General features: G+C 39.7%; 2 protein-coding genes across 4 annotated transcripts in view; both read left to right on the top strand.

The window, feature by feature from the left end:
- The window catches only part of Lypla1 (lysophospholipase 1), a 36,177-nt gene extending 13,541 nt beyond the window's left edge, over positions 1–22,636 (top strand). Inside the window, exons 3-9 of the mRNA XM_052176004.1 lie at positions 7,957–8,022; positions 9,284–9,331; positions 11,314–11,384; positions 14,128–14,201; positions 16,402–16,503; positions 17,598–17,774; positions 20,993–22,636. Of these exons, the coding sequence (XP_052031964.1) occupies positions 7,957–8,022; positions 9,284–9,331; positions 11,314–11,384; positions 14,128–14,201; positions 16,402–16,503; positions 17,598–17,774; positions 20,993–21,046 (592 nt within the window). The 3' untranslated portion in view covers positions 21,047–22,636. The remainder of the gene's footprint in view (positions 1–7,956; positions 8,023–9,283; positions 9,332–11,313; positions 11,385–14,127; positions 14,202–16,401; positions 16,504–17,597; positions 17,775–20,992) is intronic.
- Positions 22,637–33,546: 10,910 nt separating this feature from the next.
- Tcea1 (transcription elongation factor A1) lies at positions 33,547–71,697 on the top strand. Of its 3 annotated transcripts, XM_052176002.1 has the most exons (11): positions 33,554–33,965; positions 42,215–42,277; positions 48,355–48,460; positions 55,009–55,096; positions 59,067–59,212; positions 60,322–60,378; positions 61,313–61,467; positions 62,628–62,774; positions 69,442–69,513; positions 70,320–70,349; positions 70,961–71,697. In XM_052176002.1, the coding sequence occupies exons 1-10, from the start codon at positions 33,903–33,905 to the stop codon at positions 70,326–70,328; spliced, it is 906 nt and encodes a 301-aa protein (XP_052031962.1). In that variant the 5' UTR covers positions 33,554–33,902; the 3' UTR covers positions 70,329–70,349; positions 70,961–71,697. The 3 variants fall into 3 exon arrangements, with proteins under 3 accessions (XP_052031963.1, XP_052031962.1, XP_052031961.1); XM_052176003.1 differs by having other exon boundaries at positions 33,547–33,965; positions 59,070–59,212; positions 70,320–71,697; XM_052176001.1 differs by having other exon boundaries at positions 33,560–33,965; positions 70,320–71,697.
- Positions 71,698–72,089: the final 392 nt, after the last annotated feature.

Genomic DNA, 72,089 nt, shown 5'->3' with positions numbered 1-72,089 from the left:
TAGTCAGTGAGCCCCAGGATTCTGCCTTTCTTTACCTTGAGAATGTTGGCATACTCAGCTTTTTTTATTTTTAATGTGTATCCTGGGGATTTAACTCAGGTCCTTGTGCTTAGAAGGCAAGTATCTTACTACCAGAACTGTTTCCACACACCCAGGTTTGCATTCAGCAGTGAGATGGTTCTGATTTCTCTTCCTTCTCATTGATACTTGTTATTCTGTCCTCCCACTCTTCCCCCGTCTCCATCCCGCCTGGTTGTGTACTGTTGGGAGTTCACAAAGTGTCTTAGTCAGGGTTTCTATTCCTGCACAAACATCATGACCTAGAAGCAAGTTGGGGAGGAAAGGGTTTATTGAGCTTACACTTCCACCCTGCTGTTCATCACTAAAGGAAGTCTGGACTGGAACTCAAGCAGGTCAGGAAGCAGGAGCTGATGCAGAGGCCACAGAGGGATGTTTCTTACTGGCTTGCTTCCCCTGGCTTGCTCAGCTTGCTTTCTTATAGAACCCAGGAATACCAGCCCAGGGATGGCACCACCCACAAGGGGTCCCCCCTCCTTGATCACTAATTGAGAAAATGCCTCACAGCTGGATCTCATGGAGGCACTTCCCAACTGAAGCTCCTTTCTCTGTAATGACTCCAGCCTGTGTCAAGTTGACACACAAAACCAGCCAGTACAATTGACCCTTTTGTCAACTTGACACACAAACATATCGCTATCAACCCTTACTTTCTTATTCATCCCCAAGATCTAAACAACTTTAAAAGTCCCACAGTCTTTACATATTAAAAGTCCAATATCTTTAAAAGTTCAAAGTCTCTTAACTGTGGGTTCCACTAAAATCCTTTCTTCCTTCAAGAGGGAAAAATATCAGGGCACAGTCACAATCAAAAGCAAAACTCAAACTCCAATAGTTGAATGTCTGGGATCCAATTCACAATCTTCCAGGCTCCTCCAAGGACTTGGGTCGCTTCTCCATCTCTACCCTTTGTAGCACACAGCTTGTCTTCTAGGCTCCAGCTCCCTCTATTCCACTGCTGCTGCTGTTCTTGGTGGTCATCTCGTGGCACTGGCTGTATTCTGCTGTAACTAGGCTTCACCAATAGCCTCTCGTAGGCTCTTTTCATGATACCAAGCCTCAACTCCTATGCATGACCCCTTCAGTCCTGGGCCATCAATTGCAACTGAGGTTGTACTTTCACCAGTGGCCTTCCATGGCCTCTCACAGAACCAAGCCTCAACTACTCTTCATGACCCCTTCATGCCTTCAAAACCAGTATCACCTGGGTGACTCTTATAAACAGTACCAAGTCCAGCCACAGTACAAAATACAACTGTGGCTATATCTGGAACACAGCCTTTGTGCTCTCAGAAAACACTTCCCAGAAGATTTCACCTCAGTGATGCTAGTCTCTTCGTAATCAATGCTAATTTCTTAGCTCCAGCTAACCAGCATCAGTAGTCGCAGTAACACAAAGGTTTGCTTTAGTGGCTCTGGTATCTTGTTAATCACAGTTAATCTTTAGCCCCAGCTAACCAAAACCACAGAATCTTCACAATCAAAACATGGCCCTGATAAGAGTCTTTAATCTTTCCTCTGAAATGTCACAAGCCAGGCCTCCATCTTCTATACTGTTCTTAACATTATCTTCCAAGCTTCTACACAACATCCCACAGAGCTCTTAACACTGAATGGATCATCTAACTCAAAGTTCCAAAGCCCTTCCACAGCCCTCCCCAAAACATGTTCAGGTTTTCATGTGAATACCCCACTCCTGGTATCAACTTCTGTATTAGTCAGGGTTCTCTAGAGTCATAAAACGAATGGGTAGTGTCTATATAGTTATCGAATTTGTCGATGATTTACAATTTGTTGTCCAACACCCAACAATGGTCAGCAGCAGCTGTAGATGGAAGTCCAAGGATCTAGCAGTTGCTCAGTCCCACAAGGCAAGCAGGCAAGGAAGAGTGAGAGTGTGGAGCATGCCTGTAATCCCAGCACTTGGGAGTCAGAGGCAGGTGGATTTCTGAGTTCAAGGCCAGCCTGGTCTACAGAGTGAGTTCCAGGACAGCCAGGGCTACACAGAGAAACCCTGTCTCGAACCCCTCCCCCCCCCCCCCAAAAAAAGAGTGAGAGTACATCTTCCTTCTTCCAGTGTCCTTATATAGGTCTCTAGAGGCATGTGCTAACTCACCTTTAATCCCAGATGACCTTGAACTCAGAGATCTCCTTATCTTAATCTTCTGGAATTCATAGGCCCTATGCTTCAAGATCTCCATGACAAGATCGAGGGCAGAAACTTGTATCTCAGCCTCCAGGTTAGGATCATAGGTGAGCCTTCCAATTCTGGATTGTAGTTCATTCCAGATATAGTCAACAAACAGGAATAGCCACTACACAGGGTATCATGGAAGCTACAAAAGCACTCTGCTAATCATATTATATTCCTGGTCCCATGACTCCATTTTTTTTATTCATCATTGAATATAAATAAATGTACAGGCCACAGAAAGTCATAAGAAGTGTAAAAGCCTGCAGCATAGACCATTTGATATGAAAAAAAGATTTTGCATATTAAAAAGCATTGTAAAAATAATAAATTTTTGGTCTGAATTTTATTTTCCTAGTTGCCATACATTTAAGTCACTACTTCTCAATATGATGAGATTACAGGGAGGTGAGGCTGTCTAGCATTCTAGTTCGTCATATTAAATCAAGTTTTATTATATGTGGTGATTTTTTCCCCCTTATGAGACGGTCTGCTATCTCCTCCAATATGACTTTTAATTTGCTGTGTAGTTCATCTGACCTCAAGCTGAACCATCCTCTCACCCTAGCCGTCCAATTGCTGGGGCACATCAGTATGCCGGGCTTGCAGTAAGACATTGAGGAAGATAATTGAACCTGTGTGTTCCACTTGGACTCTTAATAATTGGTGAACAATTGTTTTATACATGTGTTTTTTGGTGACTGTCCGTTCCCAGAGCTCTAATTATCTGAAATCTTATCATGGTTTTAAGGCTTATTTAGTTATCCCTGAGGTCTTTAGCACAAATCCCAAAACAGAGACTATATTAATGAGTTGAAAAAGAAAATAGAAACAGCTCTGGCAGGGAACAAGAAATGAACCATTTCTAATGTGGCTGGACTGTTGCCTTTCACAGGGGTGTGTATGTGTGTGTGTGTTTTAAGTATTATGTATTAATTACATTGTTTGTTCTTTGGATTTTTGTTTTTGAAACAACCTGTAGCCCAGGTTGGCTGTAAACTCAGTAACCTCTGACTTAGCTGAGTACTTGAGAGTACCCAGAAGATTTTGTATTTTATTTTAAGATTTATTTTATGTGTATAAGTGTTTTATCAACATATATGTGCATGCCTGGGGCCTGTGGAGAACAGAAGAGGGTGTCCAATTCCTTGGAACTGAGGTTAAGGACAGTTTTGAGCCACCATGTCAGTGCTAGGAACAAAACCGAGACTTCTGTAAAAGCAAGCAAGTACTCTCTCCAGCCCTCCTTTATGTGTTTTAAATGATGCTTTGGTCACATGGCTTAAAAGGCCTCTCAGTGCAAAGCTCAGAGGCAAGGACTGCCTTGATTGCTTGATAATTTCTGGTTTGTTCTGGCGATCTAGAAGTGCAGGCATATATCAACACAGTAGAAAGTTTTACTGTGTACATTGTGACACATGTCTGTGTAAACCCAGTACTCAGAAAGCTGAGGAAGGAAGGGGCATGAGTTTGAGGCCAGCTTGAGCTACTTAGAGAATACCAAGCCATCCTGTTACACAGTGAGACCCTGTCTCAGCAAACAAATCGCAACCACAGTTTTATAGCCATCCCAGTGGATATAAAGTGGAATTTCACTATGTGTTTGTGTGTGGGGGGGTTTGTAGACGGGGTCTGACTGCAGCACAGGCTACCCTTGACCTCCATCTCCTCCTGCCCCAGTCTCCTGGAATGATAATCATGTGTACTCTTTCAGCCCTGAGGTTGATTTTGACTTGATGATGAGTGCCTGTTCTTATATTTAATGACAATTTGGATGTTTTTCTTTGTAGAATGTCCCTTGCCCATTTGTAAATTGGGTGGCCAATGTGTATGTTATGAATGGCTGCTGTCTTCTAAGGGTTTCATTGCTGTGAAGAAACACCAAGACCAAGGCAATTTTTAGAAAGGAAAACATTTAATTGGGGCCGGCTTACAGTTTCAGAAGTTTAGTCCATTATCATCATGGCTGGAAGCGGGGCAGTGTGCAGGCAGGCATGGCGCTAGAGAAGCTGGGCGTCTACATCTTGATCTAGAGGCAACGAGGAGGAAATTGGATTCCATGGTGGAAGCTTGTTTAGGCACAGACAATCTCACAGCCTGCCTACAGTGACACACTTCCTCCAAGACCACATCTACTCCAACAAGGCCATACCTCCTAATAGTGCTGTTTCCTATGGACCAACTGAATCTATGGGGGCCAAATGTATTCAAACCACCAAAAGTCCTATTAAATATATGATTTGCACATACTTTTTTCTTCTTTAGATTGTCTATGCTTTCTTCATAGTGTCCTTGAAGTACAAGTGCTTCACTTTGCACAATGTCAAGGTTGTGGCTATTTGTGTTCTTTTCTAGAGCAGAAAGGTTTTCTGGTGGTGACTGAATTAGGAGCCTAGCAGTGTGGAGATCTGAATGAGAATGCCACATATCACAGAGTCATATATTTGAATGTTTGTTCCATGGCGGAATGTTTAGGAAAGATTAGGAGGTTTTGACATTTCAAACACCCATGTTAGGTCCAGTCAGTCTGTCTGTCTCTCTGCGGCCCGTGTGTGTGTGTCTGTCTGTTTGTCTGCTGTGACTATGTGGATTAGATGTAAGTTCTCAGCTTCTGCCCTAGCGCCGTGCCTGCTGGCCTGCTGCCTGTTTCTCTGCCATAATGGTCATAGACTTTAATTCTCAGGAACCTTGAATCCCCAATTAAGAAGTATATAATTTGCTTTTTTATGTTAAAGGGTGTTGGAATCCTTGAGTTTCGAAAGGATTGGAATTGGGACTTTGGGTTTTTAAACACTGTAGAAACTAAAGGATTATGGAGATGTGCAGTTGGACTGAATGCATTTTGCATTATGATATGTTCTCAAGCCGACAGGGACCAGAGAGTAGAATGTGGTCATTAGTGCCACCCCTCCCCCATAGACTCATATATTAGAATGTTTGGGTTTCAACTGTTTAGGAAGGATTAGGAAGTATGTCACTTATGTCACTGAGTGTGTCAACTCTCAGTGCCATGCCTACTGAATGAAGCTTCCAACTGGGCACCAGCTCGATTTCTCCATGTTTGATGATATAAATATGCTGTGTCTTCAACAAGGTCTTACCAGGTTGTAGGGCTATCCAGTAGCATTGCCAGTGACCTTTAGTGTTTGGGCGGGAAGCCTATGGGATCCCTTTGGCCAACAACTCAAATCAAAAAGATGTGGCCCATTTCTGTTACTGGAGGTTTTCTTTGGTTTCCATATCATGACTCCTTTATATGGTGAATCGATTTAAATTCCTTTTATATATGTACTTGTGTTAGGAAGCATCCATAGCAGCCGGTCTTCATATTGCTTTCAAAAACTGTGTTAGTTGACCCTCTACATAGTCCCTCTGCCCTGCCTTACTATCACCGCCCCACGTAATCCTCCTGCTCTAATTTCCTCTTACTCCTTTATAACTCCTTTATAACTCTGTATTTTATATCCCTTTCCTTGGAAGACCCCCCACCTCTTGGTATTCTAAGTGAAGCATAAAAGCAAACATCCCCATTTAAAGAAAACAGGTGGCATTTGTCTTTCTGGGTCTCAGTCCCCTCCCCCCCCCCCCCCCCCCCCGCAGGTTGTTTCCAGCTCTGTCCATTTACCTGAAAACGCTATGATAACATGTTTTTTACCAGCTGACTTGTGTAATGTACCATTGTATAAATGTACCCCATTTCCTTTAAATTCATTTGTTGATGGCCATCCAGGCTGCTTCCCGTTCTGTCTGTCAGGAGTAGAGCCGCAGTGAATACGGATGAGCAAGTGTCTTAGGAGACGGATGTAGAGTCCTTTGGACACGTGCCCAAGAGTGGTCCAGCTGGATCTTGATGTGGATTCAGTTTCTTGTGGCACTCCCACTCACAGTACGCGTTCCCTTCCCCCGCATCCTCACCAGCGTGTTCGTCCTTTGCTTTTTGTATTAGTCTTGGACATTCTGAGATGGGCTAAGATGAAATCTAAAAATCTGTCTTTTCCTGAAGACTAAGAATGATTTCTTTAAATGATTCTCAATCATTAATATTTTATCTTTTGATATACAGTTTTATATCCTATTTTAAATGAGGTTATTACTTCCTTGATGTTCCAGTATTTGGAATTTTGATTTTACTTCTTTTATGTTCTAGTTACTACCCCTCTTTCAGATGTATGATTGATAGATTTTTTTCCTCTTCTGTTGGATATCTCTCTGCTTAATGATGGTGTCCTTGGTTGTACAGAGACTTTTATTCTCATGAGGTCTCATTTATTGTTAGTCTGGAAGTCCTTGCCTGTCCTAATGAGTTTCATACTTTCCTTTCATTAATTCAAGATAGGCTTGAGTTTCATTCTTCTGTCTGTAGCTATCCAGTGTGATCAGTACTATTTGTGGAGATGTGTATTGTTGGCTTGTCGAGAATCAGGTGGCTGAAGGAGTGCAAGCTTTTATCTGAGTCTTCCTTCTCTACTTATCAGTGTGTGTTTTTATGCCAATGCCAAGTGGTTATTGCTAAAGTTCTGTAGAAGTCAAGCAGCGTTTTTATTGCTCAGATTGTTTTAGCTATCACAGGTCATTTTTATTTCCATATGAGTTTTGAGATAATCATTTTCAACTTCTGTAAAGAATTGTGTTGGGATTTTGATGGGAATTGCATTTAATTTGGAGGTTGCTTTTGATAGGATGTCCATTTCATGGTATTAATCCTACTGACTCATGAGCTTGTGGGATTTATTCTAACTTCTAGTGTCTTTTATTTCTTTATTATCCTAAAGTTTTTATTATACAGATCTTTCATTTGTTTGGTTCTAAGACGTCTATATCTCTATGTCTTAAAATAACTATATTTTGAATATATACTTTTAAGAATATATATTTAGAGCTGGGCGGTGGTGGCACATGCCTTTAGTCCCAGCACTTGGGAGGCAGAGGCAGGTGGATTTCTGAGTTCGAGGCCAGCCTGATCTACAGAGTGGGTTCCAGGACAGCCAGGGCTTCACAGAGAAATCCTGTCTCTTAAAAACAACAACAACAGCAAAAGAATATATATTTAGAACATATATATGTGTGTGTGTGTGTGTGTGTGTGTGTGTGTGTGTGTGTGTGTATGTACTATGTACAGCCTGATCTACAGAGTGGGTTCCAGGACAGCCAAGGCTTCACAGAGAAACTCTGTCTCTTAAAAACAATAACAACAACAACAAAAGAATATATATTTAGAACATTTATATGTATATATATGTATGTGTGTATGTATGTACTATGTATGTCTGTCTATAATCTGAGGTTGTTGTGAAAGGTACTGTTTCTCTTGCTTTTTTTTCTCAGTATGTCACTTGTATATAGGCAGGCTGTTAATTTTGTTATTTTGTTACATTGCTAAAAGTTTACCATCTATAGAACTTTCCTGGTGTTTTTAAAGGTCTTTTATGTATCAAATCATATTATCTAACAGCAGTGTTTGTTGACAGAACTCAGGAGAGAGCACCTTCCTGTGTTTAAGCAAACACTGTAGAATAGCCCTCGCTTCCAGGTCTGCAGTGTCCTTCCTCAGTAGCACACTCTCCTTATGCTCAAGGTGCTAGATGGTGCTAACATCTGTTCTCAAAGAAGTTTTAAGTACTGTTCTATACCAGTTTACTACAATGTAAAACAGGAGTTAATAGCATGTTTTTCATAATTTTCACCAGGCACGGATGGGCAGAAGCCTTTGCAGGTATCAAAAGTTCCCACATCAAATACATCTGTCCACATGCGTGAGTATTTCTAATATTTAGGGTTTTTTTTTTCTTCAGAACCTATGACAAAATTGTGATAGCTTTGCTTTTACAGAAAAATATTTGAATATAATTGTTTCCCTTTTAAATAAAAGAAGACTAGTAGAATTCCTTAAAGCTAAAATATTCTCTTAGTTAAACTGTGGGGAGGGAGGGTTGCTTCTTTTGAAATTTAAGATATTCTTCTAGAGCTCAAGTGAACTTAAAGCCAGAGCAATTTTTTTAGATATATAAGTGCCTGTAAAGTTCTATCTTTGTTAAATTGAAGACATTTGGCTTTTATTAATTAGAGGCAGTGTGGTATGCTGTTGTAGGTAGGGTTTTAGTACCTGGTTCTGAAAATGTTTGCTGGCTCAGTAAGAAGCTAGCCAGTTTTGAGCAAACTCAGACAATGCAGCCATGAGGACACGAAGCGCTGGGGTAGTGCCAGTGGCTAGTGCTCACTCCTCAGAAATGACAGCAGGACAACTGAGAAAGTTATCAAAGACTGAAACCTGAGGGTCTCCTTCTCCTGCAGCATCTCCTGCAGTCTCCTGCAGCATGCAGCAGAGGGTCTGACTTACCTCTGTACACAGAGGCAGCTGAATGCTTTGGCTAGCATGCTAGCCCACACAAGAGGCAGAATTCTTGACTATTTGCCCCTAAGTTGAATTGCTCCAAGGCTGTTTCCTAATCTGGGGAAGTTTATATTTTCATAGAATGTTGAGTTGGTTTTGTCGTATGAATCAGGAGGACCGTGGCATTGGTAATTAAGAGTATATTCTCGTTCCTTTCCCCTTTCCCCTTTCCTCTTGTACCGGGCTTTTTTTGATTACTCAGCCTATTTTCATTCTAGACTAGAGTTGAACATAATGGACACTTGGGTAGAGCTTATATTAATGTATAGGTCTCTTAGTCAAGCAGGCATGTAACTAAGGAATAAGCAAAATGCAATCCAGGCATATGGGAATTAATGGTACAGTAGCAAGACAATAAAATGTTCTTACCAGAGTCTCAATTTTTGTATATTTCTAATTGTCTCAGTTCATAGAAACTACAGGTATAAAGTAAGGCCATTGAGACAAAAAGTACTTGTTATGAGACATTTTAGTCCTTGGCAACAGCTGCTCTGTTTTCAGAAAGCAGTTGCTGGACAAAGGGAGCAGAGCTGGGAAGGGGAAGTGTGAACTGCAATCCTGTGAAAGGCATAGTGTGAAACGAGGCTGTTAGCTGATGTGCTGTTGCTTTCTCTCCCACATAGGCCTATTATGCCAGTCACATTAAATATGAACATGGCTATGCCGTCTTGGTAAGTAAGAGTTTGCTTCCTCATTAGGGACCTTGTGGCTTTGCAGGAGGGCTCGCATGTGCATCCTTCTTTTCCTCCAGCAGTTGCAGCCCATGGTCTCGTGCTGCTCTCCAGGAGCTGCTGGAATCCCTTGAGGATGGACTAGGCACTTTGTGCCCTGCTCTGGGTAGCGTGGTGCCGTCCATGAGTTAGAACTGGGCACAGACTGGCCTCTTCCCTCACGGACTGCCATTCAGGGGCAGGACCACATAGAGGCAAAGAAGATCCGCACAGGCATAGCATGTAACAACTACAATGAAATCGCTGGGCCAAAGAAGACGCTTTTTTTTTTTTTTTTTAATTTTTCTGTGTACTATTTAGCCAGCAGTGCCTTCTTTTGTTTTTAAGATTTGTTTATTTACTTTGTGTATATGAATATACTGTAGCTGTCTTCAGATACTCCAGAAGAGGGGGTCCGATCTCATTACAGATGGTTGTGAGCCACCATGTGGTTGCTAGGACTTGAACTCAGGACCTCTGGAAGAGCAATCAGTGCTCTTAACCACTGAGCCATCTCTCCAGCCCCTGTGCGTCCATTTATTAGATATTTTTAAACTACAAGAGAACATTTAAGCTTAATCTTTATTCCAATATTCATACTTTATAATTGTGAGTTAAGAGAAAGGTAGAAAAGCCCCTTTCTGGGAGTAATGAGATATATCCTACTGGGAGTAATGAGATATATCCTACTCAAGAGTTCATTTATCAAACATTTGATTCATGAGTGACACATTGGTTACACCACAGCCTCCTCCTTCTGCCAACTCCTTATCTTCCTGGCTGGCTGGTTGGATATTAAGATCATTGCCCTTGTCGCTCTCCCAAGGTGCCTCTTATACCCTTCACAGCCAGAAAAGTAGAGTCAGTGAGGGTCCCTCTGCTACTTCTGGGTTTCACTCTACTGCTGAAACGATTTGTCAAACAGTAATGCTTTTATAGTTCCTACTGTTTTGTTCTTTGGGTACATTTACAACCTTGACTGGGTTGTTTTTCTTTTGCTTCTTCTGCAAGAATATGTTTCCTTCTCTCGGATTTAATTATGCAGTCATTTCTTTAGTGCTGTCAAGTGGAACTGTTCCAACTCTGATGTCATTTAATTCAGCCCAGACAAGTAAGCGTGGTAGTGGGGCTGGTTTTGCAGTGTGAGCTGTGAGACTCCACCAGGACCTGCAGCCCACGTCTTCTCTGCTCTGCTTTTCCTACTCACCCTACTCTTCTGCTTGGCTGCTTTGCTTCTTTAATTCCTTGACAGCCTTAGGAGTCCCTACGCCCCTTGACTCTGGGTTCTTTCAGCTACTCTATCTGGTAAGATTTCCATCTGTGAACTAAAAGTTGTGTTCACTGTTGCTGGAGGCCATCATGTCAGCAGAGAAGCACAAAGGGCCAAAGGATGGCTTCCCTGACTTCTGATCTGAGGTGGCGCTATAAAGAAAAGTTTTGGAGAATATGGGTTATCACAAGTAGCTGTCGATAGTACATGCAAGAATGATGTGATCCACACAAGAGTCCTGTTGCACTGACCTACAATAAGGAAATGGCTAAAGTTTACTACAGACTCGTTAGCCTTGTTAGCTGAAGTCCTTCCTTGAGTGTAAGATTGGATTAAGTACTTAATTAACTAAGATTGTTAAGATGTTGCAAGTGTGGGACACTGACTTTCTAACATTAGAGCCAGTGCCCACTTCGAGTAAAAGGGACATGTATGTTGCTTCACATGTTTCAGTTAACTGTAGCCAGTGCACTTTAAACTGAGCCTCATTTTTCCAGAGAGTTCTACTGTATGTAATTTCTCTGTAAACTACCTTGATATCAGTAAACATACGTGCCAGATTTGGGCTTTTAGAATCAAATAATTCCTTTTTCTTGGGCTTCTTTTTTTCTGTTTTCTAAAATAATATTTTTATTGATTATTTGGGAATTTCACACTTGTGCGTGTATTTTAGGTTTGATATCATTGGACTTTCACCAGATTCCCAGGAGGATGAATATGGAATTAAACAGGCAGCAGAAACTGGTGAGTAGCAAACGCATTTATAAAGGCAAAAATATTCATAAGTATCTTAGTAGGTTTGGTAATTAAGTTTTGATTAAATGCTTGATTAAATGTGACCTAGTTATGTGTCCAGAAGCTAGTCCCTCTGCCCTTTCCTTTCCTTCCTGCCTTTCCCTTCTTCCCTTTGCCATGCTGGGGACTAACCTAGGACCCCACAAATACTATACAAGCATTCTACCATCGCCCCCATAGCCATAGCCCCCAGCCCAGTCGCCCTCTCCCTCTCCCTCCCTATCTTCCTCCCTTTCCTTCTCCTCCCCTCCCTCTTCCCCCATCCCCCTCTCTCTGGTTTTTCTGTGTAGCCCTGGCTGTTATGAAATGTACTCTATAGACCAGGCTGCCCTTGGAACTAAGAAGTCCACCTGCCTCTGCCTGAGTGCTGGGATTAAAGGCATGGGCCACCATTACTGGGCTGCATATACTTTCGTTATGCACCGCCGCCATCACCAGGTCCAACCACACTTCCATTATCTGTAGTTTGTGGTAGTCATCAGACTTGAGCTCTGGTGTAGAGACTTTGTTTTGATTGACACAAGCAAAGCCAAGCATATTGGTGCCATCTATAATCCCAACTTGTGGGACACTGATGCAAGAGGATTGTAAGAGATAGCCGACTTAGACTGCACAGCAGACTGTCTCAGGATTGTGAGAGATAGCCAACCTAGACTGCACAGCAAACTGTCTCAAGCAAAACATAGGCGGCGGAGAAAATAGGACTGTATTTAATAGTTGTATGTAGTTATAAAGAGACTTGAAGTCATGATGACATGAGAATGTAATAATATAAAGATAACAGTAAAAGTGACATTAGTGTTAGTATTAGTGAAGTAGTGACAGCGCTGATCAGCGTCTCACCAGCTAGCCCGTTCCTATGACCTGGTTCATTCATTTCTAACTCCTGGGACGTTAGTCCTCCATTCTCCATTATAAGCATTGTGTTGTGGGTGAGAGATGTAGTTCTTAAGAACTGCACAGCAGCAGCCTTTTCCTTGATTTAGATGCATGTGGGAGTTAGAGCAGCCTTGGTTTTTCATACAGCGCAGTGACCTGAAATGACTTAGACTAGATGCTGACTTGTTTGTGGGCCACGTTAGAAACCATCCCAGCTGAGAATTGGCAAGCACAGAATCCTGGAGCTGTGTATATGAACTGTTCTTTCTACTTTTATATTTATTTGAAGTTTTCCAAAATAGAGTAAAAAAAACCAAAACCCAGAAAAGTCCTTTTATTCTTTTAAAAAATCTTTAAAATATGAACTAGAGAACATACATTCAGAACACATTAGTTCCTTGGGATGTGAAACCATGACCACTGAAGTTCTAGATAATCAGAGTGAATTAAAGCTAGAACCCCAGAGCTAAGGTTTTGTGTTAAAGTAAGTGTGCTGGAACCTGTGGAAAATGGAAGAACTGTCCTGGTTAGGTAAGCCCTGTGTAAGTGATTCTCTTGTAACAGCAGAGACGGTCCTGGTTAGGTGAGCCCTGCTAAACTGAGTCTCTTGTTAACAGTAGAGTTGGCTACCTTGGTACTTATTATGAAGACCAGACTGGCCTCAAGCTTATGGAGATCTGCCTGCCTCTGCCTCCCAAGTGCTAGGTTTTAAGGCATGACTCATTACATTAACCTAGAAATAACTTTAAATTTAGGGATAGCTATCTACAACTGTAGTTCTAAAAATTCTGACACCCTCTTCTGGACTCCATAAGCACCAGACACATACAGGGTATACAGAATTTCAAATATTCACTGAATATTTGAAATTCCTCCCCATCATTTATTATTTCTATTTAAACAAATTTCTAATAATTTGACTTACAGAAAAAAGTAATGTGGATTTTAGAAACATGACTAATGGTTTTAGACAGTATAAAGTCATAAATTACATAACCTTTATATGTATACTATTTTAAAATAACAAGTTTTACCTAATTTTCATTTAGTTTATTGAATAAAAAGTATAAATGTACATGAGAATCAACCATAAATAACAAAACATATATCTCTCTGTGACGAAAATGTATATAACAAGAAGTTATTGGGGGCTAGAGAGATGGCTCGACAGTTAAGAGCACTGGCTGCTCTTCCAGAGGTCCTGAGTTCAAATCTCAGCAACCACATGGTGGCTCACAACCATCTGTAATAGGATCTGACACCCTTTTCTGGTGTGTCTGAAGACAGCGCTACAGTGTACTTACATATAATAAATAAATCTTTAAAACCTGTTTAGCATGAAGCCTGTGAGCAAGGCAAACATATATATATACATATATATGTGTGTATGTATGTATATGTATATATGTATATAAAGTTATTAAAATGTTAAGCCATGCAGCTCCTGTAGAGTTTGAGGAGTCAAACCATGAAACTACATGCCACTTCGTAATTTTTTTATTTTATATATGTGAGTACACTGTCGCTGTTTCTGTCTTCAGACACACCAGAAGAAGGCATCAGATCCCATTACAGATGGTTGTGAACCATCGTGGTTGCTGGGATTTGGGATTCCAGGACCTCTGGAAGAACAGTCAGTGCTCTTAAACCCTGAGCCATCTCTCCAGCCTGCCACTTTGTGTTTTAAAATAAAAATGTCTCAAGGTTTTCATTTATTTCTGTCTTTAATATACTTTGCTTCTGTTATTTATTTCCAATGTATAGTTATCCCAGTGTACTGAGGAAGTATGTATGATACTTTTCTTGCTTTTAGTAAAAGCCTTGATAGATCAAGAAGTGAAGAACGGCATTCCTTCTAACAGAATTATTTTGGGAGGATTTTCTCAGGTAAGTCAGATCGGCATGTCCATCCCGTCGGCATGTTTATCAGAGGTTTGTAACCTCAGTTCTAGTTCTTTAAAAGAGTCCCTTTTTGGAACTGTTACAGAATCTCAGCTAACTGGAATTAAGCTCATTAAGTGAACTACGTTGGATTGGACTGGAAATAATTTCTGCCCCATATACTTTCATTTCTTCATTCATCTATTATTGCCTTTCCTAGTTTCTTATCACAGTTCCCTTTATCTTTTAGAGGGCCTTCCAAATTGATTCCTTAAGTAATTGATTGGAATCTAGAATGTACTTTGGGGTTTTTGTTGTTACTGTTGTTGTATTGTGTTGTTTTGTTTTGTATTTTTGGTGCAGAGTCTGGGTTTTACTGTGTAGCCCTGGCTATAATGTACTTTCTCAAAGTCACCCCAGTGCACTGCAGTTAGGCTTCTGTTAGTGCGGGACTGACTGGAAGAGGGCAAGTGGAAGTGCCTAGGCTTCTAAGGTAGAGCTGAGGTAGCAAGTCTGGTTTCTCCCTCCAGCTTGCTCTTTTCTCTATGCTGACCTTGTGTCCTGGTTTGTTTTGTGGGGCTAGAGCTTGCTCTAGGTGCTAGCCCAAGCTGAACAAGCTCGGTATCCACATCTTGAACTTAGTTTTCATGTAGCCTGCTCTCAGAATGCTCTGGTTTCTAATCTCCTTAGTGAATTGCTATGAGAAATGTCAAAAGTCTGGACTCAGCTGTGACAATAAAATTCAGTAGACTGTAATAATTATATGACAATAAAATTCAGAAGACTGTAATAATATATGGTAATATGGTTAATGTATTAAAAAGGTGTTATTGTTGGGGCTGAAGAGATTGCCAGCAGTTAAGAGCACTTGCTCTTCCGGGGAACCCAGGTTCAATTCCCAGCACCCACATGGCAGCTCACAGCTGTCTGTAACTCCAGCTCCAGGGGACCTCACCCTCTCACAGACATACACATAGGCAAAACACCAATGTATAAAATATGAAAATAAGTTGTTTTAAAAAATAATAAAAAGGTACTGTTGATATATTATGGTCTTTGTCGGGCTAATGCACAATATACTTTACCAACATGCATAAGGCCAAAAATTAATGCTTTATTTGAAGCATAATGTACACATAATTATATTATTTGATACTGATTACAGCCTACAGTAATTAATTCCTAGGGATGGGGAGATGGCTCAGGCAGTAAAGTGCTTTTCGTACAACTACAAGGTGCTAAGTTTGTATCCTCAGAACCTGTGTAAAAATCTGAGTGTGGTGGCAAACCTCTGTAGCCCTCCCTAGTGCTAGGGAAATGGTGACAGACAGCTCCCCTGAGCCGCCCGGCCCCCAAGCCTTGAGTAGTTCCAGGTCCAGCCAGAGATAAGAGACCAGGCCTCAAAAAGTAAGGTGGAAAACAACTGTGGAAGATACCTGGCTTTAACCTCTGACCTCCATACTAACACTCTATACACCTAAGGAAAGTAGTTCTGAAAACCTTTAGCAAGAAGTCAGTTGTAAGTCTATGGCATCATTATATCGAGGAAAGGGAAAATAAAACTACAAATCAGGAAATAGTTACTGTTTGGAAAGCAGTCAGGACTTCCCATCTTCATTTTTTTTCTCTGATTATCTGTTGATTTGCCTTTCTATCAACCATTGGCATATAAGCTTTTAGAGCTCTGAGTTTACATGTTGCATTTCCAGCCATATAGAAGTGGCCTAAAAGTAACTGAATCCTAGTTCCACAGTCCTGCGAGGAAGAACGTCACTGCTGAGATCTGAACGTTTCCCCATGTGTACAGCAGGTTGGGGGCCTGGGCAGGGTGATGGCATCTAGGTGGATGACAGGATTATAGTTCCCAACACAGCGTGGTACGAGTTGTGTGGGCAACCCTAAGGTGTCTGGTACACACCATCTGTATTGTCTTAAATTCCTAAAACCTAATTTAGAGTTTCTGCTTAAGACTTCATGAAGAGAGGAGAATGAAAACTGTAGATTCAGACTATTGTCCAGCCATTGTGTGCATGAGAAGCTGTGTTGGCATGTTTTCTTGGAGGCAGAGGTCCATACACTCTGAATACATGTATGCCCACTCTCCACCCAGTTTGATTTAACAGTGCTCATACAGTATCCTTTCTTAGGGCATTCTCTGACATGATCTTAGCAGAGCGGCTCTGTTAACTCACTGCTTCTGTTCCAGGGAGGCGCCTTGTCCTTATACACTGCTCTCACCACGCAGCAGAGACTGGCGGGGGTCACTGCACTCAGCTGCTGGCTTCCTCTTCGGGCTTCGTTCTCACAGGTAGCCTGCATGGTGGGCGTAAACCGGATCACAGAGCTGGGCCTTAGCAGATGCTTAGGAGCAAGTCGTCTTTCTTATTTTTATTAATGAGTTTTTTAGTTTTGTTTTTTCTTTTTTTTTAGAAATTTAACATTATAGAAAATTGAGTGAGCAATAGCGTTCTCATATTCCTTGTTTGCTGTCCACACACAGCCTCCCCTCGGGTAGACACCCCACAGACAGTGGGAACTTTGTTCAGTTGGTGAGCCTACCCAGAGTTCATGGCTCGCATCAGGCATCTTATTTTTAAGGCATTTCCTTAGACCCTGTGGTGGATTACTACATTTGTTCTGTATGTCCTCTCTGTGATTTATAGAGTACAGTGAGCTTATTATCCTGCCTTATATTTAATTATTTGATACATTCTAAGACACATATTCACATGCACACATTTTCACTTATATTTTAAATATTCAATACAGTCATTTGGCAGCAGAGTTTTCTTTGTCCCTGCTGGGCATTAACCCCAGAGCCTGGGACATTGTTAATCAGGCACGTCACTGCTGTGTTCAAGTTGCCAGTGTTGGCTCTCGAGACAGAGAATACACCAGGCTGACCTTAAATCTATGACCTCTATCCCTCCAAGTGCTGGGATTGCAGGTGTACTAGTAAGTGCCACACCCTACATTCATTTCTAACCTAGAGTTTAGTCTTTTTGCCATGTAGTAACTTTTCAGTGTGCTATACATGATAGATCGTTAACTCTCTTATTTAACTCAAATAAAGTCCAAGAGAGCCTTACCTGTGTGCTAATAGTTATTGATCACCACTCATGTTGAAATACTAAACATAAAAGAGGAATAAAAATGTAATTGGCTTAAAGAATCTGATTCATTGGAACATGTATTAAAATACATGCAGCATAATCATGTATGCCATAGAAGTTTAAAGTAAAGTTGTTGGAGGAACATAATGATCGAGGGGGGACTTTACTTGGCCAAAATATTTGACTGGATTATGAGTAAGAGCACATGCACACATATCTGTAGTTTATAAGTCTGGCCCAGTGCTTTATGTACTTGATACGTAATATTGCTTTTGTGTTTGTTTTGCAGGGGCCTATCAGTAGTGTTAATCGAGATATTTCTGTTCTCCAGTGCCATGGAGATTGTGATCCTCTAGTTCCCCTAATGTTTGGTTCTCTTACTGTTGAAAGACTAAAAGCATTGGTAAATCCAGCCAATGTAACCTTCAAAATCTATGAAGGCATGATGCACAACTCATGCCAGCAGGTAGGTTTCTCTGGAAGCAGTGAGGAGAGCCACTATTTTAATTTCTTCCATGTTATATTTCCAAGATAAATAGCACTTAGATATTGGTCATTTAAAGGAGCTAATGAATTCACAATTGAAAAAAATTAACAAAAATATTAGTATCTTATTCAATTAAATTTTAAAAATCTGATCACCTTTTACAAATGAGCATTGTACATAATCCAACGACTATTTATTTATTTATTTTAAATGTTTTGTTTTTTTGAGACAGGGTTTTTGAGACAAGTTTTTTGATGATAGCCTCAGCTGTCCTGGAATTCACTTTGTAGACAGCCTAGGTCCATCTGCCTCTAGTAGACTGCTGAAGTGCTGGGTTTAAAGGTGTGAGCCACCACACCTAGCCCTGCAAAAGACAGTTTATAAGTATACTTTCTTATTTAATAAAATTTAAATAATAATGATTAAAATTAAATAAAAGAAAATGTATATAACCAAATAACTATTGACAGAACAGATTGGGGTGTGTATTATTGTATTTGTAGGATTTTTTTGTAATATTTTTATTTTCTATATTCTTTGTTTACATTCCAAATTGTAGGATTTTTTTAAGACTGTCCTAAAAAAAATGAAAAGAATGTAATAAAATTTATCTTAGAAGGCACTGAGAGCATGACGTGACATAGCTAGAACATGTAGGCAGGTTGTAGATAACAAGTATGAAGGTAAAGGGCTGGTAGGAAAAGCAAAATGTCCAGTGTGGCTAGAGTCTTAGACAAACCTTTACATCAAGCTAGAGGTGTAGTTCATTTGGTAGAGTGGTTGCCTGATAGGGACAAAGGGCTCCATCCTTTGCACTTCCTATGATGTTGTCTTAGTTAGGGGTTTACTGCTGTGCACAGACACCATGACCAAGGCAACTCTTACAAGGACAATTTTTAATTGGGACTGGCTAACAGGTTCAGAGATTCAATTCACTATCTTCAAGGCAGGAACATGGCGGTGTCCAGGCAGGCATGGTGCAGGAGGAGCCGAGAGTTCTTCATCTTGCTCCAAAGACAAACAGAAGCCTAGCTTCCAAGCAGCTAGGATGAGAGCCTTCAAGCACACACCCACAAGGCTATACTTCCGCTACACAAGCCCACACCTACTCCAACAAGGCCTCCTGTGCAACTCCCTGGACCAAGCATATTCAAACTACCTCAGGTGTACTCACAACATGATGTCACAGCTGTAACAATACTGTCTCAATACTTGAAAAGTGAAAGCAGGTCACAAGTTCAAAATTATCCTGGCCAGCCTCAGGGGCAGGAATGGGAGAGAAAAAAGCAGAGGTTTCAGGGTAGATCATAAGGGAGTAAGGGCTCTCTTGTAGAAATGTGTGGTATACTGAGGAGGACGTGTTCTCCAGGCAGCAGGAAGCTATTCTTTATTGAAGTGAGATGTGGTCTAGATTATGAACCAGGTGAGGCAGAATCTAGTAGTATATGCAGGCGAGGCATCAAGGGGGCCAAGGAGTCAGAGCTCACATGACTAGCAAATATGCCCCCATTAAGTAGGTATAAGGCAGAGTTAGTTCACTGTAACAAGGAGGAGGTGAGGTGGAGTTAATGAAGGGAAATGAGGGCATAGACACAGTATTTACAGGCCTCGTTGTAAAGGTTTTGTTGAGGGGAAAGATTGTAGGTAGGAGTGACCAGGAAGGGAGCAGTGAGTAGGATGTAAAGTGAATAAGTAATAAGTAAAATAAAATTAAAAAAAAGAATTTCAAGGCATTTAACTTCAAAAGTTTTGTTGAGATAGGGTTACACACTGCTGCAATCCCAGCACTTAGGAGACTAGGGCAGAAAGACCTTGCTTTTAAGACCAGCTTGGACTGGTCTTAATTCTGGACCACTTTAGCAAAGACCCTGTCTCAGAAAAGATAACAAATTTTAAATAGGAAGAACAATTGGGAGTATTTTTTTTTCTTTTTAATGAAATGGGAAAAAGACATCTGTGAGTAGGAAGTGGTAAAGATATTTGATCAGGGGATATCTTAGATCATGTGTCATCTGGGACCATAGCTGGATTCTGCTACTTTACAAGTGGAGAACATTTTTGAGTAGAGATAGAAAAGGATTGGATAAGTATTATCAGATGTCAGGAAGGGGGAGCAGAGTTCTTGGGAGCTTACCTTATGCTTTTTTTGTCTTCATGATGAAGTAAAATATATAGTTTCTTAGATGAGAAAGACCTGGATGAATTTAGGGTACTTGTAATGGCCTAGAATAAAATTTGATTGATGGCTAATCTCTGGGGTATAGTCCACTGTTGTACAACCACTAAGTAAAGTTAAATCATTTGCTTTAGTTAGGCACAAAGGAAGTGTATAGTAATATGATGTGTGTGCCTTAGATCCTACAGAGCCCTCCATCCCACCCCCACCCCCACCGTGAAAGGAACTGTTGAGTACAGAAGAGTAGGGAGACTCAGGAATGCTTGAGGATCCAGAGCATCTGCGTACCATGCACGTAAATGAGTGCTTACTCCGGCCTGGGAGGACTTTGGCAGAAGGAACCAGAGTGGTAGGATGCGGTTGGAATATTACACGAAACTGTTAGGTAGAGCTCTGGAGTTGTGAAGTAGATCATGTTCATATGGTGGCTCTTCTCAGTGATGCAATACAAGGTTGGAAGTTCACTGCATGGCTAGCTTGTTGACCAGTGAAGGCCAGAGACTTAGGAAAGGAGGAAAATGGATTAGGACCTGGGAGACTTCCAGGAGAAAGCTACCTTCCTCTTCCCCAAGGTCTGCCTTACATTCTTTCAAATATGTAGCTGTATGCAATTCTTCATGAAAGTCATACATATAAAAAGATTAGCTATGTATCATTTCATTTTAATGAGGAAATGGGAAAGCAGAGCTTTTTCCCTGATGTTCAGTTGTCAGTAAGTAGACATTACTGAAAGTTCTCTGTATAGTAGCATCATTCTGAACTTCCTGACTCCCCAGTGTTTTCTTTACACATCAGAAAACACAGCGTTTGCATGGAACTCGATCATATGGGAGCTTTTGTTTTGGTGTACAATAATAATCCTAAGAAATGTTATGAAGTTTCTGTTGGTGCCGCATCCTTCTTACATTACCTTTTACTGTAGTCGTAAAACATCCGCACCTACATGGATTTTATTAGTGGCATTCCTGGAAATTAATTTCTGACTTCTGTAGCTGTTTCTTAAATCATTTTTTCCACACAGGAGATGATGGATGTCAAGCACTTCATTGACAAGCTCCTGCCTCCCATCGATTGACGTCACTAAGAGGCCTTGAGTCGGCTCACCAGCATCGCAGGAGGAGAGTGTGACCCTTTCCAGGACCGATCATAACACTTCTAATGTTTGCAGGGTTAAAATGTTTTGCAAATACATACCAATGATACAGACTAAACGATATCACCCTCACGGGAACTATATAATCCTTTTCAGTTTCTATGCATATATTTGTATTTTACAATTCAGAATATACTAGTATTATAGTAGGTAAATGAAGCACCTAGCTTCTTTGTCTCAAATTAATTCAGCAAAATAAGATAACACAAGCAGAGTTTTACCACATCATTTGAAACTCACTAGTGTGCTCTGAAAATGTGTTCAGGTCTAAACAAGCTGTTAAGATGAAAGTGACTTCTTAATTCTGTGAGTTAGACTGTAGTTTTACTCCACAATTGTTTAGTCACTATACAGTGTTTAGTCACTCTGTGTTTTTATGTTTGTATTCACATAGATGTGACTGTAATACCTAAGAATCAGATGGTATTACATTATCCCTAATAGTAGGGATAATGCTTTTAAGTGTCAAAAAATAATACTGCTTTTTTCATTTAATAGCCCTTCTATTGGAGGACCAGGCTTTTTCCCCCTTCTATGTAATTTTTCTCCTCTCAAGAAAAAAAAAGTTTTATTTTCCATAGAAAACTAATATTGCCTCTATGTCATTAAAAACCAAATCTTATCACTATATATTATTTTGACATTTTGAAACACAGACATACAGTATTTCTAATCTAGGTAATGTGAAAAGAAACCAAACATTATGTAAGCTTATATATTTCAAATAACTGTACCTTAGTCCAACTTTAGGCTGTAGAGTTATCAGAATCGCCAGTCCTGGTAATAATTCTGTGGTTTTATTTTTCTGTAAAAACTTAGAGGGTAAATAATATCTTGGCATATTTAGAAATACTTGTGATTATAGTTTTAAAATAATTTAAGCTTACATTTTCTGTACATGTTGTGCTTAAAACCAAATACTGTTCAAGATGAGCAATCAGACTTTTGTTTCATTTTTATCTGGGTAACATACTAATTTGAAATTCCATCTTCAGTAAAGGAGAGTTTGATAATCAGTCTGCTGTGCAAACATTAAAATAATAATCATTTGATTTTAAATCAGCAACATGTTCAAAATACTGGTGAAAATTATTTAATATATGGGTAATAAGGACTGGTTAGAACCCATATTTATACCTGTAACCACACCGTTGAATATTTTGCAAAAATTATGGTTATTTCTGAACGGTTGCTTTTTTGACTGTTTTCCAACCAACCAAGAAGAAGCATCTTTATACACAGGTGCTAACTGATATAAAGATCATTTTGGTGTGTCCTGGATAGAATGTTAACAATGAGGCTGAATGTTTATGTCTGGATTTAAAACAATTTCAAACAATCATTCACTATTTTGCTTTACTTTGAAGAACATAAATTTACTTTATTCTATCTGTAAAGATTTATTTGGGATAAGAAATATTCTGTTGAATTTGTGTGCTGTAATGTGGGAAAATGTCATGTTTTCCACAGTTTGTATCAATGTGAAATAAAATTTAATTTTGGTTTTATCAATTTATATAGTACTGTTTCTTTCTTTCTTTTTTTTTTTTTTTAAAGATAGGATCTTACTACATAGCCCTGCTGGCCTGGAACTTGCCTAAATTACCTCTTCTAAGTCGCTTTTGGTCATGGTGATGGTATCACAACAATAAAAAAGTAACTAATCGTGCTGGCCACAGCTTGCAGACCCACCTGCCCTTGCCTCCCACGCGCTGATACTGTAGATAGTTGTTTCCATGGCCTGATGGTTTTTCAAGATTTTTTTTTTTTTGAGGCAAAGTCTCCCTTATAGCCAGCCCAGCCTTGCCTTGAAAGTCTCAATCCTCCTGCCTCCGCCTCCCTAGTCCTGAAATAATTGGTGTATACCAACACAGCTGGTGTCAAGCATTTGGGCTTATTTTGGAATGATCTTCTATGTTTCAAGGAGGATATAAGGATACAATCATGAGAAAATGCATTGGAAGAGAAATTTTGATATGAAATGATTAGCTTGGAATGGCAAAAAAAAAGTATTTTACTTAATTTTAATCTGCTAAAAAATTCATAACCTATTTAAAAATTCTTAACCTAATTGAGATACTTTATTGGGTGTTTTCATCTTTTAATGTAGTTATCCACTAGGAATTTTAAATAACTACCATATGTCAGTTATCCAAATATTTTTTACTCTTATGTTTTTGTTTTTGGGGGTTTTGTTTGTTTGTTTGTTTTGAGTTCTAACTTTTACCAGTACAGGGGGCTAGTCTTTTGTGTTAAAAAGTGTTTCTACTTCTGGTTTTGAATACTTAAAGTTGGCAGCTTACCTTTTTGTGATTCTGCCTGATGATTTTGATATAATGCTAACGGTAGTAGGAGAGCTTGTGATGGGTTAAGAACGGTTCCATGGGCTCCATCCTAGTTGGTGGTGCTGCCTGAAGAGGCAGGCCAGTGGGAGGAAGCTCACCACTGTGGACTGCTGTGAGAGTCTAAGGCCTTGTCCCCTCCACTCACCACTGTGGACGGCCATGAGAGTCTAAGGCCTTGTCCCCTCCACTCACCACTGTGGATGGCCGTGAGAGTCTAAGGCCTTGTCCCCTCCACTCACCACTGTGGACGGCCGTGAGAGTCTAAGGCCTTGTCCCCTCCACTCACCACCGTGGACGGCCGTGAGCGTCTAAGGCCTTGTCCCCTCCACTCATCACCGTGGACGGCTGTGAGAATCTAAGGCCTTGTCCCCTCCACTCATCACCGTGGACGGCCGTGAGAGTCTAAGGCCTTGTTCCCTCCACTCATCACCGAGGACGGCACTGAGAGTCTAAGGCCTTGTCCCCTCCACTCACCACCGTGGACGGCCGTGAGAGTCTAAGGCCTTGTCCCCTCCACTCATCACCGTGGACGGCCGTGAGCGTCTAAGGCCTTGTCCCCTCCACTCACCACTGTGGACGGTCGTGAGAGTCTAAGGCCTTGTCCCCTCCACTCACCACCGTGGGCGGCCGTGAGAGTCTAAGGCCTTGTCCCCTCCACTCACCACCGTGGACGGCCGTGAGAGTCTAAGGCCTTGTCCCCTCCACTCACCACCGTGGACGGCCGTGAGAGTCTAAGGCCTTGTCCCCTCCACTCACCACTTTGGATGGTCGTGAGAGTCTAAGGCCTTGTCCCCTCCACTCACCACCGTGGACGGCCGTGAGAGTCTAAGGCCTTGTCCCCTCCACTCACCACCGTGGACGGCTGTGAGAGTCTAAGGCCTTGTCCCCTCCACTCACCACTGTGGACGGCTGTGAGAGTCTAAGGCCTTGTCCCCTCCACTCACCACTTTGGATGGTCGTGAGAGTCTAAGGCCTTGTCCCCTCCACTCATCACCGTGGACGGCCCTGAGAGTCTAAGGCCTTGTCCCCTCCACTCCAGGTTTGCTTCCTGGGCTTCAAGCTTGTGGCTGAGTTGTGATCTCTCCGCCTCTAGGTCCTGCCTCCAAGCCCAGGATTGCTGCAATGCCTTCTTGTTTGTTTCTGTTTGTTTGAGACAGGGTCTCTCTACGTAGCTTGCCTGTCCTCACAGAGATCAGCCTGCCTCTGCCTCCCAAGTGCTGGGATCACAGATGGATACCGCTGTGCTTCAGTCGTCTTAACTCTACAGAACAGTGACCCAAAAGCTCTTTTTTTTCTATAAATTGATTTTGGTTACTGTTGTATCACAACAACAACAGCAGCAGCAGCAACAACCAATGCAGAGATGTGTACCAAAAATACTGTAATTTCTAACATCCAGTCAGCAGATATACCCTGCAAAGCAGCACCACATTTCCTGTGGTTTTTATTTTTGAGTCAAGGTAGTTGTATATACTTCTAGCTGTCCTGGAACTCAAAGTAGTCCTCCTGCCTCAGCTTCCAAAGCACTTATAGATGTGGGCCACCATACCCAGCTTCTGTCGTATTTTTTTTAGTTATTTGCTTATGCAATGCTCAAGATCAAACCCAGATTCTTTTTTTTTTTTTTAAGATTTATTTATTGTTATATGTAAGTACACTGTAGCTGTCTTTAGACACACCAGAAGAGGGCATCGGATCCCGTTACAGATGGTTGTGAGCCACTATGTGGTTGCTGGGATTTGAACTCAAGACCTTCGGAAGAACAGTCAGTGCTCTTAACTGCTGAGCCATTTCTGCAGCCCCAAACCCAGATTCTTATGCATGCACTAAGCAAACAGTCCACTGAAAAATAACCCTAACTTCAGGTGTTGATATTTATTTCATCCACCTTATTTTGAAAAATATCCATCCCGTGCTTAATTAATTGTAGTCATGAAATAACAAGATTTTGCCAGCTTTTGCAGTAAGCCTTAAGTTTCTTCTTGGAAATAGATGTATGCAACCTTGCCACACTCCTAATAAAAACATTTCAGTTTTGTAGAAGTTCCTAAAAAGTGAACAAAGGACAGAGAATAGAGACAGGCTGTACCTGGGGCTCGAACTGTTAGCACTGAGACTTGCCTAACTCCATGGCCTTTGCCATCTTACTCTGTACCTCCATAGGATAATATGTTTTAAACAAAAGTATATTTCATATACTACAAAACACCTTTAAAATGCTGAGTCAGATTATGATGCAAATCATCGCACCATAACGAAATTGTAATCTCCAGAGCCTTAGAGAGTTAATGAAACGGCTCATGTGGCACATTTAACTTTGAGCTTAGGTGAGGAAAGACGTGGAAATATTTACCACTACAAAACCATGATCCTCTAGAGGCTCCACACTCAGTGAACTAGAAAAATGATCTCGCTTCCAACAAAAAAATAAAGGACACTTGTCTCTTTGGGCCTGTACACTGAATTATAAAAGGGGAGAAATTGTCCCTCTGAAATTCTCTAACCAGAAATGCATGTCGGTCTTAAATTTATAATATGTACTACAAATCTAATATAGTATGTACGTAATATATATATATGAATGAATTGGCAATGCATAAATTTATAACTTACAAAGACCCTCCCTGTGTCAGCCCTGCCACTTGGACATGTGGAAGAGGTAAACATTAAAATGCTTCATGGAGAGTTCCATTTAACACTATTAGAAGTGAGCGCCCTCAAGCTGTACAGAACCTGCCATCAAGGAGTGCCCATGAGGAAAGGAAATGATGATCAGATACCCAGGAACTGAAGAAATAGAGTCTGGGGCTAGAGTTTGAGAATATTAAAGACAGTGGGGAGAAACACATTAAAATGCAGACTTGGGGGCAGTGGGAGGTGGTGAAAATCAGCCACTCCAGCGAAAGATCTCAGTGTCACAAGTGGGCCAGAGAAACCGAATGCCATAGACTGAACTGAAGGACGAAAGTGATTTGCAGAAAAGAAGGAACAGGCATTGTCTAGTTTGGAACCAATTCAGGGCCTACTCAAACAGTGACTACTTAAAGTATGCACAATGTGTGCTACAGAGACAGCGCAGTTAAGAGCACTTGGTATTCCAGAAGACCCAAATTCAATTCCCAGGACCCCTTGTCTAACAGCTCACAGTTCCTTGTAACTCCAGCTTCTGGGGAGCCAACACCCTCTACTGGTTCACACACTTGCACAGTTTAATTCAGGCACACACACAAATATATCTGTGGAATATGTACAAAGAAATGAGAGTCAAAACCATGGGAATGGGGAAAAGGACATCTGCCCCTGGTATTCATTGATTATTAAACCAGATATTTTTATTAGGCTTATTACTTTAGAGATTGTATGCTAGCAATTAGTTTGTAGGAGTAAAAATTAAACCATCATTCAGAGTTGCTTACAAATTGATAATTATAAATCACAGGATTTGGAGGCCAAAAAATTCTACAAAGTAACAGCAGAAGATATGAACATCTACTATATGGTGTTTGTGGATTAGGCTATGGATGGGATGAGGTTCATCTATTAAAATTTAACTCATTTTGGTTTCCTGTTGCTATAATGGACTGCTTTGACTATTTCAGGTTACAGCTCTAAGTTGTAGCCCACTGTAGCGTGAAAGACACAACAGAAGTGTAAAGGGAGCTGGTCACATTGCATTCAGTGCTCAGTAGCTTATTCTACTTTATGTAGTTCAAAAATCCCTCTGCCTGGGGAGTAGTACTGGGGTTTTGCTCAGAGGCTAGTCTGGCTGGTTATTCTACTTTCTGTAAGGTTAATTATCACAAGAGCAGAAATAATGTCTGATTATTCTGAGGGATAACTCAGAATAAGTCCGGAGGGAGGACTTTGGTGGCATGCTCAGGATTAGCCATTAGGGTGAAAACCCTATGTTGCAATCACAGTGATTTTATAAGAGGTAGAAAATAGTCACATGTTCCCCTGCCTCTTGATATACAATGTCCTGCACCACCTTGGTAATCCCAGCCAAGGAAGGTGTCACCACATGGACCTCTGCCGTTTTAATGTTATCCTATATTTTATTGACAAAAAAAAATTGATTAGCAGAAATTGGAATATTTTGCACAGTAAATATCTTCATTCTCTCCACATTGCTGCACAAGTTAAATGCAATCCCTAAACATTCCCAATGAGTTGTTATACACAGGTATTTTGAAGTTTATGTGGAAAGACAAGAGAACTTAGACTGGCTGCAAAGATGCTATAAAAGTAAAGTGTGGAGTCTTACAGACTATTAAATAGGGGCTGGAGAGATGGCTCAGCAGCTAGGGGCACTGGCTGCTCTTCCAAAGGTCCTGAGTTCAATTCCCAACATCCACATGGTGGCTCACAACCATCTGTAATGGGATCTGATGCCCTCTTCTGGTGTGTCTGAAGACAGCTACAGTGTGCTCACATACATAAAATAAATGAATCTTTAAAAAAAAGTATTAAATAGTGCCAGACATTCATACTGACAGATAAGCATTCAGACGAACCAGACAAAACAAGCTGACAGTCTTACAAAGGCACACAGGGCTGAGCAAATGGATAAACATTGACAGCGTTTCTCTCTAGACCTTAACCTGGACAGAAGTTAAAAACCTGGCACTCTCAGCAAGCTTGTCCAGAGGAAAAACAAGCAAGAGTGGGTGTGGGGTACACATTTAACCTGGAGAGGTGGAGGGATTTCTGTGAGTTCAAGACCAGGCTAGACCTGCATCGTAAGATCCTGTGTGCAAAAACACAGAAATGTTTGCAGACTGTTGATAAATGGTTAAAAAAATGATTGCTAGCACAAACCATAAAGGAATTGTATGTTAGAACCACAGTAAGCCTGGCATCCCTATTAGATCATATAAAATAAAATGACAATGGTGCCAGTGGCATTGCTCAGTAAACGCATTTGCTGCAAGTCTGATGAGCTCAGTTCAATTCCTGGCACCACATGCAGGAAGGAAAGAACAAATGTAAAAAAAAGAAAAAAAAAAGTCTTGTGCATGTGCCGTGGCGTGTGAATATATGCACCTATACACAGAAATAAATGGAAATTTAAAATAATAATGCTAAGTATGATATATATGTAGAGAAAGTGGATGTCTAGTACAGTGCTAGTGAGAATGTAAAATGGCATAGTTGTTTCAGAAATCTTTGACTGTGTAGCAGTGCCAATTAATCTACTCAGCTGATCCAGGCGGGGATCCCTCAATACCTGCCCTCCTACCTGCCCCCCCTCCCGTGTCCTGGGTTCCCAGTTGAAAGACAATTCACCTCCCTCAGATATTTCCCAAGTCATTACTAAAACCTGTATTCCATCTTTGCTGCCCCAGACCCAGTCAGGCGGCTCTCTTGGGGCGCCTCAGGCTCCCACATGAGCTCTCTGAGCCGCACCTCCTCAGGCATGGTGTCTCCTCCTCTCCACCTTATCATAGCACAGTGGCTCTCCTTCCTCCTCCTTCCTGTCTGCCCCTAGCCTAAAGTTCCACCTCTGTCTGCCCTGCCCAGCCATTGGCTGTCTGCATCTTTATTTAACAGTTAGAACCAGCTTGGGGGCAGGGGTCTCAGCGTCTTACCTGGGGAAGCATAACTAGCAGCTACATTTAAGCTGTTAGAAGGAAATGTTAAAGATGAGACTGAAAAGAAGTAAAATTAGAGGAGCAACAAATTACTATTACTATTGCTGTGTTGAAACACCATGACAGGAAAGGTTTATTTCAGTTTCCAGCTTACACCACCAGATAACAGTCCATCACTGAGCAGATAGGGCAGGAATTCCGAGAGGGTAGAGACCTGATGCAGGAACTGATGCAGAGGCCACGGAGGAGCTCAGCTCCACAGGGGTTGCTCAGCCTGCCCTGTTTTTAGAACCCAGGCCCGCCTGCCCAGGATGGCACCACACACAATGAGAAAATGCCCGACAGGCTTTGCCTAAGGCCAATCATAGGGGCATTTCCTTCATTGAGCCTTACTCGTCTCAAATGATTTGTATCAATTGACAAAACTGCCTGGCATACTTTCCGAAATAATACTTAAAATACTATGAACAACTCTAGGTAAGAAAAGTGGGCGATGTATGAATATGTAGAATGCATGACGCCGTGGGTCCAGTCCACAGTGCCTCAAAAATACTAGATGACATAGAAATAAACGAAATGTCTAGAAAAATACAAGCTGCCCAGACTGGCTCCAAGAAGATAGAAAGAAATGAGCATGGATCCATTAAGAGAGAACGGAAAGAGGTAGGGGGAGGGGAAGAGGGAGAGGAGGAAGCAAAGGGAGAAAAAAAAAGGAGGGAGGAGAAAACAAAGCCCAAGCCCGGAAGGTTAACCCCCTGACCTGAGCCCCTGAGCATAGGTAACCCCGTGTCTGGTCTCCTGAGCTCAGTTCATTGCTTGCTTCATGGTCAATTTTCCCCCCAAATCACTTCAAAGTACAACCAAAGCAGGCATTTGCAATAGGCAGCCATTCACAATTAGCTCAGGGCTTAGCAGTGACTGGGTGTGATTTTAGCACTTGGTAAAGAAGTGTCGCTATTCCTATTCAGGCCACTCCGCATAACAGACATTTACATCCTTCCCACTGTAGCAGGAACTCAGTCTGGGATTAAAGAAGTGTTTGAATTCTATCAACTAAAGAGAAATCCTCAAGACACCATTGTTTTTGGCTAGTCTAAACTGCACTAGAGCCCAGAATAACACCAGAATGGAGCCACTTATCCCAAAGTTTTCAGCTATCAAACTGAATCAAATTTATCAAATAAGCCAGTTTCAGTTAAGCTAGTAAAATTCACGAGCCTCAGTCTTCACACAAAAGTAACATAATGCTGACTTCCTTTTAAAATTGTTCTCTCTGTCCTAGTTTACAAGGAAAGTAACCGACCAATCTGATTTTTAATTTTTTTTTAAATTTCTGCTTTCTTCAGAAATGTTTTTCCTGTCTATATAACGGCTCTTGTTCTTAGCCTATCTGAACATGTGTTTTTCCCTCAGGGGGATGGAGTTTTATTGACTCTAATAAGGTGCTGCAGACAACTGAGACTTTTCACATTGTAATTCTGACCTTCCTACAAGAATACTTTTCAACATATCAAACTGCATGAAAGAACACCTTTTGAAACAGTCTATGAAACCAGTATTACCAGCTACTGAGGCCAAACTATAAGAGCATGTTTAAAAGTCTAGGCTATCCAGAGTGGATACAAAACCAATCGTACATATGTAACATTAATAGTGTCACAGTCATTTATTTTTAAACAGCCATAGAGAAGGCAGGAAGAAGGGCTCAGTGAACTATATTCATGCCAAGGGGGCATCTTGACCTTGTCATCCATGTGTTCAGATGTCCAAATGGGTGAAATGACTTAGTCCATAAGGGAAGCTGGGAAATATATAGTTAGTCCTTCAGCAGGAAACAGGAAAAATAGTACCTAATCATCTCAACACGAAGTTATGATAGAAACAAAAGAGAAGACAATATTAAAATGGCATGGGTTACTCTGCATGACCTTGGTCTGGCCATTGCTTCTGAAATTTGTCTTTGTTATAATGTACCTGAAGAGAAAAACTCCCAAGAACTCTAAGTCATATGGAGTTTTTATCCACTGCCAGCGGGGCTGTCCCAGACACAATATTGAGAAGCAACCTCAACCTTAAGTGTGTCAAGCCCAGCCTCAGCTTGGAGAGGGGTTCTGGGGAAGGGGTGTCTGGGAGTGGTGCGACAAGACTCAAATCATGGGTCCAAGCTGGCTGCCTACGTTCTTGTGAAAGAGTTAACTCAGGAACTTTAAAAAGGTCAGAGGCTGGGTTGTATTCCTCAGACCACAAAGGGGAAGGGGAGACCGACCTAAGGGTGGGGACGCATTCCGAAGGACTGACCTTTGGCCACCTACCTTATCACCTAACAGCCAATTAGTTTGAATGAAACACTGTTCTGCCCATTGACTTAATGGCAGTGGCCCTGAGGAGGGCATAAATCCCGCGCAGCATGAGGGTCGAGGCTGTTCTCTCTTCACGTGCAGGATGACCCCAGCATGCTGGTTTTAATAAAAATTCCTCTTGCATTTTGCATGCATCGATTTCCATCTCCGCGTGGGTCCACTCAAGGGGGTCCGGTAAGTTAAGACTGGTCGAGTCTTACTCTTGCTGAGGACCCACATGGCGGCTTACAACTGTAACTCCAGTTCCCGGGCACCTGACACCCTCTACAGGCACCAGGCATTCACGCATAAAGTAAATCTTTAAAAAAAAAATCAGGCAAAATTGTGCATTATTTGAGATGGTAAATGTAAAGTAAGGGTATGAGCTCTTTATTGTATTGTATAGGGGAAGGTCTTTATCGTAGGGAGAATACAGCCAGAAGCATCATGAAGAGGCAAAAGAGCAGGGAGAGAAAGCAGTAGAGACTCCACTGCCAGCAGAACAGACTAGGCCATGAGAGGGGTGGGCAGGGCAAGAGAGGGCCAAGCGCCAAGGTGGTGCACGCGGTGGGGAAGGAAGCCCGGGAGCTGGAGAATTTGGGGGTAAGGGTTAGGATGCCAGATGTCCGACCTCTGTACCAGATACTTGTGATGCTGAGAAAGAGTGGAGGTATGCTAATAGGCACCGTAGTTACTCCTTGTCTCTGGTCCAAAGTGATGGGAAACTTGGAAACTGTCAGTGGTCCTAAAGTACTTGTGGTTCTGGGAACGCCTCATACTTGTACTTGAAATCAGTTAAACGGTACAGTGGTCCTCTTGCTTGAAATCCTAGTAGATCAGGGTTTTATGGGTAACCTGGGCTACACAGATAACTAAGGCCAGCTTAGGCTACAAAAGACTCTGTCTAAAAAAAGGTAAAATGGTAAACTTCATGTTTCTCTTACCACAGTTAAAAATTAGCTTGGGGCTAATTATCTGGGTAGATGGCTCAGTGGACGGGAGTACTTGTTTGCCAAGCAAGAGGACCTAGGGATCTGAGATGGAATTCCCAGTCCCTGCGCAAAAACGCTGGGAATAGACGTGCATTGCTGTAACTACAATGCCTGGGAGTCTGAGAGCCCCATCTGGAGAACTTGCAGGCCAGTCAGCCTAGCTGACAACCTCAAACTTCTAGTTCAGGGAGGGACCCTGTCTCAAGGCAGTAAAGTGCAGACCAGATATCTTGAACCATAAAAGCCTGTTATCTTAGTATAGAATCTTATTAAATGGTAAATTTTGCGGGCAGTGGTGGCGCCTGCCTTTAATTCCAGCACTTGGAAGGCTGAGGCAGGCAGATTTCTGAATTTGAGGCCAGCCTGATCTACAGAATGAGTTCCAGGACAGCCAGGGCTACACAGAGAAACCTTTTCTCGAACAAACAAAGCAAAACCCAAACAAAATAAATTTTGATTAATGGTAATTAACTTTGAAATGCTGTTATAATTGAGCATAGTATGAATAGGTAGTTAATGGTTTAATTGGGCACAGATTCTGGGCACATCTGCAAATGAGAAAATGATTGTCCCCTCTATTACTTCACAGGGAAATTGAGGGAAATGACAAAGACAACAATGGACAGCATGAGTTATGGGTGAAAAATGGTACTGAGCTGTTTACTTTCAATAGAAACTGATTGGTCAAAGTGGAATTTACCGTTACCCTGGGGAGCTGTACTTTATTTGCTTAATGAGTTTAAAGTGTGAAAATACACATTAGTTATACACCAGGGCCTTCTTTCATGCTTGGTGACACACGTTTAATTAGACACAAAATGTGTTTTAGTAAAATTTTTTCATTGAAAAGACATTTTGAGGCTTAAAGTCTGTACTGTTCATTGGCTCGGGAGTTATTAACTTCCACATAAAGAACAAGGTAAAAAACAATCCCAGACACTATATATGTCGCTTTTCTACCTCGGCTTTTTGTTAGACACAATTCTCAAGGCCGTCTTCCTTTAAGTCCGTTTTCATCAGCAGGCGAAATGGTTTGAATATCTGAAGCCGAAAGTGAGCCTCAATGCTCATGCGCATTAAGCCTTCGGCTACGCCTGGCCTGCGTCCCAAAGAGGGCGCTGGACCCGGGAGCAGAGTCCCGCCTGGCGGCTGCAGCCCTCGGGCGTCGGACGTGAAAACCGGGCTTGGTCCAATTCCAGCTCGCCAGCAGCGCGAGTCCCGATAGGGCCAGAAGTTCCAGACTGCTGGGGGCGGGAAAAGGTTTAGCGGACAGAGCGCGTCGGAGAGAGCGACTTCTACTTTCCAGTCTCCTGCGATCGATTGGTAGAGCCTGCGCGGCGCGCGCGGTACTCGACTGGCTCAGCCTAAGGGGCGGAGCTTTTACCTCTGCCTCCGCGGGCCGGGTCTGTGAGGAAGGCCTAGGCCGTCGGCTTCGCGGCTTGTCGAGCGTCTGCGCAGCTTCTCTCGCTTCCCGTCCTGTGCGGCCGGGCGAGAGGAGGCCTTTCGGAGCCATGGAGGACGAGGTGGTTCGCATTGCCAAGAAGATGGACAAAATGGTGCAGAAAAAGAATGCGGTGAGTGAGCGGGCGGGCGGGCGGGCCCCCCGGCAGGCCGCGGCCGAGACCGCGACACCGGCCCACGCGGAGTCAGTCAGGGCCGGGCCGGGCCGCGCGCCCTCCCGGCTTCTAGGTCCGAGCTGGCGACAGCCGCAGTGAGCCCAGGATTGAAGCCCTCAGCGGCTGAGAGAATGTACGGTGGCCGCCGGCGGCTCCCTCAGAACGGCGTCGCTGGGTGCCGCGGCCAGTTTGAGGCGGGCCGCGAAGTGTGTTTATCCCACGATTACAAACAGAAGACACGCCGTCCCTTACTTAGCAAGTAGGCCTGGGTGCGATGTGCTGGACGGACAGCCAGGGTTTGAAACCTCAGTCGCCAGCCGGCTGCTGGTAGGTGGGGACGGTGCGGTGGCGGGACGGGTGACATCCCCGGTCAGACATGATTGGTCTGTGTGTCTGATGAGTCCACCGGTGTGTGTGTGTGTACCACTTTCCATCCCTTCGCTTCACGCATGACCTCTCTTCAGCCACCTTCACCTCAGTCTGTTCTTCCGAACTCAGCAGCTTGATCGATTGATTTCGATTGCATGATCGAAATCCCAGCGATTGTTCCCATTTGTGAGCAGAAGCCGTGCAGAGGTGCTTACATCTGCGCGGTGCTTTAGAGTTAGTTACAAACCTCTGCAGAATTCTTTTGAAACTAGGGCACAGCTGTGAGCACATGATCTGTCTGTTTTAGGAGTCAAGAAACTGAGTCAAACATAAAGTACTTTCGCTTAAATACTCAGTAGTTTTGCTTGAGCCAGGAGCTCGCTGATTTGTTTTCTGCTCACTGTCAGCTTAGGAATTAGTGTTAATACCAAATAGTTTAAGACTTCAGACACCCCTGGTTCCTCTTTCTTCAACAGGTGCGTTGGCCAGCATTTAATTTCATGCCCCGTTAATTTCTACGTGCGATTTTGGTCCTTTCAAATCTTTCCTGTTTGTTTTCTGTTCTAGATAGTAGCCTGTGTTGTTTATCTTCCTTACTAATTGAGCCATTTCATTCCTTGATGCAGGTGATGAGTTCTGGTTATATGATAAGCTGAAGTTTTTATTATTATTATTATTATTATTATTATTATTAAATTGGGAAACTTCTTTTTCTACCTGGAGGTTCCCGGATTGCTACAGAGGAAGCTCTGGGGAGGGGTGGGGGTGGTGGGGGGAGTCATTAACTTGGTCACGTATTTTCCCAAATACATCAGGACAGGTTTTAAGTCATTCTCAGGTCTGTTTTCTGGTAGTGCAAAACCTTAACTAGTATGAAAATTTGCCTTGAAAAAGAAGACAAAGCTGTTTCTTTTAATTGCTTTTTCTTTCGTTTTCCTGTCCTAAAATTCAAACAGGCTGATGAAATGCAAAGAAAGATCAAAATGACACTATAAATTCTAAAATTTAAAAACTTGTGTGTGTGTACACAACTAGCTCAGAGGACAACTTGAGGATTTCTCTGTGTGGCCCTGATTGTCCTGGAACTTGCTCTGTAGATTAGGCTAGCCTCAAACTCAGATCCTTCTGCCTCTGCTTCCTGAGTGCTGCTTTAGAGGCGTTGGCCTAGCACTGAACTCACAGATTAAGCTGGAAATCAAGTGCCTTTACCTGTTGAGCCATTTCTTGAGCACCCCTCCTCCCCCCAAACACACACACACACACACACACACACACACACACACTTTGAGTTTGCATGCCATTTTGTCCTGCATAACTAAGACCTTACTCTGTCATAGACCAGGCTGGCCTTAAACTCCCAGAGATCTGCCTCCTGAGTGCTGAGATTAGTCTTGGGGCCACAGCCATGCCCACCCCCAGCCCCTATTTTTTGTTTGTTTGTTTGTTGTTTGGGCTTGTTTTAAATATGGCATCCGTCCTATGTAGCCAAAACTGACCAATACTTCTCCTGATATAAATATCTTTATAAATGGAATTATAGGCATGGACTGTGACAGGAGCTATTTTTAAGGTATTTCAGACCATAAGAATGAAAACTGCTTGAAGCATGATAGTTGTCACTATTTTTGATATAATTGCATTTTAATAAAATAGTAGAGTGGGTGTTAATTAAAACCAGTTACCAATTTTTGAACTAGTACTCCAAGTTCTGCTAACTCCAGTAGTTACCAGTCTTACCTCGTTTATTACTCAGATAATTTTGCTAAGTTAGTAGACCCATCCTGACTAGTTAAGAGCTCTTCAATCTTTTTTTAATATCTTACATGGGACTATAGGCACATGCCACCATGCTCAGCTTATATACTATAAGTGTTTTAAAATTCAATCTGTATTTTGTTAGAATTTCATTCTTTTCTATTGCAGAATAGTATTTGTACTGATGCATATATCACATTTTGTTTCATCATCATTTGGGGTACATTTGTGCTGCTCCCACTTTGGGCTATAAAACTGTTAATAATCTTATATCTGTGCTAACTTGTTTTTATTTCTGTTAGGTATATACCTAGGAGTAGAAGTACTGAGCCTTCTGTACTGTAGTGTCTATGTGTAACTTTTATTTTTAATCCTGGGGCTGGACTCTTAAGCAAACATTGTACCTACACCCTAAACTTATGTAACCATTTTGAGAAACTTCAAAAATAATGCAACTCTTTTTTTTCCCTTCCTACAAAATGGCTCATACCATTTTATATTAACATCAGGAGTGTTTGACTATTTCTATCTCACCATATTGTTTTAACATTTGTTGATATTCATCCTTTAAATTACAGGATGAATTGTTTTGGACATCTTTTTTGTATTTACTGGAAATGTGTGTCTGTTTTGGAGGAACGTCTTTGCAGTGCCTTTATCTCCCCCTCCCCCTCAGCTATCTCCTGTATCTAGTGTTTTCTGTGTTATAATGCTTCACTGTGTACCTGACCTTTTTATGTACTTACTAGCTATGTTACTCTCTTCATTATGTGAGAAGCCAGGAAAGAGCAGCTTTTTGTTTTGGTTTGGTTTGGTTTGGTTTGGTTTCCGAGACAGGTTTTCTCTGTATAGCCCTAGCTGTCCTAAAACCAGGCTGTCCTCGAACTCAGAAATCCGCCTGCCTCTGCCTCCCAAGTGCTGGGATTACAGGCATGCGCCACCACGCCCGGCTAAGGACAACTTTTTAAATTAGGAAACAAGAGTATGACTTTAAATATAGCACGTGTTTCTACCTGTAAGTCCCTGTATCTCTTTTCTTTTTGTATGTGGAGAAGGATGTTTGTAGCCTATAGTTTTATATAGATTAGTATAATTTTGAATACTTTTTTGTAAAAGCATTTCTGCTAACGCTCCTAAAAAATAAAATAAAATAGTGTGATAGTTGTAGTTTATTTTGTAGTCAGTACTTTGAACTGAAGGTGATTTTGAAAGTTATAGTTGTTTCTTTCTTTCTCTTGCATCATCTATAGAAGATGGTGCAATGGACTTGATGCTAGGAGGTAGATGAATGGGAAGGGATGAAATGCAGCTTCTTCTTTGATAGTGAGTTTAGAAAGCACAGCTGTCAGTGGTGGGCCAGAGGAATGGAAAACACAGTTGGGGTCACAAACAGAGGTTTTGTTTGTTATAATTCCTGAGGCAGGATATACAGCTTGGTAGTTGAGTACTAGGTTAGCATATGTGAGACTCTGGGTTCAATTTTCAACATCAAAATAAAATTCTCTGAGGTCTGAAGGGATTGCAGGTTTGTTTACTGCTATGTGCACACACAGAATGGTTCTGCTGCTCTTGCAGAGAACCTGCATTTGTTTTCCCAGTGCCCACATTGGGGGTTTATAGATAACCTGTAAATGGATCCTCCAGTTCCAGAGGATCAATGCTTTCTTCTGGTCTCTGCAGGCAAAACACCTCCCCCACACATAAATATGCAGAAACATGACTACACATAAAACATAAAATTTTGAAGTATAAATACTCGATTGACGCACAATACCTGGTACACAGTAGCTCTCAAAAGTAAGATGTCACTGAATTATATTCATATGGTTTTTGCTAGTTTCATTCAGTTCATCATAGTTTATTTTGTAAATAACCTTGAGTGAAATACTCAACTGTTTGGAAACACATTGTAGTTGTCAAGAACAGTCATAGTTGCTGCATCCCATCAGTTATGTAGTCTCTCACCAGAGATCTGAGTAGAAACAATGTCAAATTAAGGTAAATGTTTTTACCTCTACTTGGAAAATGACTTAAATAGTATATTGTATTACAATACACAATAGCCTGGCTGCCAAGCTGATTTTAAGAACTGTTTTAAAGTTTGATTTGAGCCAGGCAGTGGTAGCACACACCTTTAATCCCAGCACTTGGGAGGCAGAGGCACGAGGTTTTCTGAGTTCAGGGCCAGCCTGGTCTACAGAGTGAGTTCCAGACAGCCAGGGCTATACAGAGAAACCCTGTCTTGAAGAAGAAGAAGAAGAAGAAGAAAAAAGATTGATTTGTTAACTTCTTATTGATCTTTAGAAATGGGTAAGAAAGTCCTTGGGGATAGAAAGAAAAAAGTCCTTGGAGTAGAAGAAAAATGCTATCGTTAATAGAGAATACATATAGATGCACCATTTACTATTTGCTTTTGGACTCTTGAGAATTCCAGAATTTTTCAGATTGCCAAGATGTTATGATACCTTATCATGTATTATGTGATACCCCAAAAAGGGATTTGAGCAGCTCCTAGTAATCAGACATTAACATTTCAATAGTTATACAGTATACTTAACATTAAGTGAGGTAAGTAGAGCCATTAGCTGTACATCTGTTAAGATTAGCCTTTGCTGCCAAAAGAAATTTTGTTTTCAAGTATGGATCTGGAGGGAGGTTAGATATATGCATGTAAGGAATTAGACCTCATTCATACAAAAAAAAGTTCTGTAGAAATTCTTTAATGTGTGTGTGTGAGAGAGAGATCCTGAGTATATGTACCTGCATCACATGCATGCAGGCACCTGTGAAAACCAGGATATTAGGTGCTCTAGAACTGGGGTTGCAGGTGAGTATATGCCATGTGTGTACTGGGAAGGATCAGGATCTTCCTAGTGTGTGCATCAATTCAGGATCTTCTCTGCAAGAGCAGCAAGTGGTCTTAACTATTGAGCTATCTCTCCCATCCCTAGAATTTTTTTATCCATATTGAACCTTAGACCAATGTTCTCTAATAGAGTTTCACTGTATATAGCTTAGTGTGAATAAGACATGTATGGATTTTAGTATAAAAGGGGAATTTGTAAGTCACAAATTGTTAAAATCCTTTATAATAACCTGCTTCATAATTCTTGTGTTTTAATTATAGTTAAATTAAAATGTTCTATATTGATATTTCCAGAAGAGATGTTAATACCATTTTATTCTGGAAGGTCAAGTCAGATAATTTCAAACAATCATGCCTGGAAATCTTTTCTTGGTTTTATTTTTTAAAAATAACAGTACAAAAGGTTGGAGAGATGCCCCAGCAATTGGCTGCTCTTCTAGAGGACTCAGGTTTGATTCCCATTATCCATATGATGACTAATACCTGGCTGTAATTATAGGCCCAGCTTATCCAACACACTCTTTTGGCCTCCAAAGGCACTGGGTATGCATGTGGTGGTTAGGCACATGTAGCCAGATCACTCATACACATTTTAAAAAATACATTAAAAACTTTTTTTTAAGACATACAATATAAAAGTTATTGCTTTTTTCTGTAGTGTGCACTGTGAAGAGGCTTTTATTGTTCCTAAGTATGCTATATTTTTATTGATTTGTAGGGTGCCTTGTTTTTATATTTTAAGAGTTTGGAAGGCAGCATGAATCACATATATGGTTAGCTAGATGGCTATTTGTAGTGTACTGTGTTCTCACAACAGAATGTCAAAACTTACAGAGAGAGGAGAGGTCTGGTGAGATGCCCAGTGGGCTTGCTGGGCAGGCCTAACAGCATGAGTTCTATCCCTGAAACCTGAAGTGGGAGCAGAGAACCAGTTCTTGAAAGTCGACTTCTGCCATTCACAAGTGCACTGGGGCACGCATGCACCCACCCCCCACCCCCACTGCCCACCCTCCACCCCCTCACTCAGCACAATAGGAATACTAATGATTTGCAGAGTCTGGTATCATTAGCATGGAAGAACAGATACATTGGTAGAATACCTTTTGACCCCAAGGAAGTAAATAGTTATATAAAGAGTGGAACTAAAATACAGTTCTCCATGCTTCAAAATGAGCCTGGCATTAGTTTTCTTCTGGATTCTTTTATGGAGTTTTTCATTACATTCATGTCTGTCTACTTTGAGACAAGGTATTCCTGTATGGCCCAGTTGGTCTTAAACTGGTGATGTTCTTCCCTTAATCTCCCAGCACTGGGATTATAGGCATGTGTTACCTCTACGAGCATTATCACCCCAATCTTTGCTGTTTTGGAACCTGCAGAGAGTTGTCTGTTGTCCCCTTGGGGTCTAGGATTAAAGTTATGTACCACTTCATCCAACCCTCTGTAGAAGTAGACATGATCAGATCTGAGTCAAAAGGTGATATGGCAGTTATAAATGTCCGGTTCTGAATATGAACACTTTAGCTAATTTATTTCATTCATGTTTTTCATCTTATATATATGAGGTAATATAAAAAATAAAAAAATTCATATATAAAAGAATTCTTCAGATTTGTTTTTTGTTTTAACACTATCTCACTACATAGCCCTAGCTGGCCTGGAATTCTCTAAGTAGGCCAACTCTTGGAAATGCATCTGTCTTATCATCCTGAGTTCTAGAATTAAAAACATATACCATGCGTGGTTAAAATAATTTTTGTCAATAAGCAGAAGGAAAAGGAATTATAAAAAAATGTACTATAACTTAAAAGTTATATTTGAGCAGAGGGGCAGGGAGTAAAGCATGACACATAGTTCCCCTTCGCCCCCAACCCCCATATAAAAAAGACTGGAAGTGGATATGGTAGCTGTCTTGTAACCCCAGTGCAGAAGGTATAGACAGTGAATCCCTGGAGCAAGAGGCCTGACCACACATAGAAAACCAAATTGAAACATTTAATCCCCCTCCCTTTTCTGTTAAAATGTAGTGCATTAATGAGATGATTAAGTGATTGCTTTAGGTGAAATGAAATTAAGTGAATACCAGTGTGGTGTCTCCACACCTTTAATTCCCTCACTTAGAGGGTAGTTAGAGGCAGGTGGATCTCTGAGTTTTAGGCCATCCTGACCTACATAGAGAATGTCAAGCTAGCCAGAGCTACCTATACTGTCTTTTTTTTTTTAAGAATTATTTTTTATATATGCATACATATACATACACACATACATATATACATACATATGTACACACACACACACACACAGTCCCTGTCCTCAAACACACCAGAAAAGGACATCAGATCCTGTTACAGATGGTTGTGAGCCACCATGTGGTTGCTAGGAATTGAACTCAGGACCTTTGGAAAAGCAGTCAGTGCTCTTAACCTCTGATCCATCTCTCCAGTCTTCCTAGACTGTCTTTAAAAAGGGGGGGGGGCAGTGGGGTAGGATGAGGGGTGATAGTTGATTTGATAGTTGATTAAAAGATATTGGTGGCACTGTTGTCCCTATTCCTCTTTAATTCTAGGCTTTGGATATTTTTTTCCATGGGTTTTGTCCATCCTTCAGCATCACATAGGAGGTCTTGTCTCCAGGTGGTAATTGGTAGTAGATAGTCTTAAAAGCATTGCATAGATATAAATTCTGAATTTTCTTTCAGAAATTGCTCCTTACTATTCTTCAAGAACCAGGTAGATAGTGTTATTATAGTGAGCATTGAAATACAGAGACCTCATACAAATTCTCAACAAAACAATGCTTTTTCCTTGTTGCCCTGCGGACAGATAAATACTAAAGGGATTGTAGCATTTGTTGGGCATCCCATTTTCTTAGTCTGGTTTTTACTTCATGTAGGTAAAATTCCTGTGGAATTTGTAGGTATGTTTTTTTATTAAAGTAATGTTAAATTTATTACATTACATTATTACAGAAATGTTACATTTCTTCCCAGAACACATATTTGAATGTATACTGTTGGGAATACAATTCAAAATTGTTGCACAAGTACTAGCTATTACTCAGAAATCAGTTGTATCTCTGACATTTCAATCTCTATTGTAAGATGGGGTGTGTGTGTGTACACTTGTGTGTGTAGATAAGTCACTGTAAGATGTTAATTGAGGAAGCTAGTCCTTGCTTTACTGCCCTGGGAATTCAGTAAGCCTGTTTTATTTTATAGGCTGGTGCATTGGATTTGCTAAAAGAGCTTAAGAATATTCCCATGACCCTGGAATTGCTACAGGTATGTGCTTCTGTGTTTCACACAGTATTTGAATTGGTAATTGCCATAAAGTAATGAATTATCTTCATTACATGTTCCTCAAACAAAAATTTCCAATGTTGTGTGTTGTTTTTAACAAAATCAAACATTTGATTTTGCCAATAGAGACTAGGAGGCCATATTTGAGAGGCAGAGAAAGTACCCAACTGATTTTCCTTTACAGCTGACATCCCAAAAGGAAACCTCCCTTCTCCGTGTCATCTCAAAAACCCTTTAATGTCCCTCCCTTCTACTTCCTGAATGTCAGTTTCTCCTCCTGACTTCTTTCTCTGTTTTTTTTTTTTTTCCTATGTTTTCTCCTTGTCAACTGGTTGTGTCCTCTGCCTCTTGACCTATGGTTGTTTATAATAAAGAGAAAGCTCTTGAATTAAAGGTGTGTGCTAGGACAGAGCCGCACCCCAATTACTAACAGATTTCTCTAGTAAATAACATAATCTCAGGGTTCACAGTGTGGTAAATATCCTGCAGCAGTTGTGGTGTCATGAGATCTTACTGTAAGGGGTATACCTAGATTCCTGGTCCTGGTTTGGCTTAGTAGTTCAATGTAGTTCAAATGTAGCTTAGTGTTAGGATAACAGAATCATCACTTTTCTCCCTCTTTCAGCATCATCCATACATACAAACTACTAAATATTAGAGTGAGTACTGAAGCGAAGCCTTACTGTTTCATCTAAAGTAGAAAAGTAAGTCAGCATTAAAAAGGAAAGTGTGATCAATAATCTGAATAAAGCTTTTTCTAAGTAGACATATATTATTCATGAGCATCTTCCTTGATGTTTCAATTTTATTAAGTCAAAATTCAAGAAAGAATTAGAAAGGTATATCAACCTCACTAAGCAAATACATGTTCAGGAAAATCTAACTGAAATGGAACATATTTCTGATTATAATGATGATAAAAATAAAACTACAATCCTTTTAGTAGCATTTATGACTGTAACTAAAAGAAATCACAAATATTTTCACTTTTGTTAACTTGTTAGCTATTGCAGATATATTAAAACCCATTTGCTTATCCTGATGGCTATTTATGTTCCTTATTCTAGGTCTTAATATTTTAATAAGGAAGCAAGTGAATTACTGTGCTTAATATATAGTTGCTCTTTTTTAACCTTATGGTTTTTATTTAATGTGATTTAAAAGGTTTTTGAGGAAGATGTCTGTAACCTTTACCACATGGACAAAAAGATCTATAGTAGAAAACAAAACCATGCTGGGTGGTGATGGTGCACGCCTTTAATCCCTGCACTCAGGAGGCAGAGGCAGGCGAATTTCTGAGTTCGAGGCCAGCCTGGTCTACAGAGTGAGTTCTAGGACAGCTAGGGAAGAGGAGAGGAGAGGGAGGGGAGAGGGAGGGGAGAGGGAGAGGGAGGGGAGAGGGAGGGGAGAGGAGAGGAGGATAGCCAGAGAAGAGGAGAGGAGTGGAGGGGAGGGGGAGGGAGGGGAGGGGAGGAGAGGAGAGAGAAGGGGGGGTAGGAAACTAGCCACGAAGTATGAATTTCTGGGTTCTGGGATCAGCAGCCCTTTCCTTTTGGATAGTACCTTACCTCCCACCAAGGTGCTTCCTTCATAGTAGAAAGTAGTAAGTCTGTGTGGGAAAAATATATTGAAAATAATCTTAGAGATCTTATCCTGCAGTTAGAGATGTGTAGATTTATCCAGCGTGGAAGCTGGATAGGGTGTGCATTTTATATCCACCTCTAATTTTTTCTCTTTCAGTCTAATTATATAACAGATTATTTGAATTCTTATTATGGTTAACAGTTGTGCTAGATTTGTCAATGTCAGTAAACTATGATCTTTTGCCCTCTGATCTCAAAGACTAAGAGAAGAAATTGTGCTTAAAAATCAACAGTGTAGGTACCCTCATAAAGTCTAAGTAGGGGTAGAGTAGAAGGAAGTTTATGTTTCTTTTCTTTTTTTAAGTTTTATTATTTTATGTGTATGGCTGTTTTGCCTACATGTATGTCTGCACTGTATGCCAGAAGAGAGCATCAGATCCCTTGTAACTCGAGTCAACAAATTCATGTGGAAGCTGGGAATTGAACCTGGGTGTTCTTCAAAAGCAAAAAAATGACCTTTATCACTGAACTATCCAGCCACAGAAGTTGACTTCTTAATACAATCACTTAATCTAAGAGCTCAAGAAAGCCTACATGTAGGTGGTCTCCAAAGATATTAAGGTCCTCCCTCAGTATCCAGAACAGAAAAGAATATTCTAACAGAAGTAGCATGAGGAAGTAGTGTAGCATCTTGGAGTAGTGCAGGACAAGGAAAAGCTAGAAGCAGGATGGCATACAGTCCTTCATATACTCTCAGGAGAAGTACTGCCTGGAGGCATTAGGAGAATATATAACCAGATCTGCACATCAAAAGAAATGGGAGACTTGAAAGACAGGAAAACTTGCTGACTAGTGAAGTTATCCAAGCATGCTCGATAGGGGAATAAACAAAGTTATTGTCAGAAAAAGTGGAAAGAAGAGAACTTGAGGAGGTGGCAGTACGGGGGTGAAGGGGTGGGAGCAGTAAGTAATCCAGGATGGCCTAAGTTTCACAGCAGTCCTGCTGCTTTAGCTTCTTTGGTTATAGATTCCAACATGCCAGGCAAAACAAGTTATTTTTTTAGTGTTATTTAGAATTTGAGACAGAATCTCACCATGTATTTGAAGTAGGATTTGTCCTTATGATACCTCTAGGGTCCCCTCATACGTGCTGGAAGTACAGGCATGTGCCAGCATGCCCAGCATGCCCCCCCTCCTATTTATTTTAAACCAAGGATCAAAGCAGGGTCTAAGGCTTTGCACAGGCTAAGCAAGTGATTCACCACTCACCTCCATCCTTAGCCTGAGGGGAATTTGCTAATAGGCAGTTTATAAGAATTGTTAGCTGGTTGAAAGTAGGGAGGGTGAAAGGAAGAATTTAGGATGAAATTTAACAAAAAGCTAGTAAATATAGCTATATTTGATTTTTAGTCTTCTATTTACTTTGCTCTGCTGGGGACCAAGCCCTAGACATCTTCCATGAGCTAGGCAAGCATTCTACCATTGAGCTACATCTCTAGCTCTGTGTCTGTTGGCTTTTAACAGCTTTGTTACGATAATTTCACATGCCATATAATTTATTTCTTTAAAGTGTACACTTTAGTAGTTTACTGATTCGTTTTTTTGTCAGCTTAACACAAGCTAGAGCATTTGAGTACAGGTAGCATCAAATGAGAAATGCTGTCAGCTTGGTCTGTAGGCAAGTCTGTGGGGCATTTTCTTACTGATGATTGGTGTAGAAGGGCCTAGCCTACTATGAATAATACCATTCTCAGCAGGTAGTTCTGGGGTGTATAATAAAGCAAACTGAGCAAGCCAGTGAGCAACATTCTTCTCTGGTCTCTGTTTCAGTTCCCACCTCCAGGTTTCTGCCTTGATTTCTTGTCCTGACTTTGACTTCTCCATGATGGACTGCAATCAGGAACTTAAAGCTGAGATAAATTTTCTCCTCTCCAAGTTGCTTTAGGTCATGGTGTTTGTCATAGCAGTAGAAACCTTAGATAGGACAAGTAGTTTCTAATATACCTAAAGAATTTTCCTATCCTTAACCATATGAATTTCTGAAACCTTTGTTACTCTAAAAAAACCTACAAAACTCCTGCTTCCTTTTTTATAGTCATTCATTTCCCCCCTATATAAGTCATTTAAGAAAGAAGTTGAAGAAGATACAAATAGGTGTAAAATTCAGTCATGCTCGTGGACTAGTAGGATTAATACTTTGAAAATGGCTGTCTTAGCAAAAGCAAACTATACATGCAGTCTCCATTAAAATTCCAACACAGTTCTTCACAGATATTGAAAAACAGTCTTCAACTTTATATCGTGTCTTAGGTTTTTTTTGTTTTTGTTTTGTTTTGTTATGCTGTGAAGAGAGACCATGATAGCAACTCTTGTAAAAGAAAACATTTAATTGTGGCTGGCTTATCATTTCAGAGGTTTTTAGTCCATTATCATTATGGCAGGAAACATGGCAGCATATAGGTAGACCTGATACTGGAGAAGGAGCTGAGAGTTCTACATCTGGATCCAAAGATAGTAGAAAGTGAACAGTCTTGAGATTCTGAGGCCTCAAAGTATAGTATAGTATAGTATAGTATAGTATAGTATAGTATAGTATAGTATAGTATAGTATTGGCATTAAAAACAGGTTGATCAGTGGAACTGAATAGAATAGACCTTATTGAGTAGAAGACCCAGACACAATTCCATACACCTATAGACACCTGATTTTTGACAGAAGCCAAAAATGCACACTGGGGAGATGACAGCATCTCTAACAAATGGTGCTTGTCAAACTAGATGACTGTGTGGAGAAGAATGCAAATAGATCCATACTTACTTGAGTCTGATCAAGGACCTATTCTCCATCCTCTGTTTTCTTACATTTTCCATAAAGTATACTCTCTATAGGAAAAAAGAAATATGCTGTAGTCTTTATTTTTCACTCCACTCTAGCAGCTTTATCTCTTGTTATGCAACTAAATAATCTCTTCCTTAAGTAATTATGTTTATTGTAGAAAGCTACATTTTAAGGTGCCAAGGAAGGTCATGGTTGGTTTTGGTAATCAAAGAAAGCATCCTGTGACTAATCAACTGCAGTCACCCAACAGCGCAGTTTATTCTTCTTATACCTTGATCTCCTGCAGGACCTTCTGTGATGCAAATTTCACACCACTGTGTTTGTCAGTCTATACTTCATAACAACTCAATAATTCAGCTTATTTCCTCCATGCATCCAAAGTTAGGTTTTCTTTTAGAAAATTTGCTTTACTAACCCCAAATATTGGGAGTTAAAATATTGGGGCCTTTTTTATTGTTCTGCTGTTTAACCTTACTTGCTTTGCTCTGCTTTCTGTGAGATACAATAGAGGTTACTGAAGCTCACTACATATTCTAAATTCTTGAACAAAATTTCTTCTTTTATGCAGAGTGTTGAATAATTTAGAAGGAAGCTTTTAAATACTTAACTTTTGTACCTCAAAGGTATCAGCAGGGATCTTTCCTTTATTTTTTTAAATAACTAAGTTCTTTTGTCATGCTTTTCTCCCATAGAATACATTTTGAAAGATTGTCTACTAACAACTTGAACTTACTGAATAATTTACTATTGTTATTTGCTGGTCATAATTGAGCTGTCATAGCTTTAATGGTTTTTAGTGAGTTGGAAAGAACATTCATGCATTTTAACATTCTCAGTGTTAAAAGGATCTTGGGAAGATTTATATACCTATTTATTCTAGTATAATCTGACTATATAATATTATTGGATATTAAATTTTATCTGTATTCTGTGAAGTCCATTTTAGTATGTAATTATATGCTGATTATATAGGGTCAAAAAAATTCCTTTTAATCTTCTCCAGGTGGTACTTTTTGTTTGGATGGCTTTGTTATAAGTTACAGGCAGTGCTTGGAGGTAATCTCTATAGAAGAGTATAGTGTAAATACAGGCATGCTGATGTTGGCCATGAGTATCTCAGCTTACTTTCTCTACAAGTATGTTTTACATCTTACAGTTCATCTTCATTTCTCCCTGAAAGACATTTCATTTCAGTAGTCCATTGGTCTTGATCTCACATTACAGGGTAGTTGATCTTGGTTGATCATGAATTGATCAGACTAGTGCATGATCTAAAGACGTTTCAAGTTTGTAGTATGTGCTTTCAATAGAATGCAAATAATTGAAAATTTAAAATCTGAAGTAGAAAGAGTTTGAAAAAGAAGTGAGCCAGGCGGTGGTGGCGCACGCCTGTAATCCCACCACTTGGAAGGCAGAAGCAGGCAGATTTCTGAGTTCGAGGCCAGCCAGGGCTACAGAGTGAGTTCCAGGACAGCCAGGGCTACAGAGTGAGTTCCAGGACAGCCAGGGCTATACCGAGAAACCCTGCCTTGGACCCTCCCCCACCTCCCAAAAAAAGAAGAAAGTGTAGTTAATATGCTAAACTGTAAACTGTTTGAAACAGCATTGATGGACAATTTGTTGTTTTTGCCTTGCAGTCTACAAGAATTGGAATGTCTGTCAATGCTATTCGTAAGCAGAGTACAGATGAAGAAGTCACATCTCTAGCCAAATCTCTCATCAAATCCTGGAAAAAATTATTAGGTAAAATTGATCATTGCTCGCACGTGTTTATGATGTCCTGGCTTGTTCAAATGCTTGCTGCTTTTTTTTTTTTTTTTAAGATCTATTAATCTAGTGAAATCAGTGCTTTGTAATAAGTATGAGGAGCCTAGTTTAATTTGCTTGAAATATGTATGTAGCCTGGTTTATTATTAATTCTGTGGTCTCTGGTAGTTTTAACTATAGATAAGCTCTTTCAGGGGATAAATTCTCTGGGAAAGGTTATACATGCTTTCTTAAGTGATTTTGAAATAACTGTTTTAACTTTTAGAAAACTTTAACTTTTAGCAAGGATACAATAATGATTGCCTATATTTCTTTTGTTCAGATCAGCTTTTATTATTTTCCATAATCTCTTTTTTAATTTTAAATTATTTATTTTATGTGCATTGTTGTTTTGCCTGCATGTATGTCTGTGTGAGAATCTCAGAGCCTCTGGAATTGGAGTTACTGAAGATAAGTTACAGACAGTTGTGAGCTGCCATGCGAGTCAGGGAACTGAATCCAGGTCCTCTAGAAGAGGAGCCAGTGCCCTTAACTACTGAATCATCTCTCCAGTCCCCATTTCTTTTCTTAGTCTTTTCTTTTCTTTTTTCTTTTCTTTTCTTTTTTTTCATTTGAGAGTAGGCTAAATGTGTTATTTTCTTTTATTTTGTAATATTTAAGTATCTATCTCAGAACAAGCTTTTCCTTCTCTATCTTAGTATCCTTCATTTATTTCAGATAGGTTACCATTATGTTGCTAAATTGGCTTGGGACTTGGGATACTGCCTTGGTCTCTAGAGTGTCTGCAGAATGACATTATAGGCATGTGCTAGCATTCCCAGCACAAGCATATTTTCTTATACAGTTTTAATAAATGAAAACAAGCTTTGGTGTAATACCAAGTTTTAGTGTAATAGAACTTAATGTCCATGTTCTAGTTTGTTGCTATCTCTATGCACTTCTTAATTTTTTGTTAACTTGATACAAGCTAGGGTTATCTAAGAAGAGGGAACCTCAACTGAGAAAATGCCGCGACTGATCTGTGTGCAAGGTGTGAGCATTTTCTTGATTAATGATTACACTGGACAGGTGGTCCTGAGTTGTAACACAAAGTAAATAGCCCCGGGAAGTACACTAGAAAGCCGCATTCCTCTGGATTGATGCTTTCTTCTGGTTCCTACCTTGCTTCAGTGTCTGCCTTGGCTTCCCTCGATGATAATTGGGAAGTCAAATAAATCCTTCCTACCTAAGTTGCTTTTGGTCAGTCTTTTATTACAGCAACAGAGAAGCAAACTAGGACACGCAATAATGTCTTTTTACTTTTTTGACCTCCAATCAGGTTTATGTTTTGTTTTTTTTATTTGTTTGTTTTGTTTTTGGTTAGCTATTTTACTTATTTACATCCCGGTCACTGTCCCCCTCCTAGTCACTCCTTCCCACAGTTCTTTCCCCATCCTCCCCACTTTAATCTGAACAATTTTTTAAGCCTTATTTTTTTTTCTTCTGTGATGGAGAATAGAGACTTCTTGTTTTGTTATTTATTATTTATCTAGATAAGGTGTCATTTAATCCAGGTTAATCTTGAACTCAGTGTAGCAAGTTATGACCTTAAACTCCTGATCCTCCTGTCTGTACCTCTCAAATACAAATACTGGGATTACAAGCAGGTAGGCTACAGAAGCTAGAGAAACATGTAGGTGCCTACACAGAGCCGGAGAGCATAGTCAACTAGAGTCAAGAGAAAGCGGATAGAGGGAAGCAGCAGTTTGAAGAACTAGACTCTAGAATTTGGAATCAAATTTTGTGAAAAGCAGAAGCCAGCAGAAACCCCTGATCCATAAATACCTTAGGAGAGTCAGATCAGCAGCTTGGTTCAGAGCAGTTCTTTGGGAGGGAACTCATTTATTCCTATCTCCAATTTCAGCAATAAATGAATGGAAAAAGAAATTAAACAGAAGGACATGACTGCTCCTAAGTACACTGGAGGAGAAAGTTTATTGTAGACAAAGGGAAAACATAGCCAGAGTCAAAGACATTTAGGAGAGTCGAATGGTCACCCTAAACCATACGTTGAGGAGGAGGTGGGTTAGGGGAACCAGGTGTAGCAGCCAGGAAGCACAAAAGAAAAGTAAGCAAAATGGTGGGATTAATGTAGGGAAGAACACTGGGGGAAGGGCAGCCCAGCCCTTGGCTAGAGAATTTAGGGTAGGGGTTGTGTATGCTAGTCTGGAAGGTCCTGTAACAGGTAGGGACTAGGAGGTGCACAGAGAACCTGGCAGCCAGGTTCACTTTCATATGTTATATGGCACCTCAGTCATTTGGTTTTAAGACCTAACACACTCCCCCTTTTGTTTCTAGTGGCATGTCCCTTTTTCTGATTTGTTTACTTTCTCATGATTAGTTCACGTACATCCACAGTTGGAGTACTCCCTAAGTGTATTAGATTCCTAAGTCTCATACCCAATAAAAGTATGTATTTTATTGTTCCTCTTGTAAGAGTTATTCTACGAGAGAGACTCTGAATCTGTCTTATATTTTATCAGATTCCCCTCCTAATTTAGTATCCATTATTTTTGCTCAGCTCAGTCTATAGTGATGATTACAAAATTTTTACTTCTTTGCCCTTCGAAGCATCACTAAACATAAAACATTGTCTTTCGTGGATTCTTATTCTGTATGATGGGCTGCAATCTAGTACTATTCCTTTGTATTTATATTACCCCAAATATAGCTTCAGTGCTTTTAAAAACTTAGTAACATTCTGTATCCAAAGTATGTATTGGACTTGTATTGGTCTCTATTGCTGTGGTAAAATACCATGACCAAAAAACAACTTGGGGAGGAAAGGATTTGTTTGTACACATTCTGATCATAGGCCCTCATGAAGGAAAGTCAGGGCATGAACATAAGCAAGAATCTGGAGGCAAGAACAAAAGCTGCTCTCAGAGGCCATGAAGGAAAACTGATTTCAGGCTTGATTCTCATAGTTTGCTAAGTCTGCTTTCTTATACACCCAGGACCACCCACCCAGGACTGACGCCACTTACAGTTGGCTAGGCAGGTGTTAATACATTGCCTGGGCCCTCCCACATCAATCATTATTCAAGAAAATGCCCCACAGACTAGCTTACAGGCAATTTAGATGGAGGTATTTCCGCTACAGATGTTCATCTTCCCAGATAATTCTAGCTTGAGTTGACAAAAGACTATAACTTGTTAAAGTAACTTTTATTCACCCAATGTAATTGTTCCCTCCAAGGCCTCAGTCTGCTAACCTAGACCTAGTCCTGGAAGCTTCTAGCCTCCCTACAATCTTATCTAGGCCTAGAACGTTTTCAGCTTCTGGTCTTACTGCTGAATAAGCTCACCCTTGTTTTATTTCTGAATTCTGTCTGACTGGTTCAACTCGACTGATCTGGCCCAAACTCCTCTCCAAGTTGGCTAATTCATTCTGCCCTCTCTCTCTTGGCCTCTCTTGAATTGCTCTGCTGACCTCATACTAACTGTAGCAAACTGTTCTGATCTTCTAGTTCCTTTTCATTCATTCTCTGACTTGTTCTGTCTTCACCATTCTCTGGCTTTTTTTGTACTCAACCTGTCTCTGTAAAACTGTCCTGGTAAAACTGCCCCCTTCCTTTTTTTTCTTTGTTTTCTGTGTGTAGCTTCTTTTTCCTATCTGTTTTTAGGAGAGTTGGACATATCCTATCAGATACTTCTCTGATTGGTCACTCAATTAGACATCACTTTCAAACATGGGTACTTCCATCTACAGACTAATTTTGACTTTATTGTTTGGGACTAAAAGTGTGTACTAAGGATTTGTCTGTATTCCAGCCAGAGGGATTAAGTATGTGTGCCAAGGCTGAGCCACACTATAACTAGAAATAGGTTTTTCCAGTAAATAACACAATCTCTCTATGTTCACAGTGTGATCATATATCCTACAACACTAATCAAGACAAGGCCCATCAGTTTCTCTTGTCCCCAATGGGTATAGCTACCTGGTTCTATGTGTGTATCTATTTGTGTTATCATTTTTATATATGAAATACTTTTTTGTTTTTCATTGTAATTGTCATTTTATTGGCTTCAGAATAATCCATTCGAATCACAATGCAATGATTTTATTGTTGGCTATTGTTAACTTTGTTATTGTTGCTTTTAACCTAGTGGATGTTATATCCTTTTGAGTTTCTGCTTAAATTTCATTTCATTTATTTATTTATTTGTTTGTTTGTTTGTTTGTTTGTTTTTGTTTTTTGTTTTTTCCAGACAGGGTTTCTCTGTGTAACCCTGGCTGTCCTGGAACTCACTCTGTAGACCAGACTGGTCTCGAACTCAGAAATCTTCCTGCCTCTGCCTCCCAAGTGCTAGGATTAAAGGCATGTGCCACCACCACCCGGCTAAAATTGTTTTTAAAGATTAATTTGGTTTAAAGAATTAGAACTCCTGCTAGTAGGTGATGCATTTTTTAAAAAAAAAAAAAAAAACTTTGGATGTGTCAAGGCATTGACATTTAAGCCACATTGTAATCCACTGCTTTAGGTGCTATTTATAAACTCCTATTGTATTGTGAGAAAGCATAGACCAGTGCAAATATCTTGGAAACATTGGGTCAGTGGTAAATACCCACAGTGACACACCTACTCCAGCAAGGCCATACCTCCTAATAGCGCCACTCCCTGGGTTGAGCATATTCAAACCATCACACTAGTCAAACATTCTGCCATTAAGCTCTATTACATGTCAGTGGGAATGTTTGTGAAGCTGTTCGTGCTTCTTAACTGTTCTGTCTTTGAGGATTGAACCTGTACACTGCCAGAGTGGTAAGGGCAGTGTATTGTTGTATTATCTATTTTTCTCTCTCTTGTTTTTGTTTGTTTTTTGTTGGTTTTCTGTTTTGTTTTTTTTTTTTTTTTTTTTTTTTTCTTTTCAAGACAGGGTTTCTCTATGTAGCCCTAGCTGTCCTGGAACTTACTCTGTAGACCAGGCTGGCCTCGAACTCAGAAATCCACCTGCCTCTGCCTCTGCCTCTGCCTCCCAAGTGCTGGGATTAAAGGCGTGCAACAACACTGTCCAGCCCTGTTTCTCTTAAATACTTTCTACTATACAATTCTGGGGCTGTCTCTTACTCCCCATAAGTCATTCCTTATTTTTTTGTTTGAGGCAAGGGTTCACTGTAGTCCTAACTGGCCTGGAACTCCCTATGAAGACTAGACTTCTCAAACTCAGAGATTTGTTTGCCTCTCCCTCCCCCGTGCTGGTTATACACCCTACCGCACCCCTATGCCATTATTAATATTGGTGTTCTGCTTCACAATACTAAGGCATCTTAGGACTTGGGGCTTTCTCATTTGCTTGCTTTGTGTTTAGGAGACAAGCACTTGCTATGTACCCCAAATTCTCAATCCTTCTGCCTCTGCCTCCTAGGTTTTGGGATCATAAGGGTGTAGTTTTTCAGGCTTTTAAGGAAAATAATAAACAATAACAGTGTGATACAATTTAGTTTTATGTAAAAACTAAAGTATATATTCATGCTATAGCACAGATGATTTTGTATTTCGGGTAATTGTATTTTGGGTTGATAAAATTACACTTAAAATTATAGACCTTTCTCTAGCCATGATAATGATCCCAGGCAGTGTAAGAATTGTCTGGAATTTTAGCAATTATCATGAATATACTTCATTGGCAGAGATTTAAACTGAATGGATTTAGACTGAAACATGATTATGTTTAAAAATTAAGGATGAGATTATGTTTAAAAATTGCCACCTTAACATTAAAGGTAAGGGCGGGGGAAGCAGGGATATATATATATATATATATATATATATATATATATATATATATATATGAAGTAATTTCTACAGTAGACCCTAAATATTTTCTAAACCTAACTCCAGGGCAGTTTTGCCTGGCTTAAGATGAGTGTTTGTTATTGCAAAAATAATTGCTTTGACTTTTATATATCTTCACAGTGTTAAATCAGTTTCTTCTAAGTCAGTGACTCTCAGTCTTCCTAATTCTGGGACCCTTCAATATAGGTCCTCATGTTGTGGTGACCCCCCTCCCTAACCATAGAATTATTTCGTTGCTACTTCATAACTGTAATTATGCTACTGCTATATGAATTGTAATGTGACTATCTGATATGCAGGATATGCAACCCACAAGTTGAGAACCACTGCTCTAATAGAGAGTGTGGAATCTGCTGCTCTATTGACAGATGCTCATGTTCATCCACATTCTTGCCTTTGTATATTTTTCTTTTAAGCTTTCAGGTGCCATTGGCATATGAATTTCTGTTTCTTTCCAAATGACAATTTAGGAATGTTGATTATAAACCTATTATGAATAATATCCTAGTACATATGCTAATATAATACTTTGCTTATATTTATATAATTATGAGAAATTGCACATTTTAATAATCTTCTTTGGGACTTGATTATTTAGTGTGTATTGTCTATTAATGTATGGTACTTTGATTGTTTTCAGTTTTAACAAAAGTAGACTGTTTAGAAATTTGATAAATTTTTCAGATGGACCATCAACTGATAAAGACCCTGAAGAAAAGAAAAAAGAACCTGCAATTTCATCACAGAATAGCCCTGAAGCAAGAGAAGAAAGGTAGTTCACTTTGTGTAAATTAATTTCTGCTGAGGTTTCTGTCTTAGGATTTCTATTGCTATGATAAAGACCATGATCAGGCTTGGCAGTAGTGGGTAATGCATACTTTAATCTCAGTACTTAGGAGGCAGAGTCAAGTGGGTCTTTAAGTTTGAGGCCAGGGCAACAGAGAAACCCTGTCTCAAAAAAAAAAAAAAAACAAGGAACAAATGATCAAAAAGGTATATATCCCAGGACAAGTTGGTTGGGGAAGCACAACAGGAAGCCATGGAGGAATATTGCCTTACTGGCCTAGTACTTAAAGCTTGCTGATATTTCATACAACCCAGGACCACTTGCCCAATAGTAACACCATCCACAGTGAACAGGACTCTCCTACATCAATCACTAATAAAAAAGTGCCCCATAGCCAGGGAGTGGTGACGCACACCTGTAATCCCAGCACTCTGGGAGACAGAGGCAGGTGGATTTCTGAGTTTGAGGCCAGCCAGGGCTATACAGAGAAACCCTGTCTCGGAAAAAAAAACCAAATCCAAAAAACTTAAAAAACAAAACAACAAAAAGTGCCCCATAGCCTGATCTATGGGCAATCTAGTAGAGACCATTTCTCAGCTGAGGTTCTTCTTACCTAGTTTGTGCCTTGTTAACAACAAACAGCCAGGCTAACTAGGGAGTTGCCCTGCTCCATCTCTTTGGTCTTCTGATCATGCCTGCACTCCTCTTTCTACTATCTAGGCAAATGGGACTAGTGCACATGTTAAGCTAACTTAAAAATTTTAGCAAGATTTCTTAGAATTTTAGAAGGAAAATAGAAGTCTATATAAATAAAGTAAAATTATTTGTATTATACTTTTAATAAGTTTGAAGAAGATTGCTAGAGCTAGCAATAATAAATCCAATATGAAGGTACTGATTAGGGATTGACCCTGGAACTCATTTGCCTTTTCAGCACTTTTCCTCCCAGATTTGGGCATTTAGAAGAAAACGAATTTTTAATGTATTTTTATTAGTAATTGAAGTTTAGGTAGAGTATTTATCTGCTAAAGCCTCACATCTGTCCAGTACAGAACACAGAAAGAAACAATAGAGGGTTGTCCAGACAAGTCTGGGGTATAATATAAAGAAAGGTCAGAGGAGCTCAATGATTTCAAGTTGAGCAAGGTTTTATATTTTGGTGCAAGAATGTGAAAAACAGTTGAGTTAAATGGGTCAAACCTAGACATCACATTTTAAGAGGTACACTTGGTAATAGTGAAGTTAGTATTCATTAGTCCACACAGGCAATTTGCAGTGCTTTGGCTAAATCTGGCCATAGGCAAAGAAATGAAAGCTTTTAAAGTATTTAAGAAGTTCTTTGTTCATTTGTTTAACATTGTTTGGGGGCTGGAGTTGTAGTTCAATTTGGTGTAGTGCTTGCTGAGTATATGCAAAGCCCTGTATTCAATTCTCAGAACCCCATAAAATAGGGCATGGTGACACACATTTGTAATCCTGAGTCAGAAGGATGAGAAATTTAAGGTCATTCTTGGTTTATGTGCAGAGTTCAGGGCCAGCCTCGGCTACAGGACACCCTATCTCAAAAATAAACAATCCTTTTTTTTATTTACTACTTACAGATACCATGCTATACCTTGAAAATAGACACAGGAGTAAATCCTAGCTCTTGCTTTTAGAAAACAGTCTTGCAGGGGAGTGTGTATGAGAAGCTATGTGCAAATCTCTGCATAAACAGTATTTTCTAAGTAAAGTAGTTCATGAAAGATGGTCTCTGAGGAAATTGACTAAAGTTAGATGACTGTCTTGTCCATAGTGGCCAGTCCTGGTGTTTAACAGTTCAAACTCAGAGGTCTTCCTGCCTTTGCCTCTTGAGTGCTCTGATTAAAGAGAGCACCACCACAGGCCTTGTCTTGGAGAGAAGGGGAGGAGTTGCATTCTTAATAGCAAACACGGCAAGTAGTTCTTTTTTTTTTTTTTTTTTTTTTAATATTTTTACTTTCTATATTCTTTGTTTACATTCCAAATGATTTCCCCTTTCCCAGATCCCCCCTCCCCATATGTCCCATAAACCACCTTCTCTCCATCCATTCTCCAATCACCTCCCTCCTTTTTCTCTGTCCTTATATTCCCCTCCAATGCTAGATCAATCCTTTCCAGGATCAGAACCCTCTCCATACTTCTTCATGGGAGTCATTTGTTATGCGACTTGTGCCTTGGGTATTCAGAGCTTCTGGGCTAATTAATATCCACTTATCAGAGATTGCATTCCATGTGTATTCTTTTGTGATTGGGTTACCTCACTTAGGATGATATTTTCCAGATCAAACCATTTGCCTAAAAATTTTGTGAATTCATTGTTTCTAATTGCTGAGTAGTATTCCATTGTGTAAATACACCACATTTTCTGTATCCATTCCTCCTTTGAGGGACATCTGGGTTCTTTCCAGCTTCGGGCTATTATAAATAAGGCTGCTATGAACATAATGGAGCATGTGTCTTTATTGAATGCTGGGGAATCCTTTGGGTATATGCCCAGGAAAGGTATAGCAGGGTCCTCCGGAAGTGTCATGTCCAGTTTTCTGAGGAACCGCCAGACTGATTTCTAAAGTGGTTGTACCATCTTACAGCCCCACCAGCAGTGGAGGAGTGTTCCTCTTTCTCCACATCCTCGCCAACACCTGCTGTCTCCTGAGTTTTTGACCTTAGCCATTCAGCAAGTAGTTCTATAGTGGACAAGAGGGCACATACAGATTAATTAGTCTTTGAAAAAGATTTGTAATAGATTCTATTAATATGACAAAACTTAATTGAAACTAGACAGAAAGATTTTGAAAATAACTTTTTTTGGTGAATGTCCAGCAGAAGTTAATCAGATGCAATTGAAATTTTGGAGTTGATTAGAAAATTATTAGACTATTCAGATGACACTATTATTTCTAGGAAGAAATCTTTTTACAATTTTGAAACTTAATTTATTAAACCTGCTCTTGTCTGAAAGAGTTTCATTAGAGCCTTATTGTCTGACTACAACAGAGGTTTTTAAGTAATATTTTCTTTCTGTGTTGCCTGCAAGTTGCCTCTAGTCCTATCCCCTCATCCCTTCTCTTAAGCCATATTCCCTGCTTTTTATGCACTATGCTGAGCTATAATATAGGCTTTTTTTTTCCTCTTAGAAATAGTGTAGGGTAGGCCTGTAGTGTTGCTGACTTTAAGCAGTCAAGAGGCTGGTCTACTTAAGAGACCCCAAGTATTTCTTTTTAGAGAAGCGATGATAATGCTGTTAGGAAGGGCTTCCTGATTGTATATATAGCTGTCATAGACCACCCCAGCCAGGTATGGGGGTCCCTGGTTTCTCAGGCCAGGTGGGTAAAGATTCCATGGTAACAAACAAACACAGGCAGTTTGAATCTGAGTGTATTTTGCAGCTCTCACAAGGGTTTTTATACATAGAGAAACAAGTACTACACCACTGAAAAGCTTTGTTCAGTGAAGCAGTGTAACAGAAAGGACATTGCAGTAATCATTTGGCACAGCAAACTACAAAATCGTTCAAGTATTACAACTTCAAAAAGATATATTTAATGAAGCAGCGAAGTAGAACGGATATTATTATGATCATTTGATACATCAGAATACAAAAATCACCTCAGACTAGTGGCAAATTTCCAAAAATAAACTAATAAATTTTTATGATCAGTTACTATTTAACTTCTAGTTCCTGTTTTTCTATAACTCTTCAAAGCATAAATTTAAACTATTTTGAATTATTTTCTATTTAAGGCTATCTGGTATATTCTTTTGGTATAAGGCTTTTCTATTTGGTATATTCTTAAACAATATACCAAAACCTACTTTTGATGAAACGCATGCAGCCATATAAAATATTATTGTTGGTAAAGTTTATATTTATCAATACTACCTTATAGATGATTTATAAAGTAAAAGCTTCTACATTATCTCTTGTGTATTTTAGTAGTTCCAGCAGCAATGTAAGCAGCAGAAAGGAAGAGACAAATGCTCGAGATACTTATGTTTCGTCTTTTCCTCGGGCACCAAGCACTTCTGATTCTGTGCGGTTAAAGTGTAGGGAGATGCTTGCTGCAGCTCTCCGGACAGGAGGTAAGTTGAGTGTTTGTTTGCTCTTTAGCCTTCTGCACCCCTATGCCATCTCTGCCTTTGTGTTAGTATTTTATAGCACCCACTGCTTAGCTTAGGAGTTTGTGGTTAGGAGCAGTTATTAGAAGGCAGAAGAAAGAGGAACACAGGACACTGGGACCTCCAACAAGCAGAGCCTTCTAGGGAGTTGATACCTTTTCTGATTCATAATAATTTAAGCTTTTCCCACATAAATCTTTAATCTGCAAATTCATTACCCTGACCTTAGGTTGAGAGGTAATAATAACACTGAATTATCAAATGTTATATAACAGACAGTATTTAAGTTTTATATTAATAATTTATGTTTATACTTCATAGTTAGAAAAACAGTATGTATTCATAGTTTATACTTACATAGAAAGTACTGCAAAGGACTGATCCTTAGACTTAACATGTAAATTTTAGACTTTAAGGATTCATATGCAGTGTGAATATGAATAACGCAATGTGGTATCTCTAAAATATGTCAAATGTGTGTGTATTAGTTAAGAAAGTAAACTTGATTGGCAGGATATTTGATATTTTATGTAAACTCTTTTCAGTTATCCTGAACTATGCATAGCTAGGGTGACCAATTTTGTTCCTTTTTTGGCTCTTTGTATTTTAATTTCCTTACTGTCTTTGTGTATTTTCCCCCTTTTTCTTTCTAGCAGTTCTGTTTATTCTTTCTGCCCTGTTAAGTATTTGTAGAACTCTTCTGAGTATGTCTATGTATGTGATTGGCAGATGAAATGAGGAGTTTCGCTGTGCAGGAGCCTGAGTCACAGGAGACAGGACAGTTCTTCCTAGTATCTGTTCTTTCTCTTCTCTCTGTTGAAACACCCAGCATTTATGGTCTTGTGAAATGAGGGATTGCCTGGTACGGTGAGTTGTTGTTTCCTCAGGAAAAGGAGTCATCATTGCAGGAGTGCTGTGACAGAGATCTTAGACAAACGCCAGAAGGAAGGAGTAGTGAGCATCAGAGACCAGATCTGACTTAGATTCTTTACAGAGGCAAATGAAGTTGAAAGAAGAAATAGAAATGGTTTGCTTACACTTTACAATAATGAGGTTTTCATTCTTATTCCTAGATGATTATGTTGCTATTGGAGCTGATGAAGAAGAACTGGGATCTCAGATTGAGGAAGATATCCTTTGTGTACACATCTATAGCTGTGTTTAGTAATCTGTGAGGTTTTCTTGTCCCTTTTCTTCTGCTATGTAAGTCAGAGATTTATCCTATATTTTCTTAGGAAGGAGAAGGTTATGTTTATTTATTTCACTTGTCTCTTGTCATTCAAATCTTAACAGCCTATGTTTGGTAGTTTTGTCTTTCTGTCTTTGCAAATTGGGAATGTAGCATTTGAATTTAAGTTGTGTAAACTGGCAGGAAAAATAGAAAGTTTGCTCAGTGGATGGCCTCAGCAGAGTACTCAAAATCTTCTGTTCTTTTTGGCAGAGCATGTGTTTATGCCTGGTGGCATAGAAAACACTCTGTGAGAGGATTTACATGTGGAGTACCTAGGTGACAGTAGAAAATGGGACTGTCCTTTTTGAGGAAGTGGTCTTTGTAAAAAGTGAGCTCCTCCAGGCTTTATTTTGAACTGGCCTTCTGTGGAGAAGGGCCTGCTGTCATAATTTTGTTACTGAGCTGGTAAATGAGATGAGCCTCCAGTACTGCCGCCTATGGTCTCTTCTCAGAAGACCTCCAAGGGAGCTGTGGTCATGCTCACAGAGATTTGAGGTTCATAGTGGGATTCAGACTTGGGCAAGGTAGAAGCTTGAGTAATTGTAATTTCTCAAATGCTTGCTAACTTGGATTGTGGCAGGTACTCTTTAAAATCATGTTGATGCATGCTTCTAACATTAGAAAGAGAAAAAGTATTACTTAGTCACAGTTGTAAAGAGTAACACTATGACCAGTAACAGACGAAGGGCTCTGAAAGAAATGTTGTCTTACCATTTATCTAAAGTGGAAACCATTTTTGCAATCTGCTTAAAAATTTGAGAATTATGAATTTGGTAGAACAAAGAAAGTTCTTATCTATATAACATATTATTTTTTCCTTAATGGCCAAGTACCTATATATCAAGAAATAAGGAATACAGACATGAAATACAAAAACAGAGTACGGAGTAGGATATCAAATCTTAAAGATGCAAAGAATCCAAATTTAAGGAAAAATGTGCTGTGTGGGAATATTCCTCCTGACCTATTTGCTAGAATGACAGCAGAGGTGAGCAAGTCTGTATATAAGTGCTATATAAATATCTCATGTGCTGTGTATTTCATGTGCTGCAGAAACAACTGATATATTTATATATTAGGAACACTCAAGATTATTTGCTTCATTGATATTGTTGGTTTATTCCTTTTGTCTTGATCTGTCCAGATGTTCTTTGTGTGGTACATTAAATCATCTAGATCCATTTATCACGTGAATTTATATGAATTGTGAATCTTTTAGTTATGAACAGACTTTGTATCCTCTAGCCATTTACCATGCTTAAAAACTATAAACTTAGTCATCTGCTTATTTCCTAAATATATGTAGAGAACTATGGGGTAGATTCATAGTCTGCCACTTATAGACATTAGCCATAGTGTATCTACAATTTTGATTTTATTAACCATCCAACGGAGTAATATTAACTTTTCAAATAGCTAGTAAAGTTTGCTGTTTTATGAAATTTTGTTTTAAAATCTTATTAAAATATCTAAAACTTCTGCAAAGCAGAACACAATGTAATCAGATTCTATATATTCACCACCTGGGTTCTAACTACTTTTTGAGAATTTGTCTTCCTTTTTTAAGCATACTTTTTTTTTCATTCCTTTCTCTTGAATTTATGTCAAGCATAATTTTTTTGTATGTACATGCCCTCTACTAAGTACTGTCAGGGACTTGGAGCCTTATCGACCTCCTGGGCATTTTTCCTTATAGTAATTATTTCAGTGACTGAAGAATCTCTCTAACTATGGACCACCAGACTCTCCTTGATGCTACTTTTTCTGACACGGAAAGGAACCCTGGCATATTCTGTGTAGCCTCAAAACAAATCCAAATCTTCCTCCAAAGGTCCCTGGCTTCTTTGAGGATGGCATGGGTAGTGATAGTATTTAGACCACTTTGTGGATACTAGAGTTGCTGATTGCTACAGGTTTGCATTGTTAGTTTAGAATATGTGGATCTAATTTTTACATAAATATTTACAAGTCTTTAAAGAGATTTTGAAAGGAAGCAAATTATTTTAAGTCTTCTGAGGGATAATAACATTTTATAAGCTGATTTTACTTTTTATTGTTGATTATTGTTAAGCTTTGTGAATATGAAAACATTCAGGATATAGAATAGCTATAGAAAATATCTAACTGATACTGCCATTTCTGTCATAGGAAATGGCTAGTGATGAGCTCAAAGAGATGAGGAAAAACCTGACCAAAGAAGCCATCAGGGAGCATCAGATGGCCAAGACTGGTGGGACCCAGACTGACTTGTTCACTTGTGGCAAATGTAAAAAGAAGAACTGCACTTACACACAGGTTTGTGACTGAATGTGATCTCATGTTCACATTAAGAATGTTTCACTCCTGATTCAGAGTAAAGATAATTACAGAATCTGTTATTCTTCTGACCTTTTAGTGAAAAACGTGCTTTCTCAGTAGATTCCAACTAATTGAAGTTAACACATTTATGTGGTCATAAAAACATTTACTATAAAAATTGTAGTGGTTATATAAAATAAAAGGTTATAATGACCAGGTGGTTTTCAACAGCTCATAAGCAGTTACTGGTTACTGTGTTAGAGTAAGCAGAACCATATAGTTTAAGGGAAGTTCTTCACTCTCTTCACACAGCCTGTTAGTACTTTAGATTTAACTGCCTTACAGAGAGATGTTCAGAGAGAACAGAAAGTTGTGTACTACAGGGGCCTAGGTACTCTTTCCATTGTGTACAGAATAAGAGAGGATTTTTTTTTTAAGTGAGAGGTACGGGTGTGTGTGTATGTTTACATATGTGGAGACCAGAGTGGCATTTGAGTCTCTCCTTCCACCATGGATTTGGGGCTTGAACTCAAATTGTTAGGGTTGATGGCAAGCACATTTGACAGCGCCCGTGCTGTACTATGTGCCATGTACCAAGTATCGTGCATAGGCCTGGGGGATTAACAGAAAACACAGACACGGATCATTCTGTAAGGTTAATGCCAAAGCTTTACAGAGAGACCAGCAATATCTATACTAGAGGCCAGGAAAAGGAACAGGAAAAAACAATTATAACCATAGGTCAGGCACCTGGAAAGTCCCTACCACACCGGGCTGGAAGGCAGGAATCAAGCTAATCCAAGGGATGTTTTGCTCTCAAGAAACCTGTGCAAATAGCTCAGCTGGGAGTGTTGAGCTAAGCTCACCGGTTCCCAACAGTTCCCCCTTTATTTTTTAAAAAGGAATAGCGTCTGTCTTAGGTTACCTTCTGTCCAACTTCCATTACCTGTCTCTGGGAATCTCTGCCAGTCCCAGAGCCCCTGTCTTGGGTGTGGACTAGAAAGGAGTTGCCCGTCATAGACTAACTATTCTCCATACAGGTTGAGCCAAATTTGAGCAGATGTATTATCCTGTACCAAAGACATAAGCACTTGTTCAGTTACTGCTCTGGACTGGTTGTTGTTTGCACATACAGTTTAGCAGGAACAATCCCAATGCGGCAGCTCCACAAGCCAAAACTCCCAGTGCCATAGACCCAGACATTTTTAATTAGGGGTGGCGATAATGCCAAAGTCTCTCTGATGTTAATACAAGGTGACAAGGAATCTCCCTTCATTATTTAGAGGCATAGGCACAATTCCAGGAATTTTTCAACCACAGCAGCCTCTTCATACTCTCAGTAGTTTGTCAATACATACAATCTGCTAGAACAGTTCAATTTCTTGTCTTCTTCCTGTTCATTAGAGACTTTTCAAACTACAGAAAAGAATGGGACTAAAACACATGATTTAGTATTCAAGGAAACATGGCAAAGTGCAAGACAGGAGTCAAGAAATGAAGTTCTATCTAGCATAAACTATTCTCTAATAAAAGATGTAAGATAATATTACTCTGTTCTACTTCTAATTTAGCTGCAGCTTTCTCTGTAGTCTTATTAGAGTGCACAACTGGCCACACAATACTACTTATCCCCACTGGCATCAGGACTGGTGGATTTTCCACAAAGCTCCAATGAGTTTCTATCTGTACCAGTTTTCATAATGACAGGATGCACACAGCGCTCAGGAACACAGATAGGACTTTCTGCATCTTTAGGAAAAATAAAAACAGAACTTCTCGTCCTGACCAACACTGGATCAGGACCTCTCCAAACTTTGAAGATAAAACTTCACATTTTACTAAACCCTCTGACTTCTTTGCACCTTTCCAGTGTCTGTCTATAGCAGAAAGATTATCTTTATCTAGTAATAAAAAATTTAGAGTATAAAGAATAAAGGACAATCTAGCATGCGGATAGGTAAACTCCCCCTTTGTTTTTTCAAGATAATTTTTTACAGTGAGATTAGCTCTCTCCACTATAGCTTGCCCTTGCAGATTATATGGAATCCCTGTTTTATGAATAATATGAAAGTCTGCACAAAATTTTTCAAAGGATCTGCTGGTGTATGCTGGACCATCATTTTTAACTGATTTGGAACTCCCATGCAAGCAAAAGCTTGTAAACAATGATTTTTTACATCTTTTACCTTTTCACCACTATGTGCAGATGCAAAAATCATACCAGATAAGGTATCTATAGATACATGAACAAATTTTAGTTTCCCAGAAGATGGGACATGGGTCACATCCATTTGCCAAATATCCTTTGCTTTAAGACCTGGGGATTCACTCCCAAATTGGGGGAATCAAATGAATTGAGCACACTGAGGGCATTGACTAACAATGTGCACTGCTTGTTCTCTAGTAACATCACAGTGAAACTTCAAAGAATTTGATTCTGCTAATTGTGCAGAACAATTAGGAATTTTTATAACTTTTACTTCATTTCCGAAAATAACAGCAGCTCTCCCATTGGATAATCCATCAGTGAAAACCAGTTGAGCACAATCCAAAGGGTAAGACAAAACCATCTTTGGAAAGACTACTGGATGAGTTTTTTAAAAAAATCAACACAACTTATTATCTGGATAATGATTATCAAAATAACAATTGGTAACACATCTAATTAAGGCCTAATCAGCAAAACCTTGGGATAAAATTTGTAGTTGTTCCTTATTATAGGGTGTAATCATAACATCAGGTTCCTTGCCAAGCGTCTGCAAGCTTGTTTTATATGCCTTAAACAGTAAGAATACCATTGCCTGTGGATAAGACAATATAATTTTGGAAGGTGAAGCTTGCAAATGTACCTATAACATGGGTCCTTCCTGCCAAAAAACACCTGTGGGAGAATGTTTAGAGGCAAAACCAAAAACAATAATTGTGTGTGTGTGTGTGTGTTTTGTTTTGTTTTTTAGAATAATCTATATAATTTAGATGAGCTTCCTCAAGGGGTCTTTGTACTAATTCTAAGCATTCCCTAGCTTCCTTTGTTAATTTCCCAGGAGAGTAGGTTAAAGCATTCCCCTTTAGTATATCAAAAAGGGGCTTTAACTGTCCTGTACTAAGCCTCAATGATGACCGTAACCAATTTATATCTCCTAACAATTTCTGGAAATCATTCAATGTTTTTAAACTATCCATTCTAATTTTCAATTTTTGTGGACGAATTCCTTTTTGTAAGAGTTCATGGCCTAAAAATTGATATGGATATTCCTTTTTGAACCTTTTCAGGTACAATAATCAATCCAGCTTGCCTTAAATCATATTGAAGATCAGCATAAGCTGCAAGAAGTACCTTCTCTTTAGCTGTCAAAAGAATATCATTCATGTAATACTTTTTCCTTAAGGGTTGTAGAGCTGTTGCCACATACACTTGACACATAGTGGAGCTATTAGCCATTCCTTGAGGCAACACTACCCAATGGTAACGATGTGCAGGCTCTCTAAAATTAATAGAGGGAATACTAAAAGCAAAACACTCATAATCTTTGGGATGCATGTATAAATCTATAGGAAATATAAAAGCATTCATGGAACCAAATTTTAACAACTTGTCTTTTGGATATCAATTGTCAATTTTGCCTAAAAGGCTTGCCATGTAATAGGCCAAGTATCAATACTCTGTCATGACCAATTTGATAGCTGATTGAAACAAGGAACAAATGTTTTACCAGGTTTTTAAGACATTCTTTTCAAAATACTTTCATGATTCTATCCAACAATACTTTATCAACACACCAACAGCTTTAGAGTAGGATGTTAAAACTTTATTTGAAAATGAAAAAGGGTGACTCTACATTAATGCTCTCTTTGCCAAGGAATGGCTGTGAACACAACATAAACAACTGAATACAGTAGCCTTTTCTACTCTCTGTAAAGTTATTTGTCTTTTGCCAGTTAATTTGCATGACACCTTGAGAACAAAGGTTTAAGTCTTCTGTGGTAAGCTTAGAGCAATTAACTTAGCCAATAAATGTTTTACAATTACAGGATGCAAAGCAAAAAACAACCTTCTGAATCCATAATGATTTTATATAGAGTAGGTAGGCCAGATTTTGATGTCTTCTTAAGTTCTTCATAGCCTTATTAACCTTTATAGATCTTAAGTTTGAACTGTATTTTGAATCACACCTGGATATATCTGTCAGTAATGCTGGTTTTGGCCTGAAACTTCCTAGGTGGGAATTGCAAGACAAAAGCAGTGCCTCACAAGCCTCCACTGTGGCAGCTCTGAGCTTTTCATTTACTCAAATGTAAACTATTTTCTAATCTGAGCCTATTGCCCATTGTGTGAGGGTCGAGTGACAAAAGGAACCTGAAATGTGAGGGTTCCCGGAAAAATTCTACTAGCTGTTTTTAGTAGTCATATCTACAAATTTTTGAATCAGTTTAAAAGTAGCCTATTTGATACCAAATAATTCTCACTGAGATCTCCTTTTCAATCTTGGGTGGTTAAATATTGCTTCTAACACTGTATACAACAAAGCTTGTGAGAAAGTGGCAACAGGCCTATACTGGCCACAGCTGGTTTTTAACTTTTATCATTCTTGAAATCAAAGTTTGTCTGCAAGTTCTTATGTTTGAATGCATGACAGTACAACTTATAATACCTCATTAAAAAGACATGGCTTTAAATCTTATCCCCTATAAGTCTAATTTCTAGGATAAGAATTACATAAAATATTATGCCAATCTTAGAGGCCTGTTTTTCCTGGGTTGGGTCATGCCATGTGTTGTTATTTAAGATAACTCCAATCCTGAGTTACCAGTTTTAAACTAACTTTTTGTTACCAATGTAATAATTTTTAATCATGCCCAATAACTTATAAGCCAATACTCTATAGTCAAGACATGCAAAACATACTTATACCTTTAAGACCAATCAGAAACAAAAATGAAGCAACTACACAAATCTTGGAACGATCCCATCAGGAGCTCCTCTCTTTCCTATGGACAAGAGTTTTGAAATCCATTTTCCTTCTCTCTTTCTCTTTCATGTTTCTAAAATCTGTCTTTTTTGTATGTTTTTTGTTTTTTGCTTTTTACTCATTTTATTCCCTATTCTCGCCTGATGCAGTTCTAGACTGCGGACAATTTCCCTAATAAAATTCGCCATCCCAATTTGCTGTCACACCCTAGCTGTTTTAACCTTAATTCCACTAATTGTAAGGTGGAACTTGTCCCCCTGGTGCAATCCTATACTTACTTTGCTTGATTCAGTTCCTACTTCGCTTTGTTTCTTGCAACATATATTCCAAAATACGTTCCTCTTCATTTCACCAGCCAGCTTTTCTTGGAATGATCCCGTCGGGAGCTCCTCTCTTTCCCAATCTCGGTGGAACCTCCATTTGACAGTGCCTGCACTGCCACGGTACCGAGCATCGGGCGTAGGCCTGGGGGATTAACAAAAAACACAGACACGGGTCATTCTGTAAGGTGAATGCCAAAGCTTTACAGAGAGACCAGCAATATCTATACTATAGGCCAGGAAAGGGAACAGGAAAAAACAATTATAACCATAGGTCAGGTACCTGGGAAGTCCCTACCACACCGGGCTGGAAGGCAGGAATCAAGCTAAGCCTAGGGATGTTTTGCTCTCAAACCTGTGCAAATAGCTCAGCTGGGGGTGTTGAGCTAAGCTCGCCATTCCCAACACACTTTTTACATATCAGTCTCAGAGGGCCAGAAGGACTTTTTTTTTTTTTAATCTAGAAGACCTTGTATACTATTTATAGTGTTTGTTTCCTCCTCCTCCTCTTTTTAGATTAATTTATTTTATGTTTCGTGTATTGTTTTGCCTGCATGTTATCATGTATTATACGCATCTTCATGCCCTCGGAAATCTGAAGAGGCTGTCAGGTCCTCTAGAATTGGATTTATGGATAGTTGTGAAGTACTAGGCCGGTGCTGGAAATAAGAACCTGGGTCCTCTGTAGGAATGGCAAATGCTCTTTTTTGGGGGGGAGGGGGGGTTGGGGGCAGTTTGGATTTGTTTTTTTCTAGACAGGGTTTCTCTGTGTAGCCCTAGCTGTCCTGGAACTCACTCTGTAGACCAGGCTGGCCTCGAACTCAGAAATCCGCCTGCCTCTGCCTCCCAGAGTGCTGGGATTACAGGTGTGTGCCACCACCGCCCGGCTTGGCAAATGCTCTTAACTGCTGAGGCATCTCTTCAGTTCTGATTAGAATATTCCTTTACTTTTTTGTTGCTGTTAGTTTGGTTGGTTTTTTTGAGACAGGATTTCTCTGTGTAACAGCCCTGACTTGTCCTGTAACTCTGTAGACCAGGCTGACTTAAAACTCTCAGAAATTCTACTGCCTCTGTCACCTGAGTGCTGGGATTAAAGTCCTGCACTAGCACAATTAATCTTGGCTTTTAGAGGATTTCTTCCCCCACTTACCTGGATAAATTACACACGAAAGACAAACAGAATAAGAAAAATGAAGTTTGAAAATATATGCTTTTTTGCCAATGGTGTATTCAAACTTGTATAAGCTCTTACACATATTAAGGTAATATCACTGGTGTTATTGTATATCTTTATGTAGAATGCTTTTGTATATGGGTTAGATTATTTTTAATGGCCATTTGGAAAGTAATGATTTTCATTTAATTTTACTGCAGGTGCAAACTCGTAGTGCTGATGAACCAATGACAACATTTGTTGTATGTAATGAATGTGGAAACAGATGGAAGGTATGGCACCCCCTGGCATGTATGTCATAACTTTGTAAGCTGACTAACATATAAATCTGTACCCTCCTGGGACCTGATCTTAGCAACACATATATTTTAACACCAGGAAGATAAATTATTCTCATACATTCCCATGTGTATATGTTTTGGTCTATGATATCAGTGTTTGTTTTAGGAATTATAGTGGGCTTAGTGTGGATTAGTAGCTTTTCAGTAAGCGTTTCTTTTGCTTTTGTATTTGTGAATTTGTCTCATACAAACAAGTTTATGTTTTTTAAAGAACATAATTTTAAGTGTTTCTCTATTCTGATGTTTATTGTGTGTGTTCTTTGCTGACCTCACACATGTATATGATGTACTCTAGTTATTCACCCTTAGCCTCTCATCTCTCCTACGCTCTGAGTCCCTTTCTCACTTTAATGCTGTTTTGTTTTGTTTTGTTTTGTTTGTGACCCTCTGAGTTTAACTAGGGCTGTCTGTGTGACTACAGGTTTTGAACTGTTCATGAGAGTTTCTGTTGCTTCTGCCCAAGAATTTACTAATAGTTAAGCAAGGAATAGGGTTCTGTGATTCCCTCCTAACTTCAGATTGACTGTTGATGACACTGTTGTTTTTTGTAAAGGCCAGTTGAAAACTAATTTTTGAGTGACTTTGTTATTTAAACTCCAGAAACAAAATATAAAATTAGGAGGATTGCACATCAATCCCAATGTTACTTTTTTTTAATTAAAATATATAATGTTAAGATATATATACCATTGCTTGTATTTTTAAATCTTACAAAAATATTTCTTTTTTCTTTGCAGTTCTGTTGAGTTTGAAAGAATTGGCACAAGGTATCTGGACCATTAAGAAAAACTAATTTTGTAATTAGCTTAAAAATTAAGCCAGGCAACTCATTTTCCCTGCAAGTGAAATTTGTGAACAGCATACATCTCATGGGTTGGTCTTTGTTGTTCACCTAACAGTCTTTCTTCAATGCCTCCTGTGGTCTCAGATCAGCTAAAAGACCATAAAATAATTATATAATGTATTGCTTTGTTCTTTTTTATAAGTTGATGTTGCATTTTATTAAATATTAACTTTTTATAGTCTAGAACACAAAAATTCTGTTGACCTGTTAATGAATAAAGAAATTGCTTTTCTCATTGGTATGTACCAAATATGTTGAAGAGAAAAGGCATAATATAAATTTTAGAGTTACCAAATATAGTATGTGTTCCAATAGTATGTGGCCAGCTTACCAAAGTTGTGCACATAATTTGAACTCTTAATTACTGTGCTCACAAAGCCTCAGATTCTTAGATCTCTTGCATCTGTGACTAACCACAGTAGTCATTTCTTGTATTTCTCATACATGTATATTACCATTTTTTAATAGATTTTACTTTGAAAACTGACTTGGTTGCTGTTGGTTTATTTTATTTGACTTTGTGCTATATTTTAGTTTTACAGAATTCTGTTATAATTTCCTAAGCTTTTCACAAAGCCCATCACAGGCATACTTCTGATGAATTTTCTCCCATTGAAAGATATTCTGTGAAGAAAATGTTCCTGGAGGCAGCCTGACTATACTTGCACTTGGAAACCTATTGACCAAGGATTAAGCCTGAGAATGATGTAAATCAATCATTAAGCTATGCTCTTTGCATATGGAGGTTGCAAAAAAAAAAAACCCTTTAGACCGAATCTTTTGTGCTGAATTTTTTCTTATATGATGATGTCAAGCCAGCTGAAATGTAGGCTGTAGCAGGTAGTTTTACAAAACATATTTCACAATTAAGTTTTACTTTTGTTTAAATGTGTCCCACTTGTTTTGCTAGTAATAAGCAGTGGTTTTCACATTGTCTTCTTGACACAGATGTTCTAATGCATATAGTAAAGGCCACTGCTATAAAGCTTACAACTTAAGTGCTTCTGCCTGTGTTCAGACGTCTGTGTAAAGACCACCGCACAAGCTTTGCACTCTCCTGTGCTCTGCTTTGCTGACCGTTTGACGTAACATAGAAAACACTTACTATGTCCGTGTTACAAGGATTGGTCCATGGGTAATTTCTTATCACTTTACAAATAAAGTACATTTTGAAAGAAATAGTATAAAAGTAATAAGGTTAAAATAGTCCCACTTTTAAGTGATCCATTTTAAAAATTTGTAAATCAATAAAGTTTTTGTTGTTAAACATACCTGGTTTTTGTCATTTATTTTGATGTTAAAACATTTCTGAAAGTGTAAGCCAGCCCCATTTAAATGGTTTCCTTATAAGAGATCCAATACCCTCCCCTGGCCTGAGTACACTGCACACACATGGTACATAATCATGTGTAAAACAGTCATACACATCATTTTAAAAGTTAGGCTATTTTTGAGGCTGGTTGTTGTTTTAGAACATGATAGGTCTGGGTAGAGTAGGCCCTTATCTACTCTGAGACCACATCGGCAAACGTCAGAACACCATGTTTTACACTGGGCTCCTCTGTCCTTGCCTTAGCTGCTGGGAATGTCCCCGTTAGCCATGCTACTCTTTTTGGCTGGACAATTGTGATGGTTTGAATGAGAATGGTCCCCGTGAGCTCGT

This window comes from Apodemus sylvaticus, chromosome 3 (genome assembly GCF_947179515.1).
Source record: "Apodemus sylvaticus chromosome 3, mApoSyl1.1, whole genome shotgun sequence".
Lineage (NCBI taxonomy): Eukaryota > Metazoa > Chordata > Mammalia > Rodentia > Muridae > Apodemus > Apodemus sylvaticus.
Note: the sequence above shows the minus strand (reverse complement) of the source record. Positions and strands in the feature narration are given on the sequence as shown.

Coding starts and splice junctions, on each gene's coding strand:
- Tcea1 (XM_052176002.1), top strand. CDS start 33,903: ATGGAGGACGAGGTGGTTCGCATTGCCAAGAAGATGGACAAAATGGTG. Junction 55,097..59,066: donor CCTGAAGCAAGAGAAGAAAG/GTAGTTCACTTT, acceptor TGTGTATTTTAG/TAGTTCCAGCAGCAATGTAA. Junction 59,213..60,321: donor TGCAGCTCTCCGGACAGGAG/GTAAGTTGAGTG, acceptor TCTTATTCCTAG/ATGATTATGTTGCTATTGGA.